This window comes from Protopterus annectens, chromosome 2.part2 (assembly GCF_019279795.1).
Source record: "Protopterus annectens isolate FY-2018-M chromosome 2.part2, PAN1.0, whole genome shotgun sequence".
In the NCBI taxonomy this organism is placed as follows: domain Eukaryota; kingdom Metazoa; phylum Chordata; order Ceratodontiformes; family Protopteridae; genus Protopterus; species Protopterus annectens.
Genome location: NC_056730.1, coordinates 136,208,499 through 136,280,587, shown reverse-complemented (window position 1 = coordinate 136,280,587; position 72,089 = coordinate 136,208,499).

Here is a 72,089-nt window from a genome sequence, read left to right as displayed (position 1 = left end):
GAAGGTAATTTGCAAACTCCTTAAGAAACTTAAACCAACTACATTAGCAGCTGATAACCTTCCAGCAGAATTCTTACTGATATTAGATGAAGCCATAGCCAATCCTGTGTCTGTTCTCATAAATAGGTCACTATCAGAATGACAGATATCAGAATATTCCACTGCACAAAGGAGGCACCTCCCTGGAACTCACCCACTATCACCCAATCGCAATTTTATCTCCTTTATCCAAAATATTAGAAAGAGTTGTTCATTCTCAACTAATACAGTGCCTGCAAAAAAACTACCTACTTTCCAAATCTCAACATGGCTTTAGACCTTCCCACAGCTCCACCACAGCACTACTATCATTTACCAACTTAGTCAACCATCATAGGAACAAGGATCTATTCGTATCTTCAGTATTCTTAGACTTAGCAAAAGCCTTTGACATGGTAAACCACAGTATGCTTATTGAAACTCTATCTACCCTAAATATATGCACCTCCTCTATATCATGGTTCAATAACTACTTATCAGGCCATTAGCAAGCAGTTCTATGGCAAGACCAGCTGTCCCCCCTACTACCAGTATCCATAGGAGTCCCACAAGGGTCCATCCTCGGCCCTTTGCTTTTCTCTTTATTCACCAACCATATCTCTTCAGCCCTACCCACTGCCTCAGTCATGCAATACGCTGATGACACCACCATTATAACTGCCACCCCCTCCCTAAAGGAGCTACAAACCCTAACACAAACTAACTTTACTCTAGCTGAAACATGTTTCATAAACATCAAACTGATTCTTAATCCCCAAAAAAACAAACTAATTCCTTTTCAGTCCTTGTAGATCTCCCCCTCTAAATAATGATTTTGCCATAAACTCCAAAGACAAGGTCCTAATCACTCCAACCACACACACCAAACTACTAGGAGTAGAAATCGAAAATCATCTGAAATTCAACATACACATAGCACAAGCCATTAAGAAAATAAACAAAAAACTTGGACTCCTTTATAGGAACAAACACTTCATAACTACACATACCAAAGCCATAATTGCAAGGACCCATCTTTTATCCATCCTCCTCTATGCTTCCCATATCTTAACTAATCTCCGTCAAATAGAACTAAAGAAAATGGAATCTTGTTACAACAAGATAGCCAAGTTTGCTACCGAGGCCTCATACAGGACCCATCACTGTACTATCCTTAAACCGCTCAATTGGCTTGAGCTACCTCAACTACTACTACTCAATCAATTCTCAATAGCCCACAATCTCTATTACCTTCCAGAGAAAACCCCAGCACTCCAGCATCTTATTGAACCACACACTACCACAAGAGCCTTAAGATCTAGTAACCAGAACCTCATAACTTTCATCATAAAGTACAGTTTTGTACCTACCATAAATGTAGATGTTCGAGTGCTCATACAGCTGCAGTCATAACAGATGGGTTATCCTGCTGTCAGGCGGGTCCTCGGTCGGCTGAATTCCAAAGTCTAGGTCCGGCATCAGTTGTCGTCGCTTCTTCCCTGACGTCAGTGTGGCAGGGGTATAAAAGAGCCAGCCGATGCCATCTTCTTCAGTTTTTCTTGCCCCAGATGTCAGGTGCCCCCAGAAGGAAGGCAAAACATAAACTTATGTAACTGTGCAATATAGAATAATCAAAAAACAGTAGTTGCAAGCAAATACACCATAAAAGAATACCCCAAATAGGTTGTATGAGAAGGTGTTTGTCATAAGGCCTGTCCTAAGAAGGGATGGAAGGGGGGAAACCTGGACTGCAGCTGTATGAGCACTCGAACATCTACATTTATGGTAGCTACAAAACTGTACTATGTTCATCGTGCATACAGCTGCAGTCATAACAGATGGGTAGAATCCCAAAGCTAAGTAGGGGTGGCAGGCACTAAGTGGAACTAGGAGAAGCAAGGATGCCCTGCAAGACAGCTATGGCAAAGCCAGCTCTAGATTTAGAGTATAGTGGAAGGTGGTAGTGCTTGGAGAAAGTGTGCACTGAACTCCAAGTGGCTGCTTCCAAAATGTCCTTGGTAGGAACCCCCCTGAGGAAAGCTGCAGAGGTAGCTGTGGACCTTGTGGAATGGGACCTGATGCTAGATGGCACAGCTTTTCCATGAAATGAGTAACAAAAGCGTATGCAGTGGGCTATCCATTTTGAGATTGTCTGTTTGGAGATAGCCTTTTCTTAAGCACCTGTAGCATATGGCACAAAGAGTTGCTCGGATTTCCTGAATGACTTTGTCCTATCCAAATAATAACGTAGTTGTCTGTGAATGTCCAAGGAATGCAGTAGTCTTTCCCCTTTGTTTTGTGGGTTAGGGTAAAAGGTAGGTAAGTGGATAGTCTGATTCAAGGCTACACTGGATACTACCTTTGGCATAAAGGTAGGGTTGGTTCGTAAAGAAACTCTGTCCTGATGGAAAATTATGAAAGGTTGCACAGCCATGAGGGCCTGTAGTTCCGAAACCCTGCGTGCTGAGGTGATAGCCAGAAGGAAGGCTGTTTTCCATGACAAATATTGTAGTTCTGTTGAAGCAGCTGGCTCAAATGGAGGAAGGGTCAGTTTTTCCAATATGAAGTTGAGGTCCCAAGCAGGGACTGGTGGTTTCCTTGGGGGTTTTATATTCTTAGCCCCTCTGAGGAACTGTCTTAAGAGAGGATGAGAGAATAAAGGAGGATCCATGTTGTATTGTGCAGAAATGGCTGAAGCATGGATTTTGATGGAGGAGAAGGAAAGTCCACTATTTAACATCTCAGCTAGGTACTGTAATATTTGAGGTATGTTTATTACCCAAGGATTCTGGCCCTTTTTCTGATTCCAGGCACAAAACCGCTTCCATTTGGCGGAGTAGGCTTTTCTAGTAGAAGGTCTTCTGGCCTCCAAGATGACATCCTGCACCTCCTTGGAGAGGAGGGTCTGTTGTGAAATCAAGGGATTCTCCATGCGGCTAGATTTAGGGTTTTGAGCTGGCTGTGAATAGTTTTGAAGTTGTGCTGGGACAACAGAAGAGGCACTAGAGGTAGGATCCATGGTGGGGAATGCGTCAGGCTCTTCAGGAGTGGATACCAGTGTTGTCTTGGCCAGTCTGGAGCAATGAGAATCATTTTCGGCCTCTCTGCTCTGGCTTTTAGTAGAACTTTGGGCAGCAGAGGGAGAGGCGGAAAGGCATAGACTGTCAATGTTGTCCAATTGAAGGAAAGTGTGTCCACTTTCCAGGCCTGCGGATGATAGGTCCTTGAGCAAAATTTTTCAGTTGGTAATTTCTGTGGGTAGCAAAGAGATCTATGTCTGGCTGTCCCCATGCCTGAGTTATCTTTGCGAAAACTTGAGGATGTAACTTCCATTCGTGTGGATCTGTCATATTTCTGCTTAGGCTGTCTGCCAGTGTGTTTTCCTTCCCTGGCAGGAATTGTGCCTGAAGTTGGATTTGCAATTCCAGAGCTGTGTTCCAAAGGGTCATGGCTAGTCTGCACAGGGGGTATGAATGAGTTCCCCCCTGTTTGTTTATGTACCACATCACTGTGGTGTTGTCTGTCCTTATCAATAGCTGGCCTGGATGCAGTAGGTCTTTGACGGCCACAATAGCATTTTGCACTGCTAGCATTTCCTTTTGGTTGATGTGTAGGTGTTTCTCTTTTTGGGACCATTTTCCCTGAATGCACTGATCTTTCATGTGTGCCCCCCAGGTGTAGTCCGAGGCATCTGTTGTGATGATTTGATTTGCTTGGGGTATGCAGAAAGGGAGACCTTTGTTTCTTTGGCATGCTTGAGCCCACCACAGAAATTCCTTTTGAAGACATGGAATGAGTGGTATAATTGTTTCCAAACTGTGGCTGTGTTGAGACCATAACTTTTTTAGGTACCATTGAAGTTTCCTCATATGCAGCTTTGCACATGGGATCAGCAGAATGCAAGATGCCATGAATCCCAGAGCCTGCAGGACTTTCCTTGCAGTCAGCCTGGTGAAGGTTGCCATTTTGCTGAAGTATTGAAATAGTTGCCCTTGTTTGTCTGGCGTGAGGTAGGCCATCTGGGTGTTTGTATTCAAGCTGGCACCCAGGAAAATTATTGTTTGAGAAGGTATTAGTTTTGATTTCTTTTTGTTGACTGTGTATCCCAGAATGTTCAACAGTCTTATTACAAACGCCAGGTGTTTCAGAAGTATGTTCTTGCTGTCCGCTTGGATCAGGCAGTCGTCCAGATATGGGTATATTTGTATTCCTTGAAGTCTGCAGAAGGCAATTACTGATGACAGGCATTTTGTAAACACTCTGGGTGCAGTACATAAGCCAAAGAGCAATGCAGAGAATTGATAGTGGGTTGAACCTGCAAGAAATCTGAGGTATCTTCTGCAATCTTGTCTGATAGGGACATGCAGGTATGCCTTCTTGAGGTCCAATGTTACCAGCCAAGACTCCTTGCCCAGCATGGGAAGAAGTTGCTGTAATGTGAGCATCTTGAATTTTGGTACCTGTAAATATGTGTTTTGGATGGATAGATCTAAAATAGGTCTCCAATCTTTGTCCTTCCTTGGTACCAGGAATAGTCTGGAATAAAACCCTTGACCTTGTTCTTTTGCAGGCACCTCATGAATAGCTTTCATGTCCATGAGAGCTGAAATTTGTTTTTGTGCCTCTGCCCTTTGATTTTGTGGCAGGTTTGGCATGCCGCTCATTTTTGGAAGGGTGTGAAAGTGGAATCTGTAGCCTCTGTCTATAATGTCCAGGATCCATTTGTCTTTTGTGTCAATATGCCAATTTTTTGAGAATAATGCCAGTTTTCCGCCTAAAGGTGCTGCCATTAAAGCTTTGCTTGGCAGGTAAAGGGGAAAGTCATTGTGTCTGCTTTCTGAATGACTGTGATCTATCTTCTCCACCTCTTGGGGTTGGTGCTTGCCATTGCCTGCCTCTGAATGATCCTTGAGATTGCCCTCTACCTCTCGGGCGCCTGTATCTGCCTCTTTGAGGTCTGTCCGTGGCTGGAAAGGACCAATTTTTTGAAGGCCAGTTTCTGCTGAAACGTGGAGGTTGTACCTGCAGGAAATCTTTCACTGTTTGCATTGATCTCGCCTTTTCCTCCATTTTCTTTAGTACCTCCTCAGCTTTAACACCAAACAATACATCTTTTGAAGAGGTGCATCCAGTAATTTAGCTTTGACATGATCTGGTAAGGCTTGTTCTTTGAGCCAAGCATGTCTACGTATGACAGACCCTGTAACAACAGCTCTACATGAGGCCTCTAAAGCATCAAAACCACATTGTAAGGTATGTTTACCCACTTGCTCTGCACTATGCAACAAATCCTGCAACTCTTTTAAATCTGGTTGCTCAGGTTGTGTCATTTTGCTTTTCAACTCAGATAATAAAAACTGTTGATACTTTAACATATGGAACTGACAGTTTAATGCCCTCATGGTTAAAGTGGCCAAGGTATACACCTTTTTCCCCCACCTTTCTAAAGCTCTGGAATCTCTCTCTGAAGGTAATAGGTTTTTAGCAGTAGAGGCCTTAATTCCCTTGGGACCCTGTGAAATAGTTTCTGGGTCAGCAGTATGGCGTTTGTATAGGAACTGGTGTGAATCTGGAACCCGGTAATACCTGTCAGGTTTAACAGGAGCCGGAGGTAAAGAATCTGGGTTGAGGCTGGCTTCTGTGTACACATCATCTAATATATCTAAGACAGGAGGGATAGCCAGAGGCCTATGCTGGGGGAGCAAGAGAAAATCCCTGAGCCTTTTCTTGGAATCTGAGTAATCTTGGCCTTCCCAGTGAAAGTGTTCCCTCAAAGTATGTAGGGTTTCCCCAAAAGAGTAATCCTCAGGGGGGGAGACCGAGGGAATAGACTCCTATGCATCAGAGTCTTCAAAAGGAGAATATGTATATTCCTGGTCCTCAGAATGTTCAGAGGTAATAGAGGCTTGATTTGAGGAAGGGTAGTCTTCCTCTAATCTGGTCCTTTTGTCCGAGGGGGGTTGAGAACCCCTGATAAGAGTAATCAAATCCTCAGCCATTTTGAGCATCTGTTTTTTAGGCATGGGGCCTTGAGAGGGGGTCTGTGGTCCTTGTTTTTTAGTTTTCATGGCTGCTTTAGATTTTGTGAAAGCCTTAATGGAGAAGGAGGAAGGCCTGAAGACACCTTGAGAAATGGCAGGCCTGTCTAAACTCTGGGTTTCCCCGCCAAAAGTGGCGTCGGTATCTGTAGTCGGAGTGGGGGCCGAGGACCCTACGACATCGGGCACAGAAGACACCGGTAATGAAGTGTCATCGGTAGTCAGGGGCTGTGTAGGCGCCTCGCTGAGAACCGGAGAACCGGTAGTCGGCCTTAGCGTGGTGTCAGTAGAAGTCGCGGACCTCGTATGTTGGTTCTTATCCTTGCGTCTTTTACCCAAAACTGGAGTCGGAGTATCCGATGACATAATGTAATTAATTTTTTTACCAAAATAGTGATGGGCGAACTCCGCCCAACACTTAATAGTGCGTTTGTTGAATCTAGCACAAAAACGGCAGGCCGAGACGTCGTGGTCTGGGCCTAAGCAAGGAATACAGAAAGAGTGGAAATCCTTATGCGGTATTTGCTTCCCACATGAAATGCAATTATTAACTTTGTCTGACATCGGTCTGAGGCAAAAAGTTTCAACGGGCACGAAGCTTTCAAGAAGACTTCAGCTGAAATATTTTCGTAAATCTAAGGAGCTAGCCGACCGGCACTTGCGAACTGCTTCTGCTTCGGGCACCGCGTGGGAAGAAAGACTGAAGAAGATGGTGTCGGCTGGCTCTTTTATACCCCTGCCGTACTGATGTCAGGGAAGAAGCGACGACAACCGACGGCGGACCTAGACTTTGGAATTCGGCCGACCGAGGACCCGCCTGACGGCAGGATAACCCATCTGTTATGACTGCAGCTGTATGCACGATGAACATCCAGAATCTGGAATTCACTACTGAGTTACATAACCTCTACTTCCTCTACCATCCAATTTAAAAAAGTCCTGAAAGCCCACTATCTTCAAAATTGGCTTTGCTCATGCTGTACCCCAGGTTAAGCAATATGAATGCACTGTTGCAAGGATTCTGCTAAGGGTCACCAGCTGTTCACTTGAAAACTTGGTAATCTGTCAATACTTATTCTGCAGTACTAACATCTGTCTTCTATAACAACTGGAAATGTCACCTTTTCCCTACACCTAACATCCTACAGCAACAAACTTTACTGTTACCTAACTCTGCTCTTCACATCTCTTACTCCCATTCCTGCATTCAGGTTTCAAAAAAAAAAAAAAAAAACATCTTTGCATATCTGCGTTATGTACTTTATGAATTGCTAGTTTTTTAATGTTGTTTACTTCCTGATATGTATTGTATTCTCACTTCTCTTCCATGTATTATATTGTATTGTTTTTTATTATATGGTCTTGTATTGTATTTCAGTGCTTAGCATTTTGGAGTTTTTCTCCCCTGGCCTCCGCTGAAAATAGACCTGTGTCCAATCAGACCTTCCTGATAAACAAATGTAAAATAAAATAAAATAAATAAAATAAATAAGGATATTAGTGCAGTAGATGTGCTATGTCCTGGACAGAAGCCATGCTGGGGGGGGGGGGGGGGGGCACTTTTGTTCTTCAGAAGGAAATCTATGAGTTGTTTTTGGACACATTTTTCTAGAATTTTTGAGATGGAGGCCAGAATAGCAATGAGACGGAAATTTGAGATGTCAGTTCAGGAGCCTTCTTTGTGCAAGGGTAGTATTATAGCTTTTTTCCAGTGACAAGGGATGTGAGATTCTACGATAGATCTATTTATCAGAATGCTGACAGGGTAGGCCACAGAGCCAGCTGTGATTTTTAGAAACTTGGCTGGAATTTTGTCAGCAGAGTTAGAGCAGAGTTTTATTTTCTAAAGATGTTTTTGATGTAAGAAGTGGGTGTGAGAGAGAGATTAAACTGAGGCTGGGAAGTCAGTTGGATGGAGTTAGGAGGAAAAGTACTAATAATTGGAGGGGGTGGAATGACAAATTGTTGGTACAGCTCTGAGGAATACTATGTTGTGTTGGAGGAGGCGGAGTAGAGATATTATTATTAGGTAGAGGTAGAGAAAATGTTGCTGTAATATTGGCAATGGTGTCAATAAAGTAAGAGTTGAAGATACTTGCTATTTGTTCAGAGGGCATATCGGGGTATAGGCAGGGATTAGGTTTTTGCCTGGATTCAAGAAATTATTGACATAGGACCAAAAAACTTTAGGGTTGTTTTTTCTCTGTATTTGTTGGTTCTGGAAGCATTGTTGTTTATCTTTAGAAATTAGTTTTTTTAGCTTGGTTACAAAGCTGTTTATAATGGTAAAGGTCAGAAATATTGTTAGACTTAAGCCAGAGTTTCCATTGTTTGTCCCTGTTGTTCATGATTTCTTTAGTAGCTTTTGTAAGCCAAGGGCATGATTGGCTTTAGTTCTTTTCATTCTGGATGGGGCTAGGCTTTCTAATATGTTAAGAAAATAATTATTAAAGTAGAGCATCCTCTAAAGGAAGGGTTTTAAGGATACTCCAGTTAATGGTTTTCATAATGTGGTTAAATATATTGGGATTATATTTTGAACGATTTTGTACTGGTTTGATATTATGATGCTTTGGGATGGATGAGTGGGATCGGATTGTGTAGGCTGGGAGATGGTCATTAAAGGAGTTGGATATAGTTCCAGAAGTGATACACTTGGAAGGATCTGAGACGAGAATCCAGTCTAAGATGGATTCTGCTTTAGTTCTATAGTTGTTATCTGGTAGTAGTCATAATAAGTTGGGTGAAATGGAAAAAGATTTATACAAGAGGGTGACTGACTGGTGGAGGTAGAAGCCCAGTCAATATTCATGTCCCCCAGGATAATTGTTTCATTTTTTATAGAGTAGGAAATCCAAGAAAGAATGTCTTCTAGTATAGTAATGTTATTACCAGGTGGGATGTATAGAACAATAATACAGAGTTTTTTACAACAGCTGAGTTCAAAAAAGGAGATCAGGATTTCAGCATTTTGGAAATGAGGGATGTGGTCTTTGAACTGAGATATGTTGAGGGTGTTGTGATAAATGATGGCAGCACAACCCCCTTTTTATGTAGTCTATCTGCTCTAAGTAGGTTATAATTAGAGTACAAATTGAAAAAAAACTGTCTATACACCTGTTACTGTACATCCCAGGGTTCTAACAGCCTTCTTTGCCGCTTTCCTGTATCACCTGCAGTCAGCCATAAAAGTACTCAGCATTAGTGAGTAGCAGACATTTAACTGCCAACTACCATGGTATAAAAAAACGTTTCTAGTCTTATGGTACTTAGAAAGTTAGTTCCTCACCTGGTAGGAAGAACCTGGTGGCATGACATATTTCAGCGCATTCAAAGCTGCATTGTGGAATATATTAGTGGGAATGCCTGTGACAAAGTGCTGGAACTGAGACCTAGGCAAGGTCTACAGACTGAACATTGTTTAATAGTCTAGTTCCTGGAGGGGGTTGTGTGGACTGCGTAAAGATACCTAAATTGTAGTTCTTTGTGGAGATGCAAACCCAAGGGATGTGTTTGTTTAATTTTAAAATGTCCGGAAGTGCTGTTGTTTTCATTTCAGTTGAAAACTAAGAGGCAAAAAAGTGCTGTTATTTTGTTTTTTGATTTGCTATATATATGACTTCAATTAACTTACAATATTTAAGCATGTGTTGGTGTGTAAACAAGCTAACGGTATTTATTAGTATTAAACATAAGAACAAATGCAATAATGGTGACTGAGTGCTCTAGCTTAACATAGCAAACTCTAAAAAGCCAATATTTTTCTAGTACTCATTCAGTTTCAGAATTTACTGGCATTTTCCCAGTAAAATAAAAATGTGTCCTGTATATTATTTTACATTTGTTGTAATGTACTTAAGTTACTATGTTTTAGAACATTTTTGTAGTTTTGACAAGTTTCGTGACATCTGCTCTGCTTCTTCTTGTGTATAAATAAATATTGCTTTAAATCATTCTTTTTTTCAGAAAAAAAGTGGATTTTTCCTTCCTGATCTTCTGTAGTGTTACAAATGCATGCACTGATAAGGAATGGCCGCAGAATTAAACACTGTGATACCACGTTTGGAAACAACCCCCCCCCCCCCATCTGAGTGCACTGCATTTACTATTACTCCCTTTGTACTTTTGAATAATTAGTGCTTTGTGTACTACAGCCATATGACCTACTGCTAGTCTGTCTAATTTTTGATAACATATTTATGTGATGCCAAGTGGCACAGTGAATAGCATTGTTGTCTCACAGCAAGAGGTTCCCCGGTTCAGTTATTGGCTGGGGTACCTTCTGTGTGGAGTCTGCATGTCCTCCCTGTGTTCATTTGGGTGTGCTCTGGTTTCCTCCCTAATCCCAAAGACATGTGGTAGGTAGATTGGACACTCTGAGTTAGCCATAGGTGTGAGTGTGTGATGTTAAGGAACTAACGTGGCAGGGCTAGCCACCCTGGCTGTAGATGACTGTCACTGCTGAAGTGACACCCTAACCCCATGTGCAAAAAGGGGTTGTGAATGGATTTAAAATAACTTGCTAAAATCTTATTACTAGTGTGGCCATTATATGAACCTTAATCCAGTACAGTTCAGTACAATTTTCATTTCTAAGAATTATTCTAGGACTTCAACAGCTTATTAACTATTACTAACATAGAGTGCAATGCCACCTTTAACTGTACTTTCTTTAACTTGCGCCACATAGACAACATTTTGCTGAAATTAAGACTGTGTCATTCAAAAATAGTCTGTAAAGACACACATTACCTCACACTGGTGCCTGTTTTAAGTTTTTGGGCTCTAGGGTTTGGTAAATTTTAAATTTAGTGAGAGAAAAGGGGATCAATTTTATTAGTTAAGTTTCAGTCTTGAAGATCACATGAGGTAAATGGTTTGAGGAACATTATCACCCTGTGCAGGGATTTTCTGCAAACAATTTTTTTTCAGTGTTATCCTTTTCAGAGCTTGGACTTGTTTAATCATGTTGCTTATAACCGCACTTCTGTTATTATTCCACAAGAAACTTTAAGGCAAGGAGTTTCTGCTTTGGATTAACATGCTCTTTTGCTCAACTCCATCCCATCCTCTGGTTAAAACTGCAAAATATAGTAAATGTTTATCCAGATCCCACTCATTCACTATTTTGGTATAGGAAATACATCAACTTCTCATTTTCTACAGCCCATGTCAAAGATGAACTCCCTTGGTAAAACAAGTTCCCTATAGGAGTTTCATATGGGGCCATGTGGTCTGACCTTAATTATGTGTAACACAGATGACACATAATCTATCTTGGTGTCCCAGGATGTCAGAGTGGAACCAGCAACAGTGCAATACTGAGTCAAACTGAAGAACATCAGAAGATTAATATTAAATAAACGGATTATACTGAGAGATTGGACAAAAGGATGGCAGTAATACAAAAGCCTCTAATAGGACACTCAAAGCAACTTGCTGACACGTACTCTAATCTCAAGATATAATGGCTAACAAATGAGACCCTTTTTAGTAAAGAAAGTCTGCAAGTACTGTGCTGAAAAGAGCATTCTTGGTTAACACCAAAGACTGAAGCAATGCTAATTTCATGATCTCTAATTATATCGTGACTTAGGAATGGGGTCCATTCCTGTCTTGGTATTAGAACCCAACACATTTGGAGAAATTAAAAAAAAGTATGGCAATTAAAGGAAACATATGAACTTTTTATTGTATCTTTCAGGCAAACTATAAATTCAAAGACGTGGAATATTATAAGGAAAACATTATATTAATATGAAGAGCTGACTACAGCACTCTGACTTTGCAGACATAGGTTACAAAGAGCTTTATGGACAACACAGCCACTTCCTTATGTATTCAGCAAACATGGACAGCATATGTAGTCATTATTTAACTAGCACATGACATATCATTCCTGCTTGTCATGAAAGGTTGGCTACATCCACAATCAGTGTATGGAATCCTGAAATTAGTACTAATTTCTCAAGTATTTCTGCTGTGGTAACACAATAGACCTTCTTTACTTTTATACTTCTGAGATATGTCAGCTATGATGCACTTCAAAACATTGCAAGAGGTTATATCTTCTTTATAGTTTATGTCATATCTAAATTAGACAAAATAACTTTAGACAATACAGGGCTCTGTCCCTCCCATGCTTAAATTAGAACATGTCTGTGCTGAGTCACAGGAAATCTAATCATCACATTTACAATGATAAATAGGTAAAGCTCTGAATCTCTACTGTAAGAACCACTTCCCAGTCACCAACTCAACAAGCACCTGCTTTCTGGATTTTTCGCATTATTAATACATGTGTGGTCTTAATCAGTTCATGGATTTTTTTTCTGGAACTGGTCCTATTTTTCTTCAGGCAGTTCACTGTGGAGCTTGGATTGTTAAGTTCATAATATACATTTTACTTTTGGAACTGTAGGTCACTGAGGTTTGATTGTGGGCCTGGAGATTATCAGCAATTCTACTGAGTATATGGTTTAATCATGGCCTTGAGGATTCCATTCCAACATTTGACAAGCTGGCACGCTTCTAAGTAGATACATATTTGATAGTCTTGCCTGGGCGCTTCATTGTTTGAGGTAGTACCCTTGTACTATCCCCTCTGCTTGACTGTCAAGGCACTGGGTTGGCTGTTTTTCTGGTACACATGTCCCATTGATTCGTTGTATATGAAAACTACGTCTTACATTTTCCAACCTTATGTCCAATTCAGGCTTAAACTGATGTTTTAGGTCATCTGTGTTTTTTCTTATTGGCTGCTTTATTCTTACAGAATATTGTATACTCTGATGTGAAAATTGTTATCTTGGGCAAATACAAAATATCATATCATCTCTGTCTAAATGGTCCAAAGAATTATGCAGTCTTAAACCAAAACACTAACTTTTTTTCTGAAATAAAAGATAATCCTGCATGGAAGTGCCAGTTTAAGTGGAGGATGGCAGCGCGCCATGCATATTAAGGAAGGCACGCTGCCTGAACATCTAATGCTACATGGAGCGTGGATGAGTGCAGGAGGCGTGGCTGAGAGCAGAGCTCTCAGAATAAACACACTCCTGCAAAGTAGAACAGAAGAATGTGTTTATAAAAAAGTGAGACCTCACATAAGTGTCCGCATATCCCCATCAACAGTCCCCATGTGTTCAACAGCAACAGTACACTGAAAAAAAACACGCAGAAACCCTTGTAGTAATGTTTTTAAAACTCTGAGTACAGCTAACCGCAGATGCATGGGTCTGCCCATCATGTAGGTACGGGTAAAGCAGCATGGAAGGCTGAAGAGGATAACAAGGAGGGTATAGCAAATAAAGCAGCACAGCAATAGCGTAGTGGTCAGAGCATCCGCCTAAGGAGGAGGAATTCCCAGCTCGAGTCCCACTGCAGCAAATACCATTTTCCAATTGTAATCTGTATACGAACAATTATGTACATTTTACTGCTGTAGAACCTACCAAATAACAATTAAATGTGAACTGGAGTACTGCATGAAATGCACATGTGAACAGTCAGTACCAGAATGAATAAGTCAGCAATAAGCAGGCGTAAGCACAGATAAGTAGAAGTAAACAAATGTAAGCAATAGTAAGCATGTGCAAGTGCGTATGGGCAGAGTGAAGCACCACCGACACAGATCAAGCAAAGGAGATGCTAACTACATATAACACACTGTGACCAGAAGTCAGCAGTGTTAACCTCTGTGCAAACCTGCTCAGAACCGCTTGAAAATGCCTTAAGCACACCGTATCAAACGGCTGGTGTCACGCGTGGGTCTGTGTACATTAACGGAGTCAGTTGTAGGTATCGCAAAGCATACATGGCACACAAGGTTGGCCGGTATGCACACGAAACACAGTACCCAGCAATACCAGCCAACATTACCGGACATGTAGCTAAAGAATTAGAGGTATATATGTTCATATGAATACCCATAACTATATAGATATATATCTCCCCTCTTAGTAGTACAAATGCATACATACATAGATAGACATATAATTAAATACCCACAAAGACAGATATACATATGCAGACACCCATACACCCACATGTCATTAGATATATATACAGCAATATGTATGTATGTGTATATATATATATATATATATATATATATATATATATATATATATATATATATATATATATAGATGTGTGTGTGTGTGTGTGTGTGTAGATATACACAGATATATACATATGATAAGATACAGCACCCAAGAATGACATATGTATACAGGTTATGCCAATGGAGGTGAGGGGCCCAAGCAAGAAACGTGTAACATGTAGCATGACCCCCCCCCCCCAGCCGGACAAAGGAAACATACAAACAAGCCCACAAACAATGTAAAAAGTCCACTGCTTCCCAGACCACAGGCAGGATACAACCGGGGGGGGGGGCACAGTGGACCTGTGAAATCTAATCTTGGAACACCCCAAAAATTGTCATATTATGGGAGGAAGCCCGTGCGATGACCTATTAAGGTGGGGTGTGTACATACCCGGAATACAAGGGTGGGAAAGCCTGATGACCCATGGGTCGAGACAACGTATGAGATGGGTCCCGTGAAGTGGAGAGTGGGCAGTGTGTAGTGGTAGGTTTAGACCCGACTAGCACCCAGTGTAAGGATGAGTGCTGTAGAGGAGGTGCAGGTGGAGGAACTATGGGTAGCTAATTATGGGTCTAGGCATGCAGGTGTTTGCTGGAGTGGGTCTATACAGACAGCAAATAATTCACACCGTTGAGAACAAAAAAACCTTTATATAACACGCAAAGCTTTCAGGTGACACACCCTTCCTCAATGCTTAATACAGGTTAAATCACAAACAATGACTTAAATAAGAGCCCAATACAATCATATGACCTGCAGCCCAAAAGTCATATGATCAAGAAAAGTTAAAAGCACACAGTAAAAAAACATTAAAACATTTAGAAAAAATTTAGAAAAAATTCATATACTCTAAACAAATAATACATAGTACAAATGTGTACTTTAGGCAATATTTAACTAGACATATATAAAAAAAAAAAATATATATATATATATATATATATATATATATATATATATATATATACATATGTCATATAAAATAAAGCACATTTAAATTATTTCATCTCAACTTAGTGCGTTGTATTCTAATTAATATTGGCTTTAAAGAGATGGCAGAGTTTAGACCAGGAAGGCTATCAGCTGATAGTCTAATGATCCATTCATACTCTCTAATTTCTAGGAAGTTCCCTATATCACCACCTCTATTTGACACATATACTCTATCGATTACCCTAAATTTAAATCTATGATGTATTCCATGTATATTAATATGTTTATATAAAGCATTGTTCTCACATGCCCTTCTTATCTCTGATTTATGTTCTATTATATGTTCTACGTTCTTTTAATTTTCTAGTCGTTTTTCCTACATAGAATGAGGGACAGGCTACACATGTTGCAAGATAAACCACATTATTAGTTGTACAATTGGCCGTAATATTAAATGTGAATTTTTTTGTTTGTTGTTGGATGCATAAATACATTACTCATATGAATATTGCTGGTATCATTATATATATATCACTACAACAACTACAATTCCTACAGCTAATAGTGCCTCTCTTTTCGGTTTTATTAAAACCTTGTGTATCTTCCCAAAAGTCTTTATAGCATAACATACTCTTTAGTGTTTTCATATTTTTATATACAAACCGTGGCCTGTCACCTAAAACTACTTTAACTTCCTCAGATGCCATTAACACGATCCAGTATTTACTTATAACTTTTTTGACTAAATGTGACATTATATTATATGATGTAACATACCTTACAATCCCTTCATCTTGCTGAGCATAGTTGTTACTATCTACATATTCATCAGTTGATGAGAAAATAGGTTTAAATAAGGAATCTCTATTTTTTACTACTTTATTCTTAACATCCATCAAAAGATCAGATGCATAACCACTATCTAAGAACTCTCCATGTGTACCATTTAATTGGTTTTAAAACCATACCTCATCTGTATTTAGTCTACTTATTCTACCAAATTGCGCCATAACCACACCTTTAAAAACATGTGGTGCATGCATACTGGAACCATACAGATACCTTCCAGCACTAACCTCTTTCTTATGCACACTAGTATTCAATACACCATCCTGATACTCTACATTAACATCTAAGAAACTAATCGAACTATTAGAAAATTCCATCTTAAATTTTAAAAAGGTGGTGGTAGTATTCAAGTACAATAAATAATCAGATAATTCAGATGCAGACCCATTCCAGATTAAAAAACAGTCATCTACAAATCTTTGATAAAAATATAATTTTGGATTTAGAAATATGGTACCATCAAATATATATGTCCTTTCCCACTGATAAAGGACCAAATTTGCATAAGTATTTGCTACCGGTGTGCCCATAGCAACACCGGTACACTGCAAATAATATTGTTTATCAAACAGAAAAACATTGTTAGATAACACTATATCCAATAATAAGCAAATATTTTCAATATGTCTATTTGTAAAAGATGAATGGTGAACCAAATGTTCACGTATAGAATTAACCCCATAGTCATTGGGAATGACTGTAAATAATGATGAGATGTCCATTGTTACAAATAATAAACCATTATGCATACTTCTAGATCTATCTACACTTGTATACCAACATTTTAATTTCATAATAAAATCTGTAGTATCTTTTATGACTGTTTCACATTTAACCAAAAGTGGCTGTAATTGTTTTTGTAAATATACGGATATGGGTTCCGTTATCCAGCCATTACCTGAAACAATAGGCCTCATGGGTGGTTCAGTTAAAGATTTATGGATTTTTGGTATCCCATACAACTGAGGAATCTTAGGACAAGGAACAGTAAAAAAATGAAATAGATCTAAATTTATATCACCAGAAAGTTGTAACTCATATATGCACATATTAATGGAGCTAACATATTTCTTTACCTCTACATATGTTATTACCTTAAATGCTGTAGTATCATTCAGTAGATTTAACACTGATTGCACATGCTTAATTTTATCCATTATCACAGTGACACCCCCCTTATCCGACTGTTTGATTACTATATCTGTATTTAGTTTTAACTCTCTCAAGGTTATAAATTCAGGATAGGATAAGTTGTAATTCTTCATAACTTTTTTAGAATACAAATGCCTCAAATCTTTTTCACATAAATTATAAAATGCTGTTAAGACAGGTACATTAACTGGTACAAAAACACAACATCTTTTACAACTAGTATATGAACAAGTATTATTTTTAAACATTAATTTCAGACTTACATTTCTAATGAATTGCTTAAGGTCCATTATAGCAGTGACAATATTGTCACAAGCTGATGGAATAAAACCCAGTCCCTTATGTAAAAGAGTATAGTGTGCTGCTTCTAGTTTAAAACTACACAAATTTAGAGTACTTGCCACTATCTTCGGACTACTTTCATTTGTTTTTGCGGACTACTATTCTTCTATTTATTCGAATATGGCATTCCCCTCGTAGTTCTCCCTCGTGAGGTCGAACGCTCTTTCACCTTTTCAGCTTGATCAAGTTGAAATGGTTTATGGAAAAAGTTTAATGTAGATTGCTGCAACCTTCTTGTTTCTTCGTTCCTGTTTTCATGTTCCTTGGAGGTTTCTGGCCCCGATACACGCGCAGCTACATCCACATCATCTATCTGCATCGTAGTTTGGACAGAAGTGGGCGGAATTGCTCTAGTTTCATTTGTCGGTTCAGCCGATACCATTTCACACATAGGGGACTGTGAATTCATGGGCATTAATTCTGGAAAATCATCCAAACTATCCAAAAGGACTTTCTGTACAACAGGCTTCTTATTATCCTTATTGTATTCCCTGGCTCGTTTTTCGGCCAGGAAAAGATATTACCCTTTTGAAAATCTCCCATGTCTCTTATTAATTTACGTTTCTTGATGACTTCCAGACGGTCATCAAGTGCATGCAGTCTATCCAGCATTTGCTGATACGCTGGTATCATAGTTTGAAAACACGGCAATAGCATTAAATTATCTTCCATGCTGACAATTTCTTCTTTTAATTCCCTTTCTATAACAGAAAAAAAGTTATTCATAAGTGACATATAGTCTAAACTCAACTTAAGATTCAGTTGTTGCCAGCGCTTTAGGAGTTCCGGATATATGTTACCATATGAGAGCATTTTTAGTACCCTAAGTCCTCGAGGTACTATGCCCTTGTCCAAGTAAGCAGTAAAACTAAAATGCTGCCATTGTAGACGTTTATAGGCAGCCACTTTCCTCTCAAGTAGCTGCATTTTCTTCCCGAAATCTGCTGCATTTTCTTGAGACAAAAGGGAAACTGTCTCGTTGTCAACAATTGTTGTAGGCAGAATATGTAGCAATGGATTTACCTCATTAACCAACAGAGCTTTAAGACTGTTAGTAGATTCCATCTGGGCTGCAAGAGACTCTTCAGTTTGTCCCAACGAAACAGCTCAATATCAATGTTGAAAACCAAATGCTGTATCAAAAAAGTCCACCAAATAATTCACACCGTTGAGAAGAAAAAAACCTTTATATAACACGCAAAGCTTTCAGGTTACACACCCTTCCTCAATGCTTAATACAGGTTAAATCACAAACAATGACTTAAATAAGAGCCCAATACAATCACATGACCTGCAGCCCAAAAGTCATATGATCATATGGTTATATGATTAGTGCTGGAAGGCATCTGTATGGTTCCAGTATGCATGCACCACATGTTTTTAAAGGCGTGGTTATGGCGCAATTTGGTAGAATAAGTAGACTAAATACAGATGAGGTATGGTTTTTAAACCAATTAAATGGTACATATGGAGAGTTCTTAGATAGTGGTTAGGCATCTGATCTTTTGATGGATGTTAAGAATAAAGTAGTAAAAAATAGAGATTCCTTATTTAAACCTATTTTCTCATCAACTGATGAGTATGTAGATAGTAACAACTATGCTCAGCAAGATGAAGGGATTGTAAGGTATGTTACATCATATAATATAATGTCACATTTAGTCAAAAAAGTTATAAGTAAATACTGGATGGTGTTAATGGCATCTGAGGAAGTTAAAGTAGTTTTAGGTGACAGGCCACGGTTTGCATATAAAAATATGAAGATACTAAAGAGTATGTTATGCTATAAAGACTTTTGGGAAGATACACAAGGTTTTAATAAAACCGCAAAGAGAGGCACTATTAGCTGTAGGAATTGTAGTTGTTGTAGTGATATATATAATGATACCAGCAATATTCATATGAGTAATGTGTTTATGCATCCAACAACAAACAAAAAATTCACATTTAATATTACGGCCAATTGTACAACTAATAATGTGGTTTATCTTGCAACATGTGTAGCCTGTCCCTCATTCTATGTAGGAAAAACGACTAGAAAATTAAAAGAACGTATAATAGAACATAAATCAGAGATAAGAAGGGCATGTGAGAACAATGCTTTATATAAACATATTAATATACATGGAATACATCATAGATTTAAATTTAGGGTAATCGATAGAGTATATGTATCAAATAGAGGTGGTGATATAGGGAACTTCCTAGAAATTAGAGAGTATGAATGGATCATTAGACTATCAGCTGATAGCCTTCCTGGTCTAAACTCTGCCATCTCTTTAAAGCCAATATTAATTAGAATACAACGCACTAAGTTGAGATGAAATAATTTAAATATGTTTTATTTTATATGAGATATGTATATATATATATATATATATATATATATATATAGATATATATATATATATATATATATATTTTTTTTTTTAATATATGTCTAGTTACATATTGCCCAAAGTACACATTTGTACTATGTATTATTTGTTTAGAGTATATGAATTTTTTCTAATTTTTTTCTTAATGTTTTAATGTTTTTTACTGTGTGCTTTTAACTTTTCTTGATCATATGACTTTTGGGCTGCAGGTCATGTGATTGTATTGGGCTCTTATTTAAGTCATTGTTTGTGATTTAACCTGTATTAAGCATTGAGGAAGGGTGTGTAACCTGAAAGCTTTGCGTGTTATATAAAGGTTTTTTTCTTCTCAACGGTGTGAATTATTTGGTGGACTTTTTTGATACAGCATTTGGTTTTCAACATCTATATAGACAGCCCCAGGGATGTAAGCAATAGTGTTCACTGGGCAGAGGTGCCGCCCAACGGGCAGCCACACCCACTATGAGTCCCACTTCAGTAAAGTCTATTTTACATGGCAAAAAATGGAATAACCAGATGTAGATGTATATATGTCGAGGTATGTGTGTGTATATCTACCCATAGCTACATGGAGATATACCTCTCCCTCTCCATAGTACAAATGTATACATACGGAGACAGGATACATATAAATACCCACATATAGATATATACATATGCAGACACCCATACATCCATATATCGTTAGACATATATATACAGTAATATATCAATATATATATATATGTATGCATACATATACAGATATATATGTATATAGTTATGTGTATATATATATATATATATATATATATATATATATATATATATATATATAATATGTGTGTGTGTGTGTGTGTGTGTAAATATACACATATATATAGCCAGGACATGACACAGCAGTTATTAATTACATATGTTCAACCCCCCCCAGCTAGACCGGTGAAACATACAAACACACGATACAAGTAAACACACCACTGCTTCCCAGACTATAGGCAGGATACTACCAGTGGTAGAGACCCACCAAATCTAGTCTTGAAACAAAGACGTGAATGTCCCTTGTGGGACACCCAAACATTCAATGATTTTCGGGTTTACAGCCATTACACCGATGTCCAGTGGAAGACCATGCATGTACGTGGTCTACAAGGTAGAAGAAGCCTGATGATCCATGGGGCGAGACAACATATGTGATGGGTCCCAAGAAGTGGGGAGTGGGTAGTGTGTACTGGTGTGGCCAGACCCGACCTGCACCCGGAGTAAGGAAGAGTGCCAAAGAGGATGTGCAGTATTGGAACTATAGGTATGTAATTATGGGCCTAGCTGTGCAGGTGTTGGCTGGAGTGGTTCTATGTGGACTGCCCCAGGGATGTAAGCAATAGTGCGCATTGGCAGAGCTGACACCCAACGAGCAGCCATGCCTGGTACAAGTCCCACTGCAGCAAAGTCAACTTCACATGGCAAAGGACGGTATAACCAGATGTGTTGTTGCAAACCCACTAAAATACACCAAAGAACACTTGGTTGCAACACCCCACTGTAGGCATGTAAGCCGGACTAATTAGCATCAGAAGTTAGTATTGCTGTCCAGAACTCACAACTGTCCTTGCTATACACTCTGATATTAGGTCTGTCCCTCTCAATCCCCCTGAAAACTGGTGAGTGCTGAAGAAAAGTTGGTGAATTGCCCTTAATTAATAATGACAGTAATATAGAGTTATAGACGTTTCATGTCAGAAATCCTATATAAATCCACATTCCCTTATTCTGCAAATGTTTCAGGTTAATACTACAAATATATAGAAAATGTCCCTGATTGTCCCTGATTATATGAGGAGTTGTCCCTGATTCTGTTGAGGCTTCCTCCGATTGGTTGAGAGCTGTGTTGCTGTCCTCACACCCACCCAGGGGTATGATTGTCCAGACCTACCCCCAAATGCAGGGTATATACACAGCTGTTGCTGTAGAAGAAATGCCCAGCCATCCTGCACATCCCTGGACATGTCCCCTACTATAAGCCCCTATGTGTGGCCCAGTAACACCACATACCTATCGATCCCTGTTGCATTCGTTGTAATGTCCACAGTCACAAGTAGGTGACACCCTCCACACAACTATATTTGCAGAATCTGGAACCGCCAACCCAGGTGTATTACCGCAGCTGTCCCAGACTACACATGTAAAAACACATGAAGGGAAAACCCAAGCACACTTGGATCACCACCTGGTGAAGTCCGTCACCACCCAACACTCCAGACCCCTACACCAACTACTGACACTGACACCTCCTGTCCTGCCTCGCATACATATCCCAACATCCTGCAAATCTGCACTACCGCACCCCCACCAATCAGTGGAATGGCCTACTATACAGTTAAAATGACCCCCCCCTCCACCTACCCACCTACACCTCCACTATTCACATCTACTCTACAACACAGGTATGGCATATGTAAACCTAACCCGAATACCTGAGTGTAGCTTAATCAGAAATGCTAAACCAGATTTCCACTAAACCTTACACTGGCCTTCGTGAACAGACATACCTGACATGTACACCTGACTTAAGCATGTATAAAACCTACATGTTCATGAAGTAGCATGGGGGTATGTGGCAGCAAGCGGGAGTACGCCTGTGTGGGGGGCAGTACTCAGATTAAGCAAAGTAGAAGCAAACAGTTTCAAGAAACTGTAACCGGAGGTTAGCAGTGCTTACCATCGCACAAACTTGTGCAAACCCACGTGTCCTGCCCAGCAACAAAATAAATTGCCTCTGCAAGGCTGGAATTCAGGACCTTGCACAAAGTGATCTACCAGAAAACAATGTCAGATATACATAACCTGATGTTTTCACAAACATATCATCCAGCACAAGCAGTCAGCAGTACAGGAAATGTAGTAATATCATACCACACAACCACTTAATGCAAGAATTCTGAACAAAGTGTGCCAAAATGTGGGTACAAGTAGGGATATATGTCAAATACTGTTCTAAGACACCTAAAATGTTGCTAGTCACACAGTGATATGTATTAGAACACATATCTTGAAGGAAATGAAGTCTGAAACACAAACGTGTTGGCACGAGTTACTGTCTACAGTCCTGTGATCATCCATGTCAATTGCCAACAGAATGAGGTACAGCCAAAAATATGATCTGAACATGCATGAACATATGGACAGATATATATCTGGAAATGTAGACAGATAGACAGTGATACGTATATAGATACATATATATATATATATATATATATATATAGATATGTATATATATATATATATATATATATATATATATATATATATATATATATCCACAAATATATATATATCTATATATATATATATATATATACATATATATATATACATATATATACACACACACACATGGGTCTATGTTAAAACACTGAAAGTGCAGTTCATCGAACTGCACTTTCACTAACCCACTTTAGCGAAAGTGCATAACATCGAACATGCACTTTCGCTAAAGTAAACAAAACAAAATTAGAAAATACACACAAAAAAATGTAAACACTACTGTGCAGGGGAGCAAGCCTCCCTGCACCCCCCACACCCTACTTTAATATTCTAACTCTGAGATCACACTACAGTGGGGTAAAGGGAATATTCCCTTATCCCCACTGTACTACGATCTCCACAAAAGATTTTTTTGTTGTACATCAACAGAATATGTTGATGTACAACTAACAAAACATGCAAACTGCATGTTATTTATTTATTTATTTGTTTACATTTGTTGACCAGGAGTGTCCGACTGGACGTAGGTCCATTTTCAGTGGAGGCCCGGGGAGAAAAGCTCCACAGTTAAAATAAACAGACAGTAGTTACATTGGATTACATAGCGATTAACAATTTAACATAGCAATTACTTACAACATATTTACAGATGAAGAACATAGTACATCAGTAGACAGCTAGAATCTTTATCTGTGAAGTACATAACAGACATTAACAAATGTTGCAATAACAAGTTCATGCTGTATAATAAGTACTAGGCTTATGAACATCTGAGCTTGCTATAATCAAGGTAGTTAGTGGAGTGGAAAGAAAGGTAGTGGTTGGATGGGGTGGGTGATATTAAGAGTGGGAGTTGCAAGGGCATAGCCAGCATGTTTTTAGGTGCGCTTTTAGTGAAGTTTTGAAGTGGGTACATGATGGTTTGGAGGTAATTGTGGGTGGGAGGGAGTTCCATAATTTGGCTATGATGCATGAGAATAGTGCTTCACCAGCAGAGTTGTTGGCTTTAGTAATCTGCAAGTGACTTTTGTTGCTAGATCTTAGTGGTCTGGTGGTGCGATAGGGTTGGAGTAGATTCTGGAGGGATGGGACATTTAGTGGATGGTTTACTAGTTTGTGGGCGAGTGAGAGTTGATACCATTAAAGGAGGTGAGGGAGTTCAAGCCAGCCCATTTCAGCAAGTGAGAGACAGTGGTGACTACGGTAGGATGCCCCTGTGGCGAATTTGGCGATTTTGTTGTAGCAGGTCTCTAGCTTGTTTAGATCGCATTGCCTTTGGTTGGTATATATTGGAGAGGCATAAAGTAGGGTGGAAATAAGGTGGGAATTTGCTATTGAAATCTTTGCTGCTTTGGTGAGAAATTGCTTATTTCTTTATAACGCTCCTAGTTTTTTGTGGACTTTTTTTATGGTCGTGGATATGTGAATGTCAAATTTTAGTTTATTGTCTATTTCCACTCCTAGCAATTTGGTGTGTTCAGTTGGGTATATAGTGGTGTTGTCTTTTGCTGTGATGTTAAAGTGAGAGCTGTTTTGAGTATGTTTGGAGGGTTGGAAGATGAGTAGTTTAGTTTTGTTTGGGTTGAGTATTAATTGGGCATCAGATAACCAAGTTTCAACAGAGGAAAAGGCTTCCTGTGTGACTTTATGCAGTTTTGGTAGGGACTGGGCTGAGAAGATGATGGTTGAGTCATCTGTGTATTGTATGAGTGTGCCATGTTTGGTGGCAGAGGCTAGATTATTGGTGAAAACAGAGAAGAGAAGGGGTCCAAGGATGGATCCTTGGGGAACCCCTATGGTGACAGGTAGTTGGGGAGATATGTCATTCTGCCATACAATGGATTGTTGGCGGTCAGACAGGTAACTCTGAAACCAGTTGGTGACTGATTGAGAGAAGGATAGGTTATTGAGGACAGAGATAAGTTGTTTGTGTGGGACCATGTCAAATGCTTTAGATAGGTCTAGGAAAGTAGCAGAGGAGAGATAGCCATTGTTTTTATGCTGAAGGAGTTAGTAAAGGAGAGTAAGGCAGTGGTGGTGCTACGGTTTGGTCGGAAACCATGCTGAGTACTGGAAAGGAGGTTGTTAGTAAGGAGGTAGTCTGAGACCTGAGAGTGCATGCATCTCTCTAGTATTTTGGAGAGTGGAGAGAGAATAGCTATGGGGCAGTAATTGGTTAGTTCTGTGGAGGGTCCACCTTTGTGGAGAGGAATTATATGTGATACTTTCCACAGTGTAGGAATGTAACTTTCTGACAGAGATTGGTTAATCAAGATGGATATTGGGTAGGCCAGAGCATCAGCTGCAATTTGTAGGTATTCACTTGGGAGGTTGTCTGCTGCTAATTTGGTGGGCTTAAGTTTAGTTAAGAGTTTTTTTATGTTGGAGGTAGGTACAGGAGAAAAAGAGAAGGCAGTGGGGAAATTACTAGTTGAAGGTGTGGGTTGGAGGGGAGGGGGGTTGTGTTGTTTAGTTAGTGATAGTATGGTTTGTGTGAAGTGTGTGTTGAATGAGGTAGAAATATTTTCTGAGGCGTGAGGGATGTTAGGAGGAGGGATACTGCCTTTACCTGGGAGGAGGATGGAGTTTATGGAGGACCAGAATTGTTTGGGGCTGTGTTGTGAGGAGTTTAGGGCAGACTGGTAGTATTGGAATTTGTCCTGCTTTATTAGCTTTTTGACTCTATTGCGTAGTTCTAGGAATTTCTGTCTAGTTGAGGGGGTTTTGGTTTTGCACCAGTGCTCCCAGGCTTTATCCCTGTTTTTCATTTCTGACTTAGTGGTTTTCTGTAGCCATGGGGAGGGTTGTGCTTTGCTTCTGGAAAGTCTTATGGGGGCATGGTAATTAAGGATGCTCAGGAAGGTAGTATTAAAAAATTCAACTGTGTCATCAAGACTGAGGTACTTTAGAGGATGCCAGTTACATTCTTTGTGGGATGAGATGAATGTGAGTGGGTTAAAGTTTAGTTTTTTACGTATTTGATGGTAGATGACAGGTTTAGCTTGGTATAGGTATTTTTTGAGTTGGAATGTTGGGGAGTGATCACTGAGGCTATCTGATAAGCAGCCTGTTATATATGACTGGGGGCTCTTACTGACTAGTATCCAATCCAGTGTAATGTTCTTGCTGGAGTTTTGATTTATCCTGGTTGGCGACTGGACTAGTTGGGTGAAGCCATGAAGGTTTACATGATGGGTTGGATGGTTGCCAGAACAGGATTGCCAGTCAATATTGAAATCACCTAAAATGATAGTTTCTTGGGGGAGATGGTGGGTAGACCAGCTGAGGAGGTTTTCTAGTGTTTTTTCGTTTTTTACTTTGTTTTAGCAAAAGTGCAAATTCGATGTTATGCACTTTCGCTAAAGTCAGTTTATCAAAGTGCAGTTCGATTAACTGTACTTTCGACGTTCTGACAAGGACCCATATATATATATATATATATATATATATATATATATATATATATATATAGATAGATAGATAGATATATAATATATATATATATATATATATATATATATATATATGTGTGTATATATAGATATGTACTTAAAAATCTACTGCCAATCATTAGCGGACCGGAGTTCCATTGTGGCGACTCCTAACCGGGAAAAGCCGAAAGACACAACAGCATATAAAGATTTCTATCGATGTATATAAATATAGATACAGATAGAACTGTGTATAGCATTATTACATGGAAACAAACACCTGAACCACTCACAACAACATAACAGACCATATGCACTGTTAATAGGGGTGGGGGGCTCAAATGAGGGATACCTGGTAACTAGTGTTATGTTACCCCCCCTCCACAACCCTAACGGATATGCTGTGCAATCCAATACCCAGCACATGCATATTTTGGCTACAGGATCCTCCACTACACAGCCACAATGCTTTCACAGTAAGCCAATTCACCTGTAAATGTCAGGGCAATATCTGTAACATAACATGCAGAAAAGTCATTCTAACGTAGGGAATATACAATGTGGAAGGGGTACACATCACAATGGTTCAGATATGCACACACATCTATACATTGACAAATATGTTCAGGTATATACAAATATATATATACATATATACATATATATATATATATATATATATATATATATATATCGGGATATATATGTATATACATATATATATATATATATCAATATATATATATATATATATGTATATATATATATATATATATATATATATATATATATATATATATATATATATATATATATATATATATATATATATATATATATATATATATATATATATATATATATATATATATATATATATATATATATATATATATATATATATATATATATATATATATATATATATATATATATATATATATATATATATATATATATATATATATATATATATATGTATATATACATACACACAGACAATAGGTATTAGTAGCCATACATATGTAGGAGTAGTGTGGAAGTACAGGGTGCAAAGTATATCCCTCAGCCACAAGCCCTGTACCGGTACCTGTGAAATGTGCAGTGTGGCAACCAGTTCTACAAATGAGAATGCTTACATTAAACATATACCCACTCACAGTTCAAAGGACATGACACGACATACAGGTATGCATACACAGAAAACCTTCATTTGTGTACTATACAATAATGTATGCCATTACTTACAGCACATGAAGTCTGACATATGTAATCAGTGATGAATGCAAGGTCCACACAAAACAGTAGATGCAAGCAATGTGGATATATAACATACTATGCTGTCCAGGTCAAGGCCTTCAGTTAGTACAATAGTAGACAAAGGATTTGCCTTCAAGATAGGTAACAATCAACAATGACTGATGTATTTCAGCAGCCTCCAATTACACCCTGTAGTCAAGTCCTAGGGGGGAATGTAATAGTTATGGTAATGTCAATGTATCGGTCACATGTATGGACCATGACCAACATATTTTGTGGGATTTCATGATATGTCTGGGAGGGTAGCAGGAATGCTACCAGTAAATAATATTAGGACATTACCCAAAAATCCCTAACTGTATCACAGCAGGACAAAGCCTGCCATATATGTGGATGCCAGAGGCAGGCACACAGGGCCATACTTGCAATATTGCTGTTACACATCCTGGATATTGCTGGTGTTACAGGATTTGTTGCAACATACCCTTATGCAGGAATACGACATCAGAAACACAAATGGATGTAGCTATGTACTGATAGCACCCAACAGACAGACTGCCAGTGATATATGTAGGGCAAGACCTGTGTAGTGCACAGACCAAACCAACCACACAATCCACTGGCCATCATGTGGATAGGCCCACAGTTGACAGCTATGCAGACAGACTGCATTCCATCCTAAACAACTATGTACACACAAACACTGCAAGACCAGCAATATACAATGCACATATGAACACTACTCACTCTGTCTGTAGGTCTGGAACCCCATACAAATGTGTAATTGGCCTCTGCAATTCCTGCTGTAAGAGGTATTGCAAACTGCTGTCTATAACACTACTGCCCACATACAGGAAGGTTGTCCTCCATACTGGAAAGATTAAGGGAAAATGCCCACGTGAGTCAGTATTTTATAGTACTGGGTTGCCATGACAGTGGTTATCTGAAGTACTACACAGCAGGCTGCATGCAATTAGCAGCTGTTGCACACTGGTGCAGAGCCCATCACCTGATCATGTGCATCACTTACAAAAGCCATGCTGCAATCCATTCAAACCAGCTCAGTCACTCTAGTGGAGAGAGAGAGAGAGAGAGACAGAGACAGACAGAGACACACTCAGTGAAAATAAGTAAAAAACGTAAACTGTAAACAACAACAGGCAGTCACAGTTGTCAGGGAAAAAAAATGACAGGTATGTAAAACATATATGTATGTACTTGAAAGTAGTATGTGGTATAGAATAATAGGAAATACGATGTGGAATGTTATGTGCCATCTGTAGTTGTCCCTGTAATGAAGTTCTGCTGAACAACTGCTCTGGACAGTACTGTCTCCCTCTGTAGGCAGTGGGACATACCCGCCAACTGTTTCAGATCAACAAGGAATGACAAAGAATTAAGGCATAATATGTGTGTTTGGTATGTTAGTGTGGGCAATAGCTGGTAGTGGAAGTACTGCCATCATGACAGACACATGGGTGTCAGAGCACACCACACGCAGGATAGTCATGTTAATGTCTAATGCAGCATGCACAAATGTCATAGGTGTATAATAGGTGTACCAGCAATCTCTCACCATATATACCACCCTAATGTTAGTCTGTATTCATATGTGACACCTGGCTGTGTTGCAGTAATGCAGAACAATGCAGCTGTGAATGAAAGACAGTTACAGAATGTGGACCAGATTATGCACCCCACATAGAGATAATTATCTGTGTGATATATAATTAGACAGGTATGTCTGTGTCTACAGATATACAGACAGTCATATAGATGTGGGTATATAAACACCCACAAGATATATCTACACATATATGTATATATATATATATATATATATATATATATATATATATATATATATATATATATATATATATTATATATAGTGGCACTTACAATGGCATGCAGGTGAAATAATCTGTAACAAACCAGCAGAGATAGTGTCCCCACATGGAGCATGGCCACAAACACATAGCACAGAGCATGGAACAAACACATAGCACAAAGCTTGGTACAATACAACATATGTCCTAATGGTAGGTAAGCAGCAGCTATACCAATTGCATTATATGAACAGTTTGTTGTAGCTGATATTGTGGGGGGAGACACAGATGTGTATTAAGAACTATGGTAACCCTGCTGTATGGTTGCACTGACCTGTTTCCATCTTTATGTCTTCCAGGGAGAATGCCCCATATCCATATTCTGGCTTACAGTGCTGCAGAGGCAGAGGTGATAGTATCACATTTGGTGCAGCTTTATGAACAGCTGTTCAGACGGACAGCCCAAGACCAGCAGGAGAGGACTGCCCTGTGGAATGAACTAGTCCACAGGGTCAATGATGTCAGACTGCATAACTGCAGCTTTGAGCAGGTCCGGCATCATTGCAGCGACCTGCTTTGCCATGTACTTCGGCATGCTGCTGCTGTACGGGGAGACCACCTCACAACAGGGGGGGGACAAGCTAACCACCCACCCCTCAGCTGTGTGGAGGAGCTACTCGGGAGCCTTGTGGCACCTGCCCACCTGCAGCACCAACAACTGGCAGGGTGCATTGTGGAGGTGGGTGCCACCGACACACTGCCTGAGGAGCATGCAGGTAAGGCCCCAGGGCACATCAGTACACCACTCGTGTGTATGCATCTGCATCTGTACAGGTACATCATGCAAATCTGAGATGTTGTATACATAGTTTGTTGCTGTGTAGTACTAATAAACAGACGTGCATGAGCTGTAGTATTGTTGACCCCTACTGTAGATGTAACATAATGCTGCACTCACCCTTTATTTTATTTTATTTTACATTTGTTGACCGGGAAAGTCCGACTCCATTTTCAGCGGAGGCTCGGGGAGAAAAGCTCCAAAAGCAAAACAAACAACAATTCACAGAAATCTAAAAAATCAAATAAAAACAATTCAAATAAAACAAATCAAACAAATTAAACAAGTCAAATCAAACAAAAATTGTTACATTTGTTCAAGGATTTCAAGTTAGTGGTTATAATCAATACATAAACTTAGATAAGGTTACAAAAATACAACAAATTATAAGCAAGACTCATTAAGTTTCTAAGAGTAACACCTTTAATCCACTCTTAGTTATGTAATATTGTGTTAAATAAGGAGTTGTAGCTATTAAGCAAGAATGACATAGTTGTCTTTGTGCATGGAATGGACAGCTTTATTTAGATATTTATATTCTATTGTGTATTTTTGTTGGAATGTAGATTAATACTATTCAGCAGTATGTTGTAGAACCTACTGTATAGTATTGTGCTTTGTTGGTAATAGGAACTATCCTGGGGAGACACATGGGCATAGCCAGTTATCTATGTAGTGGGTTTTCAGGAGATATTTAAATTGGTAGATACAGTGGAGGTTATCTGGCCTGATAGTGAGTTCCATGTTCTAGCAATGGTGTAGGCAAATAGAGATTTCCTGGCATCGTTGTTATGTTTGATGACCTTTATGAGGTTCTGGTTACTGGATCTTAAAGGTCTTGTGGGCATGTGGGGCAGACACACATGCCACAGCTTTGACCACTGACAACAACATTCTCACACTCTTATGTAGGTCCCTCCAGGATACCACCGCAGCAGCAGCCTGTAGCCGGTGAGTATGGTTCATGTTCATGCATGACAAGACACAGTGCATGTAATGGCTATGGGATATTCCATGCACACATCTAACACACCTACCCATACTGCATGCTGTACACGTTCACGTTTTGTTGTTGTGAAATGCACTGCATCATGGTAGTGACCATGCTGGGGTATTGGAAGGGTACAAGAGACACATGCAAGATACCTAACATCCTGTCATTGTGCAATATGGCCACAGGGATGGGGAGTGTGGCAGGACACATGGCCTACAGTAGGGACATGTGTGAAACACCACCTTCATGGCTGTAACTGCACACAATCAGGTTATGTTACTGTGACAGACATAGCCATGACCCCACAGCAATAGTGACAGCAGTGTGTGCACTCCAAGGGATGTGCACATGAGTAGACCTTGCAACCATGCAGAGTTCTGGGACATGTGTAGGGTACTCCCCACAGCCATGGTAAAGTCTGGTGGGTCTCAGTGTAATAGTCCTGTACTGGTCATACATGCACTGCTGATGTTGTGATCTGTAAAGCAGACATCAGGCATTCACAAAATATATCCGTTCACATATCATCCCATGTATGAGGTGCTGTAACACATAAGGGCAGTGAGCATTGGAGCTGACATAACAGATACAGTACTACATAAGCAGCAATGGTTTGTACACCTGTGTGGTATGGTGCACAGTACAAGGCAGGGTGCAGAACAGGTCGACAGTAACACTTCGTACATGGGTACAGTGGTAACAAGGGGAAGGGCCATCACCTACCAACACAGCCCATGCATCACACACATGTATACTGCCGCTGTGATGAGGTCACTTTGGTTTCACTGCATGCTGTTGAGCACCAGATGTAATGCATGCTGACAGAAGGGTAATGGGAGGACTGTGTGTACAAAAGGTGTGCAACCCCACACGTAGGTGTGTGTGTGTGTGTGTGTGTGTGTGTGTGTGTGTGTGTGAGGGGGTGTTGAATGTGTGTGTAAGTGCAGTCTGGTGGAATGTGATCGATGCATGTTTGATATGTGTGTACATATGTGTCTATTTGTGCAGGTGTCCATGTATGCACAGGCGGTAGTGGGATTGATCACATGGCAGTACTTCTCCTTGGGATTGTGCTGTAGATGTAGTGACACATGAGACACCATGACAGCCTGTCCTTTATGTGAACACAGGACAGCTGATAGCATAACAAGGTCTGTAGCACAGAACATGCATTGGGAGGGAAAGTACATACCAGCTATACACATCATAATGTCAGCAGCAGATGGATAACCGACTACTCACGTATGCAGCACTACTAATGCAATGGGGACTTACCAGACTACATCAGTGAGTGTATCCAGGTATTACTGTTGTCTGCATGATGGGTTGATTGTGCAGCAGATGTGGCATGGACTGATCAAGACTGTAGTATGAGGCTCCAGTGTGTGACATAGGTAGTGAATGTAGCAGCCACAACCATATAGAGGCCATGTACACCATGACTGGACATACACAGGGTATTACTGGATGACAGCAGTGAGGCCATGTACTACCTACTCCACCAAAGTCAGGGAGGCGATGGAGTAACAGGTCATGTGTTGTGATCACACATGTAGGCATGGAGAGGTCTGATATGTTAATGGGTAGTATTAATGATCGTATGTTAACAAGTGCCATGCAGGATGAGGAACATCTGTAACTGAATGTGGGACTGTCTGCAAACCCAGAGTAAGGAGGTAGTAAGGTGGACTGTCAGTGTTTGTGGGTGTACATGTATGTGTGTCTGTGCCTGTGTGTCTGTGTCTGTGTCTGTGTGTGTGTACATGTGTGCGTGTGCATGTGCGTGGGTTTGTGTGTGTGTGTGTGTGTGTGTGTGTGTGTGTGTGTGAGACTGCATGTGTGTGTGAGTGTGCGTACTATTATGCAATGCTGTACAGGTCTTAACTTGTGTGTTTGTTTCCCCCACAGGTGGCAAGGTGGGTCAGGTTCCCTCCTGCATGCAAACTGAAGCAGGTGTCCGAACAGACACCGATGATGATGATGGTACTGGTAAGGCACAGGTGGGGTTGTCAGAGGCCGACACTGCGCTGACATGTGTCTTCACCCTCCTAGCCACCCCAAGCCCACACACAGTTACAGTGCCCCTACAAACTCCATCACACGTGGCCATAGCAGAGGGACAGTTGGCAGTTAGTGCCAGTGAACAGGAAGGTGTGGTGTCCATGCCAACTGTGTCGGGTCACAGTCAGCATAGCAGGATGCCCAGCAGGCCATCACATAGGCAGATGTATGGTGGTGCTCGTGGGAGGGCCGCTGGTCATCATGCCCCTGGCAGAGGTGCCACAACTAGAGCCACCAGGAGCATGTTTCAGGCTGTAATGGAGGCACAGGCATGTATGGACATGCACACTAGACAAGGCCTGAGGCTGCAGAGGGCTGCTTTCTCATCTGTAAGTGGCAACCTCCATGACATTGCTGCTGCCCTCCATGAACATACTGAGGTCATAGAAAGACAGTGGGGTGAGATGGTGGGCCTCCTCGACCTTGGAATATCTGTGCTTGAACGTGTGGTGGGAGTGGTGTGACATCCGCATGGACATAGGCCAGAAACACCAGCAGCTGGTGGTCAACGTGGGATGTTACATAACAAGGCATAATTGACACCATCACAATCACACAAACAGAACAGTCTGTATGGCAGGAGGCAGTAGGCCTGCATTTACCCACGGTGGACTGTATGGTAATGTACATCCAGATACCTTAAGGCAGCTTACCCCAGATATCCACACATGTTGTTACAGCCTAGGTTAGTCATGGTGCAACCCCCCCTACACTTACTATTACTGGGCCATATACCATGGTTACTTACACTGTCCTCTGCAGTGCATTAGGGCACACATGTATTGTGTATGTGGAGCCCACACATATATGGCCCCAACCCCCCAGTATGTGTGGGGGACACCACAACAGTGGAGCGATGGCAGGAATGACAGCATGACATACACACAGCCCACTACATAACAAACCCTGACAGCATGTCACCTGTGCTAAGCCAGGTATGTAGGTGGAGGACAGAGTCTGGAACACAGGCACATATGTGTACAACTGTTGCCGTACAGTAAGCAAGATATGTAAATGTGTACATATCTATATGGATATATGTATAATGATATGTACATATATGTTTGCCATATGTCCTGCACATGGGGTGGAGCCCTACCTCAGCCCCAATAGTCCCAACCTCTCAGTGCAAAGGGATGTCATGTATGTATTGCAGGTATATTTGTAGACTATTGCTACTGTAATAGGGAGTGTCTTCACAGACACAGTGTGTGTGGGAGGCCACATCTGCTGTGGACATGTGCATCATTGGCTACTGACAGACATCCTAAGGTCATCATAGTACAGTACCACTGCTAGCACAATAACGCCCTGTGGACTACAGCTGTGATACACCCAATATATGTCGACAGTCTGACACATGCTGGTCAGTCCAGGGGTATACACAGAACCCCTTCATGCAAGACATGTTGACCAGGCCTGTCAATGTGGATGTTAACAGCCATGTAGATGGGTATCACATGTAAATACTGGTATACATTTGCCCCCATAGGTTATACATTCATACATCCCTGTCTGTCCTGACACATAATAACTGCTGGTACAGAGGTGCCATGGCCACATACTACCCGCTAGTTGGTGACATACATCTGAACAGCATCCCACTGCTTTGTCTGACATACATGACTGTCATGGTGGCCCAGCAGAAGTACATCTGGCAAGTATCTGGACATGTCATCTCACTGGATAAGTACAGCAATGTGCTAGGCATGTAACAAAGCACAGTGCTAGATACACGCAGACTAACTCAACACTGGGCTACATCTCCCATGTGGGGATACACATGTACTTGCATAGATAGCAGGCTCTACAGGCATGTCACATCACAGAGTAACAGACACCTGTGTGAAAGTGCATAACCACAACCAATGTGAACACAGCCACAGCCACATATGGTAAGCTAGCATACTATTACAGTATATGGACTATCTGACCTACACCATCCTCATATGAGCCACTCACACAACACATACTGGGCCACTAGACAGTGTGGTCTGGTGCCTGTCTGTGGTATGGGACATGTGTGTATTCACCCCTACAAACATGTACGCTGTTAGGGTGACATACAGTGGAGCAGCATGTAACATCAGATAGGACAGAACCTGGAACAATGACATCTACAACAGTCTCTAGACAGGCCAAGGTACATATTCACTATACACACACTGTCAACAATTACCAGACTTACACATACCTCAGAACTGTACACACAACCACATAATGGCCAGGCTATGTCCTCAATTATAACCCCTACTATACATAACATGTGCAGCAGTCTGATATCTCACTGTCTTATCAGATATGCTGTCAATGACTATGGAGTGCAGAACATATGCACCCCCTACTGCATGAGATTTGTACAAAGGTTGACAGAGTTGTGGCTAGAGGCACAAACACATGGCCAATATTGACATGTCGTTGTAATACCCTCATACATATACTGTCGTCACAGGGTTTGTTGCACCATATGTCCTAAGAGGGATGTGACGTCAGTAACTCTCCCGGCTGTCACCATCTACTGCTTGCAATCCTCACACTACCTTCTGCATTCCACAGATAGGTGCACTGTAGCTGACACATGAAGCCAAAGGCACAACACTGCCCAGTCTGCGGATGACCCTGCGGATGGGGACCCCCTCATATACATGGAACCGAGATGGCAGGTATTGCGACATGTACAACAGGCATATCCAGACAAACACTGCCAAACCAACAGTACTCCACATGAAGTATAGCAGCACTTACAGTCTGTAGTCAGGTCAGGGACATCCCCCTCCTGTTTGTTGCCCTTTTTCCACAGTATATGTTGTTAGAGGTAAATCACCAATCCATCTGAGATGCTGTTTGCAAAACAACAGCTCAAGTTCCTACTCACACTGACTGTAAAGGGCCAAAACCACCATGTTGTTCCTAGGTATTGGAGTATGTTTCCATGCAATTGGCTATGGGCCTGTTACCACAGCTGTTCCACATGCAATCAACTAGGGGAGGGCTGCAATTCATGCAGAGGCCATCAGCTGATCATGAGCATCACTTACATTAGACATGCTGCTGCCTAAGCATAGCAGGTGTGGGTCTCCAAATCCACCAGAGAGGGAGTGGGGGAGGTAGACAGAGGCAAATACATGTCAGGGAGGGGTGGTAGAGTAAAACTTAAGCATGTTTGTGTCAAACACCTACCAGCACAGGGTATCAAACCCCCAACAACTATGTAGTGCTATCACAGTTCAATGCAGTTATTGGTTGCGCCACATGGGTTACCTGCTGTGGAGCAGTCAGACCATATTTGTGATGATGAGTGACATCTGCATCAGGGATATGGCAGATATACAGTAGGTGACGTACACATGCCTGTCTGCCTGAACAGCTGTCAGCATCATCACAGGCACACTCGCACAGGGACACACACACATTGACACACTTGGCAGGGCCAGGAGTGCAAATTATCACTAATGTGATTGCCACAACACATCAGTGTGCAGGTATCACATGCACCACACAGGTCATACGGAGGTTGTATGGGAATAGAGTATGATGAGGTATCAGACATCAAACAGCATGCTTCAGTATGCCCTGGGGTGTTGTAGTGAGTGTGGATATAGTCAGATGCACCATACAACACACACACAGACACACAGGGTGCCAGTCCTGACATGGGTGCATGTCTGCACAGCTGTGTGGTGGTCAACTGTGCCAGCAGGCTGTACAAGGGTAGGGGATGGGTATACCTTGGTGTCAGGCCACATGATGATGGTCTGCATTGTGCCTCAGGCCTGTGGTTTCTGCATCTGCCCACACAGGTGGGTATTGCATCCCCCATCCAGTCACCTGCATGACTACTGTGTGTGGCCAGTGCTGTGCATCACTTGCCATGTATATGTTCCTTACTCCATGACATGGATAGTGTCTGGGATGTGCACACCTCCCACATTGATGTACAGGAACTGTAACGGGGGTGTCTGGCCCATGTTGTGAACAAAGATTATCACTGGATGTGCCAGTCTTGCCCACCTGTGGCAGGAACTGGTAATGGGCAGCAGGTTTACCCTGCACCTACATTGATAGCATGCTAACAGCATTCCCTGATGTCAGTGTCATCTGTCCATACAGGGCATGTTATCAGGTATGGTATGTCCATTGGGAGTCGCATGTGAAGGCACCATGGGTGGTGCAGGTATCCATTGGGGAACATGGTGGAGGTGCACTGTCAGCATGTACGTGCATATTGGACAGATGGCCAGGGTGGCATACTCTCTGTAGCCCACTGCTATCACTGCAGAGTTACTATCAGTGGCCAATATGAAGTATACTACCCACATATTGGCTGTTGCCTAGGCATGTGTGTGTGCTCTGGGTAATAGTGGGTTTGTTAACTGTGATTGGCTGGCCTTGATGTCACATATCTGGGTATGGCTTTGCACACCTGCCTCTCAGCTAATTTACATCTGGTATCCATGTATGGTTGACATGGTGATATATAGTAGGGCCACCATAAAATAACTGAGCAAACCCCCCTTGGCCACAGGTATCACACACTCACAGCCACCTCTGCACAGGATATGTGTCACACACACACACATGCCTGTCATTTCTGGGAGTAGAACCCCCTACCTAACCAGTTTATCACACTATAGTACTACGCAGTTATAGTACTTGCCATGGACATTACTGGTGTACCTCTTCCCCAAAGGTGTATTTCACAATGTATGACATCAGGAGGGTTACCAAAGTAGGGCATTTCGACTGTACAGTGAGTGACTAGCCTAATACGCATTGCTCCCAACACAGAAAGTTAGACATACACAAAGCATCCACAGCTGACATGTGTGGGTATAGAACCCCTGACCGAGGTTTATATCACACTACAGCATGAGGCTGTTATAGGATGCACTACAAGGATTACAGAAGAACTGGCTACCAAAGTTGTATTTCACAATGGATGACAGCAGGAGTGCAACAGTAGGGCATTTGAAATATACTGCGAGTGAGTAGCCTAAAATGCATTGCTCCATACACACACATTGGAACACACACAAAACATCCAGGACTGTCATGGGTGGGGATGGAACCCTTCCACTGTTCTAAATCACACTACAGCAGTACACGGTTACAGGATGGGCTACGGAAATTACTGGGCTACACTCTTCCCAGAGGTGTATGTCTAGGTGAGTGACATCAGCAGCCTTGCCAAGGTTGGGTATATAAATTGTATGGAGTGTGAGTAGCCTAAAAAGCATTGCTCTCTACACAGTCAGACACACACACACACACACACACACACACACACACACACACACACACACACACACACACACACACACACACACACACAGATTCACACACTAAAACACGCAGTTGTCAGGTCTCCGGTTAGAACACCAACCTAACTACTTTATCACACTACAGCAGTTACAGGATGCGCTACAGAGATTTCTGGGTGTGATATTCTGATATTCCCAGGGGTGTGTTTCTAGATGAGTGACATCAGCAGGCTTGCCAAAGGTGAGTATTTGTATTGTACAGAGTGTGAGTAGCCTAAAAAGCATTGCTCTCTACTCAGACACACACACACACACACACACAGATTCACACACTAACACACACACAGTTGCTAGGTCTGGGATTAGAACACCTATCTAACTACTTTAACACACTACAGCAGTATGCAATTACAGGATGCGCTACAGTGATTACTGGGCTCTGACGTTCCCAGAGGTGTATTTCTAGGTGCATAACATCAGCAGCCCTACCAAAGTTGAGTATATGAACTGTATGGAGTGTTGTTGTGTCTTTCGGCTTTTCCCGGTTAGGTGTCACCACAGCAGAACTCTGGTCCGCTAATGATTGGCAGTAGATTTTTTACGTGCCGAGTTGCCAGCCCTGATGCACAACCTTCAACAAAGGTACGCACATTCACGCATGTCTCCACACAGAAGATGCTTTAGCTGAGAATCGAACAGGGCAACGTCTTACTGTGAGGCGACAACGCTACTGTAGCACCACCACTGTAGTTATGAACTGTACGGAGTGTGAGTAGCCTAAAAAGCATTGCTCTCGAGTCAGTCATATACACACACAGACAGATTTGCACACAAACACACACTTGCCACATCTGGGGTTAGAACACCTACCTAACAACTTTATCACACTACAGCAGTACACAGTTACAGAATGCACTACGGAGGTTACTGGGCTCTGACTTTCGCAGAGGTGTATTTCTTGGTGAGTGACATCAGCAGCCCTGCCAAAGTTGAGCATATGAACTGTACGGAGTGTGAGTAACCTAAAAAGCATTGCTCTCTACTCAGTCAGACATACACAGATTCACACACACACAATTGCCACGTCTGGGGTTAGAACACCTATCTAACTACTTTATCACACTACAGCAGTACACAGTTACAGGACACGCTATGGAGATTACTGGGCTCTGACTTTCCCAGAGGTGTATTTCTAGGTGAGTAATGTCAGCGGCCTTGCCAAAGTTCAGTATTTGAATTGTACGGAGCTTGAGTATCCTAAAAAGCATTGCTCTCTACACAGTCAGAGACAGACAGACACACACACAAACACACTCACACAGTGGCCAAGTATGGGGTTTGGACTACTACCTAACTGGTTTATCAATACAGCAGTACGTAGTTATGGGACAGGCCATGGTGATTCCTGAGCTACAGCACTCACAAAGGTGTATTTCACATTGTATGACCTCAGCAGGCTTGTCATACTACTACTATGGGGTGGGCGTGTGTGCATGGGCCATAACCCATTCATGTAGGGGTTAACATGCCAGATGTGGGCACACACGGGGTCATATGTCACAGGTACGTGTATACAGCTACTAGATGATTACTTCCTTGTACAGTCATGCTTTACAGCTGGCATGAGCACCACATAGTCTGTCATGCTGACAGATTCTGATGGCTAGTACCTGCAGTGAGTGCATGTGCACCTCATGTGGTTGTGGGTCTTTGGCTGTGTGCTGGGTGGGACAGTCCCGGATGGGTCCTTGTCACGGTGACCCTCTTCCACACGGTGACCCTCTTCCACACATCTATGTCTGTCTACCTTTGGCTTATTATAGTGTGGTGTCCTTACATATATGTCTGTATTCCTATCCACTGTGTGTGCAAGGCAGGAGGGGTGCATACTGACATGTGTCTGCACTAAGAACTGCAACTGCCAGATATGTCTGGTCCACTGGTGTTTGCAGACATGGCCTTCATGTGTTTAAGTGTGTGGGCATGCCCAGTATGACCTTTCAGTATGTCGTTGACTGACATTGCCTTCATTCCTCTAAGTGTGTGAGCATGCCCAGTATGGCCATCTGTATTGCATGTGTGGAGCATGTCCAGGTTGTTTGTACTGCGGTGCTGACCTTTGTGTTGTACACCGACAGGTAGCATGCTGTGCCTGCAGGGTATCCATTGGTCATTTGGCATGTACTGTTGCTACATTTCTGCATAGCGGGGGGGGCACCCGACTGTTTCTACATCTCTACACAGGAGTGGGGGTCACACCTGACTGTTACTATTAGTGTACGTAGGATGAGGGGCACACCTGACACTTCTACACATTTGCTAGGACTGTACTGGTATATCGGGTACTCCATTTCAGTCTGTAGTCTTGCCTATCGTGCTGGCTAGAGGCATACCAGTGTACTACAGATCCTAGCTTTCACTGCCTACATATTAGTTTTAGACTTCCTAGCCTTCACATCTTCCATCCAGCTGCCTGGCCTGCTGTAGTCTGTCTGTGTAGGCCTGGGGGGGAGTTACACATAGGGCTCATTCAAAGGCCATAGTGCAGCATTTGTTTGTGTTTGTCTACACCTATTCTGCTGACTGTAACAGTTGCTGTGTATGTGACCCCCCCCCCAACTGGCATGTGTGAGTCACTTACCTTGTGGGTGTCCCAGTATTCAGGGTGGTGCTGCAGGGCTGCCTATGTCGGATGCATATAGTACACTCCCTATACATGGTTGAGCACAGGTAGTGTCATGTTTGGCATCCCTTTTACTGTATGTGCGAGTTGGAGAGAGGTGACATTCCCTGGGTCCCTACTGTGTCAGTGCATGTGCTATACGTTGCCTCTTTGCCAGGGCCAGGGCAGACTGGGCACACCTCCTTCTGCCTACTGGGGCAGGCTCAGGTTGTTCCTCCTCTGAGTCACTCTGTGCCTGTGCAGGCCTTGGCAATGGTGGGGGGCTGTGTGGCCCTGCCCCATGCTGTTCCTGCTGCAGCTGTTTCCGCAGGATCATATTGTGTAGCATGGCACATACAAGGACAATTTGGGTACATGTAGTTGGTGAGTACTGCAAGGCTCCACCAGATGTGTCCAGAAACCAGAACTGTGACTTGAGCATCCCAAACACATGCTCTATTATGATTCATGTTTGTGCGTGTGCTTCATTATGGAGTTCTTGTTCAGGTGTGTGTGCATTTCTGATGGGTGTCATCAGCCATGGCTCCAGTGTGTATCCAGCATCCCCCACTAGGTGACCATGTGGGATGTCCCCATTGGCAAATCTGTGGTACAGCTGTGTCAGATGCCAGATGTGGGAATTGTGGTAGCTTCCAGGGCAGCCAGCACACGCATTCATTATTATGCCCTGGGCATTGCACATGACCTGGCAGTTGATGGAGGGGAAGCCCTTGCAGTTGATGTAGACCCTACCCTGTTCACCAGGTGGTGCTTTGATGTATATGTGCATGCAGTCTATTACACCCACTACTTCGGGTTATTCTGCTATTTGATGGAAAAGACACATATTGCTGGCCAAAGCCTCATGGGTGATGGGGAGGTATACGTGCTCACTGACATGCTGACATGGCATTCAGGAACTGGTGGAGTACCCTGGATGCTGATGCCTGTGATATCCTCATCATATCCTCAGGTGGCCTTTGGAAGGTACCTGTAGCTAGTATTCATAGGCCTACACATACCTTGGTATCCACTGGGATGGGTTCCCCTCTGTTAGTTCTGTGTGTGTGAGGCATGGCTGGCACAGCTCAACAATCTGCTGTAGGAGGTCCCTGTCCACCCTATAGAGCTGCACTATCTCCAGCTCATGTAGCCCTTGGTAGGTTACCCTGGGTCTGTACACTCTTCTCCATCTCCTCACTGTGGGTTGCTCAGCAACATTCACATCCTCACCACCCTTAGCCTCTTGAACATGCTGGTTTATGATAGCAATAGCAGCCCCTAGCATTATTTCTCTTGCTTTCATTTTCTAAAATGTCCCCATTTGCATACACCGGTGGTGAGAGTTATTGGGAATAAAAAGGGGAAAGGTGTTTGCACAGTTTATAGTGGTGTGCTGGGCTGGGCTGCTGCCTGTGTGATTGGATGCGTCTGATACATTTCACCTGTCAGCTCAGCTAGTTCTCCTTGATTACCTTCCTACTGCTGTTTTCCCTTCCCATTACCTCCCTGTTTAAGCCTGTGTGTGTGCTGCGCAAACAGAGTGCTCAAATGTGCACAGAGCTGCTGTTTCCTGGTTTAACTTCCTTTTTTTTTTCCTGTGAAGCCCGGTGCACAGTGCGTACACCCGCTTACACTTTTTCAGGAGTGCTAGGCAGCTTGGACAAACCTCTAGCTTAGCTGTGCTAAGCTAGGAGCAGTCCCGAGCCACAGGGCTTCAATCCACTTACAGAATTCCTGACACACACACCCATGATGTTATCTGTCTCCTAGTCTTGCACCCAGCTATTTCTACTCTTACACTCTTGGGACCTGCCTCACACCCTGGGAAAATCTGGGATTCACTATCCATCCCCTCATGTGCATAAGATTGCCTGCTAATGCATAGTTACATGTCCTACACTGAGCCTCCCCCTTAGCAACCATTACTCACTGGCCAGAATGTCTTATGCCTGCAATTAACTTGCATGGCTGAATACTGCTTTTAGTTAGAATGCTTATTTTAGGTTTGCTTGTGCAAAAATGGTAAGACAAACTATAGATAAGGAATGGAATACATTTTTAGCATTTACTGACTTAGAGAAACTAAAGAATGAAAAGCTAAGAGTAGTTTATAAGAATTCAAGTAACTTAAAACTTTTATTGGAAAATGGTACAAACCAAGAAGTTCAGAGATGGAGAAAAAGGAAGGGAACATTTAAATGTGGACATTGTCAACAGTGTGCATACATGAGCAATGCAGAAAGCGTGTATTTGGAAAGCAGGGGAATCACCCTGGAAGGCAAGGATTTTAATAATTGTGACTCATTTGGGCTTGTATATTTAGCAAAATGTCAAACCTGTGAGGCATTCTATATAGGGAAGACAGAACGCAGGCTCAGGAGAAGGGTATACGAACATATGTATGACCTAGAAACAAACAAACAGACTAATGCATTGTACAAACACAAACAAAGCTGTGAAAATGCATACTATACATTTTTTGTGATAGGGTGGAAAAGAGTGGCAGAGGGGGTTTATGGGAGGAATGTTTGGAGTACAGAGAATTATGGTGGCAGATAAGTTTGGAGGCCAATAAGCCACCGGGTCTCAATGAACATATCTCCATAGCCCCATTATTAAAATTGAGAGCAGCAAAACTGTGATATGCATTTGCAATTTATGTGAATTTTATCACATTTTTACCCATGTTTTCCAATAGTTACAATAGGTCTTTAAGCTTTTTTGTATTTGTATTTTTATTAAAACGTTGGGTTTGTAATATGTTATGAACACAAGTGTTACACTCACTTATCAAAGATATTGAACTTATTTTTCCCTTATATTTTCCTGTTTTTAACATTCTTTTAACTGAGTGAGGCTATACAGTTTGCCTTTGGTTTACAATGCAATTTTTATAATACCTGTAATTTCATGATTCATCCACTAGATGGAGGATCAAGTTCATTTAAAGCAAATATTCAAGTTGGTAATTTTAACCATTGAGTCCTGCTAAATGGGTTTCTAATAGTATGTTAACTTTATAATTTATTCTTTGCAGTCAAGTGTTTTAAGGATTTTTATTTAAAACATAGTTTTATTTCTACATATTTATTCATCAAACATTGTAACATTAAATGTGTTTTAATTGTGGCAACACAGAGAGATGCAACAAGAAAAGTTTTCGCTTTTAAACTAAATCAACCTTTCAATTAATTCATTAACCTAATCAATGTAATTAAGTGAATGGTATAAAAGCACTAGTAGTTTGAACAGCCCACATCTGAGGAAGTGATTTTTATAACGAAAACATATGGTGGAGCGTTAATGTGCTGTGTTTCTGTGGAATGAAGTGAACTGAAGTGTGCTGAGCCATCTGGGTTTTTTTTCACAATTTTCTAAGCTTGCCCTGCTCAGGGCTTTATTGTTTTGCCTGAAAAGCTGCTTCATTTTGTGGATTACTTATTTTAGGTTTGTTTTATTATTTTCCCCCCATCCCGTTTGCGCACCGCTGCCCTATGCTTAAACAGGGAAGATTGGCGACAAAAAAATACAAGTTTTTTTTTATTCTTTACATATTTTGCACTGCCAATGGCCTTCTACTTGGCCACTGGCATGCTTCATTAATGATATGCAGTCTTTATTTGGTGCTGTTATAGCTCTGTTTTGTAGCTTGCAGAAATGTACTCGGTTACTAACCGTGTACATTTCTGCAGACTGCACTCGTCCTGCACTGACTGCTGCCTCCTTCCTGGATCACAAATTACGCTCATTTGCATGGTTTTCACCTGAAAATGAGGGTAATTTGCATACGGGAGCTTGGTCTGTGCAGGATTAGCCTAAGAGCTCACGTGTACATCCCAGGAACTCGTTCCTGGATCGAACGCCCGCCATATTGCCAAAAATAGCTCTTAAACTATTCCTGCATGCTATAACGGACTTCGTAAATCCAGGGGAATGAGTTTGTTCATACAGTGGCATAGTTGGATGATTTTTTAATTAATTTATTTATAATCTTTTGTTTTGAGAATTGTCAGTGCAGTTGGCATACCATTTATACTCAGAAATTGTTATACAAAAATAAACACACAAGTAAATAAATAAATATATTTATTCACTTGCATATACTCTTACTGTCTTGCATTTTGCTTCCCCCTCTTCTTTTGTCCTCCTCACATCACGTCCCTTCTGTAATGCCTTCTACCCAGCCACATACCATAAACTGACACCTACAGACATTCTTGTTGACAATAATCCTACATCTTCTTCCCAGCCTTCTTAACCTTTGTCTCGCTCAGCCTATCTGCTAGTCATCTTGTTCATCCTCTCCCAAATCATGTGCATGATGCAGTCACTTTCTGTGCTGTCACCCTACTCATTTTCCTGCTGTTCCCTTTAGACATGCTCTCTTACCGTGTTCTTCCTGCACATTCCTGCACATTGTTATATAACTATCATTTCCACCAACATGTTACTTAAACCTTGCTTTTTAATTACATTCTCTCACAAATACTTTCTCTTTTTTCCTCCCACTTTCTTTGTTCTCAACCATAGTTATACTCATGTATTAGATTTTATTGCTGACCTCCAAAAATGTTATCTATTAATGTGTATTGATGTATTTTCTAAACTTTGTTTATGTTTTGCTATGTGTACTATTTGCATTTTTTCTGCTAAAGTTCTTAAAATCATTGCAATTTTACTTATTGTCTTTTTGTTTATTTTGTATGTGTATTGTATTTGGAGCTTTTCTCCTTGGGCCTCTGCTGAAAAGGGGAATACGTATACCCCAACAGACAATCCCAATGAACAGATGCTAGTCAATAAATAAATAAATCAATAAATACTCTTTCCAGAGCCATTTAATTACAGTCTTGGAAATATAATTTTGTCTTAAGTAAGGATAAGCAAGCAGTAATACCCAACAGGGTGTGTGTTACCATATACTTAGAGAATAGGCGACCTGTTGATCTGCACCCTGAATGGAGAATGAAAATTCTCCAGCAGGGTATTAATCTATAAGTAATGCTCACAGAAACATGGGTTGGCTGCTTCACAGCAGCATATCAAGCTGTTGTGGAGCTTGGGCTGAAAGAAAGTTAACTACCGCCATTATTTTACACTCACTAAAACAGTACATTTGCTGTTTAGTCAGTATAAAATAAAAAAAGAAGAACATTTAAAAAATATAGAAAAATGTGTGTCTGTGTGTGTGTTTATGTCTGTGCGTGTGAGTGTATGCATTCATGAGAGTGTGAGCAAGATTGATCAAGACGTTTATGCTAGCTAAGTAACGCTTTTGCTGTTAAGTGTGTGCATAAGTAAAAGGAACATAAAAAAGAAAGAAAAGTGTGTGCGTGTTTGTGTATGTGTGTGTTTGTTTCTGGCTGTGTGTATAATTCTATGCATGCTTGTGTGAATGAAAGCAGAAGTGTGTGTGTGTGTGTGTGTGTGTGTGTGTGTGTGTGTGTGTGTGTGTGTGTGTGTGTCTGTGTGTGTCTGTATGCGTGCATGCGTATGCATGTCAAGTGTGAGAGCAATCAAGCAGTGGCAGCAGAAGCAGTGAAGATGTTTGCATACCTTTTGTCGTCTTAGCTCAAGATATCTGAATAGAGCCTAAAATAAAGGGGGCACAAAAGGTTCAAAAATAAGAACAGATATTACTGTTATAAAATTACAAAGTTGCTTGAATAAGAGGATTTGTGTTAGCATGCATTTCCTGAACCACAACTGTGTTTCTGTTGGTGGTGGAGGTGGGAGAGTAAAATCAATAGAGCCGTGCTGGCAGCATTTAAGAGGATTGCAAACGTTTTGACCTCAGCTCAAGAAATCTGAATAAAGCCTAAAATAAATAGGGCACAAAGGCTCAAAAATAGGAACAGATTTTAAATATTGCTCTTATAAACTTATAAAGTTGCTTGAATAACCGAATTTGTGCTAGCATGCATTTTCTGAAGGAAATAAAGTCTGAAAGTCAAATGTATGTCATTATGTAATGACTTCAATCCCCAATAACTGGCACCGCCTGCAGCATTGGCCTCATTACACCCTTGGGGGGGTGTTATTTACACAGTAACACACACCCTGGAGGGCATTATTGTGTTTAGAGAATGGGTTGTCTGTAAAACTTTTGTGTTTTACGTATTTATTTTTTATTGCTATATTATTTTTTTTATATATATATTTTGATGTAAAATAGTTTCTCACCTAACGCTTGAAAGTTGCAGTAGTATATGTAAATGATGTTGGAGGAAGCATTTTACATCTAAAGTATAACATTTAAAAATATCCAGATATTTATTTTTGGTCCCTTACTCCTAAAATCAGTGTTTTCTTGCCAGTCATTGGGGAATGAAGTCACTAAGTAATGACACACATTTGACTTTCAGATATTATTTCCTTCAGAAAATTCATGCTAACACAAATACTGTTGTTTAAGCTGCTTTGTAATTTTATAAGAACAATATTTAAAATCTGTTCCTAGTTTTGAGCCTTTGTTCCCCCTTTATTTCAGACTTTATCCAGATTTCTTAATCTAAGAGGTTGAGAGGTATGCAAACCTCTTTACTGCTGCTGCCACAGGCCAATCGATCTCACTCTCTCTTTCATACACACACACACACACACTTGCACTTCAGAAAATGCATACTAACACAAATTCTGTTCAAGCAACTTCGTGATTTTATAACAGCAGTATTTAAAATGTGTTCCTGTTTTGAGCCTTTGTTCCCCCTTTATGCAAACCTCTTACTGCTGCTGCCACAGGCCAATCGATCTCACTCTCTCTTTCATACACACACACACACACACACACACACACACACACACACACACACACACACACACACACACACACGTGTTCCTGTTTTGAGCCTTTGTTCCCACTTTATTTAAGGCTTTATTCAGACATCTTGAGCTAAGAGGTCGAGAGGTATGCAAGCCACTTAACTGCTGCTGCTGCCAGTGTTTGATCTCTCTCACTCCTCACACTGTCTGTCGCTCTTTCTTACTCGCACACACCTTGCTTACATGCATGCAAGCACACATACACTCACACACAGACAAACATAAACACACACACACACACACACACACACACACACACACACACACACACACACACACACACACATGCACACACACACACTGTTTTTCTCTTTTATTTAGTTTTTACACTCGCTAAACAGCAAAACTTTCTTTTATATTTTACACTCATTAAACAAGCACTACTCAGTGAGTATAAAATAATTCCGATTGCTAAGTTATTTTCAATCAGATCTCCACAGCAGCTTGATATGCTGCCGTGAAGCAGTGGACTTGTTTTTCAGTGGCATTACATGTAGATTAAAACGCTGCTGGAGAACATTCGTTCTCCAGTCAAAGGTGTGAGTCTACAGGACTCCCATTCTCTAAGCAGTCTTAACATATACCAGTATTCCTACCTTAAGTTTCATCAGTGAAAAGCTATAAACCTTTCTATTATTATGGACAGTGTTCTATAAATGCAGACTTTATTAAATTATGCTTTTAAACATTTTGCCAGATTGTTTTATATGGTATTTAGTGAAGCCTGGCAGTGCAATAACAACAACTGCTTTAGTTATTAAAGAAGCTGTAAAGGGCATACAAAGGTCTGATTCCTATGGGCTCTATTCATTGTGTGGTTCTGAGAAAGTACTTAAATCTTTCAGCTTCACTTTGCAAAGCACGTCATTGTTCCTAAGTTATTTAACTAGCAACTAGAAGATTACAAAAGGGCAATTCTCTTACTACTGTTTTTAGTTTTCCTGTTTTATTCATTTTTTTTGTTTGTGAAGAAAGAATAAAATAAAAAGCAACACATACGGTATAAAACATTAAGAACAATAAAAGCTCATTGCTATTCAAAAATTAGCACTCTAATTGGATAGCCCAACCAGCATGCCTGTTGGAAATGGAGCATATACCAATAGAAAAAAGTCTGGCTGCTGAATTACCATCGAACGACCAGACTTTTCTATTGGTATATACTGGAGGGCACACCAAAATATAAGAAAAAATAGGTACATTCTGTAAAACTAGAACAGAAACATACCTGATTTTCCACATATTTTTGCAATGGCCCTGCAAATGACTGTTTTTTGACATTAAAAAAAAAAAACTAAAACAGCAATGGAGATTCTGTTTCTCCATCACATCTCCTGCACTGATGTACTGTGCAAATGTAGGAATATAAGTCTCATCAGAATACTGACGATAAAGTTGGAAAAGACAGAAGTCCCCTTATACAATTGCATTGTATAAGAAAGGTAAGTAATTTGTTTCTTAAATAATGTTATTATATAAAAGCAATAATTCACTCCTGTATGTGGGTATATTAGGAGTTACCCACAGCTGACTTTGTATAATCACTGGGGCATCATTGTCATGATCCAACCACACCAGCTGTGGGTAAATCCTGATATACCGACATAGACATTCATGGATTATTGCTTTAGTATTACTCTTTCTGCTGGAATTAAATGGCTGAGAAAATGTAAGCTGAGAAGTCTGAACAGCTTGGCAGCCTTCTCATTTGCATTCTGCTTCTGTTTACATTTCATGTGTCCCTTCGCAGCTATTTTATGGTTGAAAATTGTGATGTCTAACCAGTCTTGACAACATCATAAATTATATGCTTGGTAAGGACAGCAGGTCTGTACCCACATAGACAGGAGTCGCTGAGAGTGAGTAGGTGCGTTTATTTATTTGTCTTTTGGTTTGAGGGGCAGTCATAATGTTCATCTGGTATCATACGTCAGTGTCATGCAGAGGTGCTGAAGATAAATCATTATGACCATATTTATGTAGCAAGCACTGACATAAATATACTTCATTTACATACAGGTAAGCACAAGACCCTGACACTAACAATATTTCATAATTTTTACTATCAAAAAGACAAGATAGCTTTCCACTCCTTCCTCTCAGCTTAGCTTTTACAAATTTCTAGCCCCACCTTTGTTTTCATATAGCTAGCCTTGATAAATATACAGTCAGATACAGGGTGTGTGTGTGTGTGTGTGTGTGTGTGTGTGTGTGTGTGTGTGTGTGTGTGTGTGTGTGTGTGTGTGTGTGTGTGTGTGTGTGTGTGTGTGTGCGCGCGCGTGTGGGCCATGTATTTTGTATATTTACATCTATAAAACAACTTTCTCTCCCTCTTTCTCTCTCTCTCTCTCTATATATATATATATATTTATATATGTGTGCATGTTGTCTATATTATTACACGTGCTGTTCACAGCACTGGCAGATGAATACAGATCTTTCACAAGCCAGAAAAACACACACACACGCACACACACGAATCTATCCCTCCAGCACGTCCTATTAATAGCCGTGTCAAGGTTTAAGTCTCCCGCCCTTGTGGCTCTGATGGATCTAGATTTTTTGAGGTGAAGCATATTCATCAAATCTGGGTTTGACATGGCCTTGTATGTTAGGCAAAGGTCACCTCTGAGCAAGCGGTAAGCGACTGAATAGAGCTGGAGTTCTTTCAGTCGGGCAGCATAGGACAGATTTTTGAGACCCTTTATCCTTTTGGTGAGGAACTTGTGGCCTCTCCAGCTGCTGCAAGTGTCGGGTCAGATACATTCCGAATGGGGCATTGTACTCAATCATTGGTCTGATGAGTGATGAGTAAAGGGAGACTATGACCTCCTTGATCTAGATGAGAATCCCTTCATGATAAGGTGGGCAATGTAGAAGGTCTTCCTAACTACTTTAGCTACATGGGTGTCGAATGACAGACTACTATCAACCTGGGTCCCCAGGTCCCTGATAACTTCTTCTGTGCTCAGTGGATTGCCACCTATTTGGTAGCTAGGGGTAACCTTGTTTTTCCGAAGGTATGACTATGCATTTTTTGGCATTTAACTTTAGGCCGTGGCTCTGGCACCAGTTATCCGTTTCTGTGAGACCCTTCTGAAGGATATCTGTATCAGATGTGTTTTCTACTATGGCGCCCAGTTTGCAGTCATCTGCAAACTTTGTCAGCCATAACCCTCCTGTGTTTGCTTGTACTTCGGAAAAGTAGATGCCAAACAAGAGTGGGCCCAGGACTGAGCCCTGTGGGACACCACTTGTGACAGGCTTTGAGCCTGACATGGCGCCAGCAACTCTGACCCTGTGGGTTCTGTCACTCAGCCAGTTTGCAACCCATCTTGTGATGTATGGGTTGACTTGTGATGTATGGGTTGACTTGTGATGTATGGGTTGACTTGATGATGATCAATAATCACAAGTCCATAGTATGTATAGTTGCTCTCTATTTGCCCCAGGCAATAGCATCTCAGTACTAGAAGACATCCTTTCCTGGCTTTCCTCCAACATTAAAAATGAAACATACATCCTGAACATCAACTGGACCAGTATAATTTCTCAAATCCCAACTCAGACAATCAACCTCTTTCACTTCTCCCAACTCATAAACTCTCCCAGCAGACCTAATAAAGATGGGACCTCTGGCACCATCTTTGACTGGATCTTAACATTCCATCCCAATCTAGTTTCAAATGCTGGAATCCTTCCGGACCCTGTCTATGACCACCTACCAGCCTTTGCCAGTCGTCACCCATACCCTCTTCATAAGCAACACCATTATATCCAAACTCACAACCTCTCCCACTTTAACTCTCAAACCTTTTCTGAATGCCTAAAACTGACTGACTGGACCCTCCTAAGAACCCTGCCCCTCAACACTGCCACTACTTACTTTAATGAAACCTTTTTAAACCTACTCAACAACCATGCTCCTCTTAGAACCCAGTGCTTCAAAGCTAATACCACCCCCTGGCTATCAAAAGAAACTAAACTAATCATGCTCCAAAGAAACAGAAAATGGAAGCAGTATCAAAGTGACAAAAAACCTAACACCCTACTCAAACTCAAACAGCTCAGACAAAACGTAAAAAAACTAATAACTAGACACCGAAAAGCATACTACTCCAAACTTCAATCGAACACCCAACCAACCTGAGGAAATTCTGGGACTCAATCTCCTCTATTCTCCACCCTGGAAATAAAGACAATCCCTGTCCCAACCCTAACCTTACTGACCTTGACACTGCCTCCTTTGTGGATTGTATAGCTAAACTATCCTCCTCCTTCCCCAACCCATCCCCCAACCCCAACCCCACCAGCCCACCACATCCCTCTGACTATGATTCTCGTCCCGCCACTTTCAGTCTAAAATCCGTCCCCACAGGTACAATAAACAACTACTCCTCCAACTAAAACCCTGCTGCAACACACCTGATAATCTACCATCAGCCTTCTTCAAAATAGCTGCTGACAGCATTGCCTTCCCCAGCTACATCTTTATAAATCAGTCCATCCATGAAGCCTACGTCCTTGCAATCTGGCGACATGCATACATCATCCCTCTCCATAAGGTTGGCAAAAGCACTGACACCACCAATTTCAGACCTAGTGCCAACCTTTCCCAACTTTCCAAAATCCTGGAAAAATGTATCCATTCACAACTAATGCCATATGCCATATCTAACTCACAACAGTCTTCTCTCCCCCACTCAGCCTGGCATCCACCCTGGCCACAGTACCATGACTGCCCTTCTGTCCTTTCTTGAGACCATTAACCAAGCACTCGACTCTGGCAAACTCATATCTACCCTGTTCCTCGACCTGTCCAAACTTTTGATACTGTTTCCTACCCCTTACTCATGTCTCAGCTCTCCTCGCTCAACCTCTCGCCCTCCACCGTAGCCTGGTTCTCTAGCTACCTCTCAGAATGACAGCAAGCAGTGCAATGGAAATCCTTAACTTCTCCCTTCCTACCCACCCCCACTGATGTGCCCCAAGCTTCTGTTTTAGGTCCATTACTCTTCAATATTTTTATCAATAACTATCACCGTACCCTCCCAGATTCATCTCTGATCCAATACGCAGATGATTCAACTATCATCTTCTCAGCTAACTCTCTCTCTGACCTCCAACAAAAACCCGATTAGCTTTCTCTGAAACAGAAACCTGGATGCACAACAACCACCTGGCCCTAAAATACAAATAAAACCAAACTGATGATATTTTCCCCTTCAAGAAAATCCCCCATCGATAAAAACTCATTCTCTATACTCAGTCTGAACAACACCCCTATTGAAATTGTATCAAATACTAAACTGCTCGGTGTCATCATTGATGAACATCTAAAATTTCACATTCATATTCACACCACCATTAAAAAAAACACCAAAAACTAGGACTTCTGTACAGACACAACCGCTACCTCAACCCCTCCACCACAAAAACCCTTGCGTCCTCCTACCTTCTCCCCTCTTTTATGTATGGTGCCCCTCTGTTAACAAATCTCCAACTCGGCCTTCAATCCAAACTCGAATCCTGCTACAATAAAATTAGCAAATTTGCTGCCAGCTCAAAAAATTCATCCCACCATTGCCACTCTCTCCATACCCTGCAATGGATCGAACTACCCATTTACCTAAACTTTCTCAAACTTATCACTGCCCACAAGCTTATCTTCAAACCTTCCTTTTGCCTCTCTCTTGCTGTCACCCTAACCCTCTACATTTCCAACCGCTCCCTCAGATCCAAAAAACAAAACCTCCTACAAATCTACAAACCCTTATGACCCCCTGGCCACCTCCTGTTATCCTGCTACTTATCTAAACTATGGAATTCTCTCCCTCCCGCCCTGCACAATACTCAAAACCACACCAACTTCAAATCCTTCCCATTGTCACATCTTGCTTCAAAATGGGCATGCCCAAGCAACTCTCCCACATAAATCCCCCCCCTAACTACTTTGACTCCCCCCACCCACCACACCCTATTCTCACACCACCACTCGGCCTATCACCACTTTCTATTACCTGCACAGGACACTCTCCTGTTGCACCATGGTTAACGTTGTTTAGATCTTCTTATATCAAATAGTGTGAATTTATCGCAACAAACTTTGTATTCTAACTACATACATACAAAAATTGTCCACCAGTGTTCTATTACCTGTATTATAAGTATTATGCCTCTTATCTATTTCACTGTATCTTGTGCATGCTAAAATTGATCACACTGCTTTGTATATATTTGTAACTTGCATATTTGTTTGTAATTAGTTACTGGAGCTTTTCTCCCTAGGCCTCTACTGAAAACGGGCTCTTCTAGGCCCAGTGGACTTCCCCGGTCATCAAACTGAAAAATAAATCAATAAATAAAAAAAATGATGTACACCACGGATGTCCCCAGACATATTTGTGTCCCTCTCCAAGGATTGACACTGGCACCAAAACATACTGACAGGGGCAATGTGGACCATGAAACTGTGACTGCCTGTCCATGGCCTGTGCTCTTCCACTGTGTACTCCATGACTCCATAGATACTTAGGATGTGCTTCCCCCTGGAACTCCACTAGTAGGGAGAGTAGATGAGGTAGCAGTCCATGAGCATGATCTTCTTGACGTGTGGGGTGTACCCATGGTATTGACTCCAGCATATACTGAAAGTGGAGACAGCCATGTGTCTGTCCAACATGCCAATGAGATGGGCCATATACTGAAAGCCTTCTTGCATATCATCACATAGTTTGCTTAGTACACCTGCCCATCTGTGTCATCACACTGGTAACATCTACCTACACCTGCATGACTATCCTGTACAATTATTAAATAATTACAACAAATCTCTACTCTCCAGACTAAGACCCTGCTCTACTTCTGCTGATAACATTCCTTCCTACTTCCTCCAGCTAGCGGCCGATACTCTTGCTTTTCCAGTATCCATCTTAATCAACCGCTCTATCTCTGAATCAAATGTCCAATCCATCAGCAAAGAATTTTACACATTACCTATCCACAAGGGAGGTAACTCCCAAGAAATCTCTAATTTTAGGCCAATAGCTATTCTGTCACCTCTCTCTCTAAACTACTTGAAAAATGCATACATAAACAAACTCAACACAGAAAAACCTACAGTGGATATAAAAAGTGTACACATGCCAGGTTTTTGTGATATAAAAAATGAGACCGCAATAAATCATTTCAAAATTTTCCCACCTTTAATGTGACCTATAACCTGTACAATTCAATTGAAAAACAAATCTATTAGGGGAATAAATATGAAAAATAAAAAAGCATACAATAAGCTGGTTGCATAAGCGTGCACACCCTTAAACTAATACTTTGTTGAAACACTTTTTGATTTAATTACAGCATTCGGTCTTCTTGGGTAGGAGTCTATCAGCATGGCACATCTTGACTTGACAATATTTGCCCACTCTTCCTTGCAAAAGCACTCCAAATCTGTCAGATTGCGAGGGCATCTCTTGTGCACAGCCTCTTCAGGTCACCCGTCAGATTTTCTATTGGATTTAGGTCTGGGCTCTGGCTGGCCCATTCCAAAACTTTAATTTTCTTCTGGTAAAGCCATTCTTTAGTTAATTTGGATGTATGCTTGGGGTCATTGTTGTGTTGAAAGGTGAAATTCCTCTTTACCTTCAGATTTCTAGCAGACACCTGAAGGTTTTGAACCAAAAGTGACTGGTATTTGGAATTGTTCATAATTCCCTCCACCTTGACTAAAGCCCCAGTTCCAGCTGAAGAAAAGCAAACCAAAGCATGATACTGCCACCACCATGCTTCACCATGGGGATGGTGTTCTTTTGGCGAAGCGAAGTGTTGTTTTTGTACTAAACGTACCTTTAGGAATTGTGGCCAAAAGGTTCAACCTTAGTTTCATCAGACCATAACACATTTTCCCACATGCTTTTGGGAGACTTGATGTATTGTTTTGCAAATTTTAGCCAGACCTGGATGTTTTTCTGTGTAAAAAAGGGCCTCTGTCTTGCAACCCTTCCCCATAGCCCAAACATATGGAGAAAACGGGAGATTGTTGTCACATGTAGTACACAACCAGTACTTGCAGAAATTCCTGCAGCTCCTTCAGTGTTGCTGTAGGTCTCTTGGCAGCCTCCTTGACCAGTTTTTGTCTTGTCTTTTCATTAGTTTTGGAGGGATGTTCAGTTCTTTGTAACGCCACTGTTGTCTTACATTTTCTCCACTTTTTGATGATTGTCTTCACTATGTTACATGGTATATCCAATGCTGTGGACATTTTTTGTACCCTTCTCCTGACTGATACTTTTCAACAATGAGATTCCTTTGATGCTTTGTAAGTTCTCTGTGAACCATAGCTTTTGCTGTAACAGGCAACTGAGTAAATGTCAGGAAAATCCTACTAGCACAGCTGAACTTTATTCGGGGTTAATCAGAGTCTCTTTAATTGATGGCAGGTGTGTACCCAGGAAGACTGAATGCTGTAATTAAATCAAAAGGTGCTCCAACAAAGTATTAGTATAAGGGTGTGCACACTTATACAACCAGTTTATTGTACAATTTTTATTTTTTATATTTATTCCCCTAACAGATTTGTTTTTCAATTGCATTGTACAGGTTATAGGTCACATTAAAGGTGGGAAAAGTTTTGAAATGATTTATTATGGTCTCATTGTTTTATATCACAAAAATCTGGCATTTTAACAGAGGTGTATACACTTTTTATATCCACTGTACTTACACCCACTCAGCACGGTTTCCATACAAAACACAGTACAACCACTGCTCTTATCTCCTTTACTAATGCTATTTCTCTGCTTCATGATAAAAACATACTCATATCCTGCTTATTTCTAGACATTTCTAAGGCCTTTGATACTGTCTCACACTATCTACTTCTGACTAAACTGACTAATCTCAACTTCTCCCCCACCACTGCCTCTTGGTTTTCTAGCTATCTCTCTGATCGATTACAATCAGTGAAATGGCTCTCTGCAGTCTCTCCCCCCTTCCCTGTAAAATGGGAGTTCCCAAAGGATCCATATTGGGTCCTTTACTATTTAATAGCTTCACCAATCTACTTTATACCTGTTGCTCTCAGTTATCGCTTGTACAATATGCAGATGATTCTACTGTGATCACTATCTCTGACTCTCCCTTTGGTCTTAACTGTACTACTCAGGCAGCTTTTACGTCAGTGGAAACCTGGCTCACCAACAACCAATTCATTTTGAATCCCCAAAAAATAAACTTTTACTCTTCCTCCCTAAATCTCTTAACCATCGAAAAACTAACTTCTCTATACTGTCTCTAAATAAGATTCCAATAGTTCCTGAAGCTAGCACCAAACTCCTAGGCATCACCATAGGTGATCAACTTAAATTTGACTTGCACATAAATAACTGTATTAGGAAGACTCATCAAAAACTAGGCCTTTTATACAGAAACAGAAAGTTTCTCTCTTCCAAAGCCAAAGTAACCTATCTCATATTTATGTCCTACCCAGTCTACTATATGGTTCGCAAATACTCACAAATCTAAACACTACTCTCCTAACAAAACTTAACTCAACAACAACAAGGTAGCCAGATTCTCTGCCCAACATACCTGTAAAACCCATCACTGTGTCTCACTTTAGCAATCAAACTGGCTGGAACTTCCCAACCTGCTTTTTCTTTCTCAGCTCCAGATTATTCACTCTATATTATACCAACCATACTACTGCCCCAACTTATCCTCCTATGTATCCCACTACTCTCCAATGAGATCACTTCGAAGCTCTGATCAAGACCTACTACTTATCTATAAACCTAGGACTAATATGGGATGCAACTTATACAACTATCATCCTACCATTGCGTGGAACAAACTTCATCTACATATTAGATTACTAAATCAACCAAAACAATTCAAAGCAGCTGCTAAAGAACACGTAACAACTCTCTGGTCCTGCCTCTGTTTACACCCAATATAAAATAGTTTGTCATCCCTAAATCTACCTACTAATTAAACACGATTCCAATCTTTTCTCCACTCTCCACCTTTTCTGTTTTTATACCTTTCCTACTTTTCCCAACAGTCACATTATCTTAGCCGTATCATCCTTTAGTTAAACTCTTCTCTTTTCTAAATACCTCCTCCAACCTGTCACCTGAAAACAAAAAATTTTTATATTGAACTATTGCTTTATGACTGTATGTTTATATCTCTTCTCATACATCCTGCATACTAACTATTATGACATGTAACTATATAGTAATCTAATGTTGTTTACACCATATATTAGCTTCTTTGAATATGTCTTCTGTAATTTGTTTTTGTACATTTGCATCTGTAATTTTTAATTCTAATTGTACTGTATAATATTTTTCGGAGATTTTCTCCCCAGGCCTCTGCTGAAAAAGGGCTATTTTTTTTAGCTCAATCGGACTTTCCCGGTCAACAAATGTAAAATAAAATAAAAATAAAATAAATCAATTACATTTGTGCCATCCATGTCATGTCGTGACTAGGAGGCATGGTAGTGATGGCCAACAATTTACCTTTCCCAAACTCTGTCCCTGTGCTCTGTGGATGTGTCACTGCCCACTGCAGGTGCATGAGCAGGGAACAACTGCGTCATCTGAGTACATGTAGTGGGTGTGACCTGCCCTTCCACAGATTCAGGAAAGTTGGGGATGGGTTCCACAGGCAACAAAGCTGTGTCACTGAATGTGGTTGGTAGTGTGCCTTCCACAGTCACCATTACCAACAGTGGCAATGTGCCCTCTGACTGTGCTGCCTTAGGGATGTCATGGCAGTCAGTGTCTGATGGACCACCAATTTTAACCATGCCATGTTCCATAGTAAAGGAACCTATAACTTCAGCACTTGTGAAACCAGGGAAGTAAACACATGCATGTGTAATTGCAAATGTGTGGCAATTCTGCCATCTGGTGATGCACCCATGTAACATAGTTTTGCTATACAGTGTATGTAAACGCATGTACCTTGTGTGGTATAGTGTTATGGCTGCATTACAGATGTGCCTATAGAGGAGAGATAAGATTGTTGAGCAGCAGCTGGAAAGGCCACAGAAGTACCTCACAAAGAGGATTACTGGCCTCAAACAAATGCCCTACACTGACCGCCTCTAAAAACTCTAGCTTTACTCCGTAGCATATCGCTTACTCTGAGGTGATCTCTGCCTAACATATAAAGCTATGTCAAATCCAGAGCTGTTGGACATGCTACACCTAAAGAAATCCCAATCCCTCTGAGCTACACACTTTAGGGACCTAAACCTTGTCACCACAATAAACAGGACATGCTGGAAGGATAGATTTCTGTCCCAGAGACTTCCCATACTCTGGAACAGGCTACCCCTCTATGTCAAGCAAAGTTCTTCATTAGCACTCTTCAAGAAAAATCTTGATGAGTGGATGGGAAATAGGAAATACACCCTGGCGATCACTTTTGTGTCTGCTCGACAGTGGCACAGGAAAATAACTTTCTTGGGTGGCGTAAGCCAGAGAACCTTGTTGGCTAGGATTATGTAGGCCCTTGGGCCGATAGCCTAGTACCTACCTATGAACCTATGAACCTATGAATCGCTGAGCTTATGCCACCTGAGTGTCCTAAGCTGTGTTACTAATATAAGTTTACATCAACTTGGAGCTTGCATCATCAACAAAGATACAGAAGGTTGCATCCAGCTCGGCTCTGACATACAGGCCTTCATCTGGTATCAGTATTCATTCTGCCTCCCCAGACAGTGACAGTAGGAATTCTTTCATAAATGTCAAGGTGGTCAGTGTTACCAGACTCCCACCCATATCTATCTTAGTTGCAGTGTAGACAGTGCGATGCACATACCCAAATAACATCTTTGCTGGTATTAGGTACACTCCCACCATAACGTGGTATCACAAGACAGGTCTTCATAGTTTCCTATTAGGGCAGTGTGAGGACAGACCATGAAGTTGCATGTGTCCTGTTAGAAACATATTGTAATATAGAAGCATTACTAGGCACGTGATCATGAGGACCATAAAATGCCTAGCCATACACACTTTTAAGTAGACACTTTCCTCCCTTTTCAAGCACTTAATAATGCTTACCTCCTAAATCAAGCAAAGATGCACATTTAATGCTTTTTCTCAGTAAAGCACAGACATCATGTGCTCCACATGTGTATGTCAGCCCTGCATCAATTAACCTGTGTTCCATCCCTGTTTCGAATTGTCCACTGTGTTCTATATATGTCTTCCATATATATGAAACAAATGCACTGACAGTATGATTGCAACACAATCCATTCTGTCATTGTTGCATAACAGAGGTCTTAGTGCCCTTCACACAGCCCCATAGCCACTACCTAAGTGAGCTAATGTTGTCTACACCTTAGGCCTAGTCCCAGACATCCATCATTGAAACACACCCTCTACTCCTCATACAACTGTCAGAAGCTGGCCATGGTGCACCCCCCCCAAAAAAAACCTTTAGGTATCCAAACAGGCACGTGGCTTGTGCCCCCTTGATCTCTTCATAAGTTATACCATTCTGTAGCCTGGGAATGACTGTGGTAATGTATTGCTGAGCTCAATATCAAAACTTCCAGTGCATTTCCAGCCCTTTTTAGCAGGTAGATGATGAGCATCCTTCCTCAAAGAACAGCACAACAGTGGTAATATTATCCCATTATCCCACATTGTTCCATGTCACAATCCCATGTAAATTCATCACAGCAGCTGTAGTTTTGCCCTTTTTTCTCTGGAGGGAATTATTTGATATCCGCTACTATTAGATTCATAGTTCATAGGTGTTTACTAGTCTAATAACCACAAGGGACATTTTAAGCCTAGCCATGCATCCCAAATCTCTGACAAGTTCTGGTACCCTTGATAACTGTAAGAAGGGGCTTGGGAGATGAAACACTTACAAGTAGGGGCCTGGGAGATGAACCATTTACAGGCTGCCTGTGTCCATTAGAGACATAAATGCCAATCCAAGGATGAATTTCCTGTTCCCCATCCAATTGTCCAAGTTACACTTGAACTGGGTTAGGGAGGAGCTCTGCTTCACATCAATGGGGAGCCTGATCCGAAGAAGGGGTAGTCTGTGGAATACACACCTGTCTTTCCAGCAGGCCCTATTTATATTACAGGCAAGGTTTAAGTCTTTAGAATGGGTAATTCTGGTGCTGTTTGTTTTGCGGATATGCAGCATGTCCATCAGAGTGGGGTCTGACAGTGCCTTGTACGCCAGATGCTTTGCGGATATTTAACATGTCCATCAGAGTGGGGTCTGACAGTGCCTTGTATGCCAGGCATAGATCTCACCTCAATAGCATGTAAGAGACAGAATACAGGGATAGAGCCTTGAGGCAGTCTGCATAGGATATGTTATTTATGCCCTGTATTATTTTAGTGAGGGATTTCTGTGGATGTTCCAATTATTGAATTTATCTGGTTAGGTACATACTCCAGGGGGCATTGTACTCAATGATAGCTCTGATGAACGTTGAATACAGTGGAACAATGACTTCCTTGGACCCAAATGCCTTACCTTTGTTTATAAGTTGCACAGCATAGAATTATTTCCTCACTACTGTAGATACATGATGGTCAAATACTAGATTACTCTCTATGTGTGTCCCTAAGTACCTGACTACTGGGTCAACTCTTAGGGGTGTGTTGTCAATATGATAGTTGCCAGGGGTAGATGACTTTCTGAAGGATACTGTTATGCATTTCTTGGCATTTAATTTTAGTCCATAGCTCTGACACCAGTTATTTGTTTGTGTTAGTCCTTCCTGGAGAACATTTATGTTGGTGGAGGATTCAAAAACAGCTCTTAATTTCCAATCATCTGCAAATTTAATCAGCCAGAGGCCATTGACATTGGTCTTGACTTCAGAGAAGTATTCTTTTGCTCAGCAAATTTCCATAATATGATGGTCACTGAACTGGCTTCTGTTTTTTTTTTTTTTTTTTTTTGTCATATAATATCAAGACTCATAGAGGGGTGGCACAGTTGCACATTTGATAGTGCTGTCACCTCACAGCAAGAGGTTCCCAGTTCAATTCTCATCTGATGTTCCTTCAATGTGGAGTCTGCATGTCCTCCCTGTGTTAGCATGGGTTTCCTTCAGGTGCTCAGGTTTCCTCCTACATTCCAAAGACTGGATTGGACACCCTAAATTGCCCATAGGTGCAAGTGTCCGTGTGAGTGTGTGTGGTGTGCAGGGATAGCCACCTGATGGTGTGAACCTTTGCTCTAGATGATTGTCATGGTTGAATTGACACCCTGACCCATGTGCAAAAATGGGAAAAAAGGGTTGTGGATGGAAGTATCAGGGTTCATAGAGCAGCAGTTAAGGGTAAATATCTTTGAACAGCACAATTTACGGAAGGTGCACCAGGCTGAGGCTGCACAGTAAGGTTCGTATCTGACAATGCCCATATATAAAACTAAGGTTTGTATCTGACAATGTCCATGCAGACATGATTGTGAAGTGCATTTGTTGTGCATGGGAGGGTCAGTGCCCTCTGTGGGGTTGCTGGTATATTACAAACAAGCAATGTCAGGTAGTCAGATAAAGGCCGGAATACCACCAAACAGTAAAATGTAAAAGAAAAAACTGGAGCTCCGAACACCATGGCTTAAAGCTTTAATAAATTTCAGTAGTAAAAAGGTAAGCATTTTCATGGAAAACAGACCTGCTTCTTCAGCCCATATAAAAAAGTCACACAATGCAAATCTGCTATTTTCTGCAAGATTGTAACTTGCAAAGTGGACATGGCTTCTGAGGGCTTGAATGTCGAAAGGCTCCTAACTGGGGAATGAAATCATCATTTTTTCTTTATTTCCTTCATAGGGACCATTGTGAGTGCCTAATGGTGAACTGTTATGAGGGGTCTCAACTCAAAGTGGATACCTAGCACAGACATACCAGGATGGTAAGTGATGCCACAGGTATCATCTACAGTGGTGACCAGTGCAGGCATAGGTGCAGTGATCTGAAGATGCACTACTATGACCTTCTCAGCCAATGGGAAGGGCAGATTAGATATGGTGCACCAGAGTTTTACAGTAAGTAGTCATGACAAATAGTTGCTTGAAATTGTTTAGACATAACTGTTCAGCCATATGCAGGATATGTGAGCCATGGAGATGTTTCCTTGCTTTTTGTGCGTTTTGTTTAGATACTGTTGAGAAAATTGATCTATAAGATGTGCCTGAAAAGATTCTCCAGATGTAGGAGTATGTATATACCACTGATGTTATAGTGGCATATATTTTAGATACCTGCTGAATTTCCTAATTTATAGTGCTGTTACTTGGTCGAAACACTGCATGCTGCTATTATATGCATAATGAAGGATGGCATTTCAGGCCCTGGGAGGTGCCACCGTTGGATTGGTAATGATAACTGACCTGACAGGGAGTGTTTCAAAGTCATGAGGCATGTTACTCTGTGTGACACTTCAGTCTTTCCCTCCCTACCTTACCAACTCCATAGCCATACCCCTGCTATTCATACATGGCACACTGGTCTGCCTGCCAGTATTATTCTTCTACTGTCCATTCAGGGCTGCCTGCCAGTTATACCTGCTAATGGCAGGGGCCAGTGCTAGTGCCTGTTATACCTGGCATACCAAGGGCATGCATCAGACAGGCTGTTTGTTTGATAGTGGTTGCCATAGTTCATGTTACCTTACTACCACTAATGTCTGTGGCTAACATTTATCATATTTTTCTTCTTTGGTGTTGTGTTCCTGCTGCATGATCACTATGGTACCATGCAGGGTACTGTCTGGTAGGTCAAGCCTGTCGACTGATTGTAGATTACTGGGCAGAACATGTGGGTCCTGAGTTTTTGCCCCTGCGGTCACTCTTTGCAATACATGTGCTATTTGCATCAGCCCTTGTGGAAACTGCTTGCTGTAGTACCCTTTGGTCTGGCAAGTTTATTGTATGATTTTGCCATTGTGTAGTTAACAACATTTTACTCATTCAGGAACATTTTGCTTTTGTGTTTTTCCCTCTATCACTTCCCTTTTGATATATATTTTATCCTTTATTACTTGGTTTCTCTCCATTAATGCTTATATTTTATGCTGTCCTTTCTGCAGCAGAGGATGTGCTGCAGCAGCAGTCAGCTCAGCTTCTGACCATCTGCCTGCCTTGTCATCATCTGCTGGATGTCCAACTGTTTCCATGCCAGTCTGTCTGCAGGAAGACACAGGTCATTCAGCTGGAGATGACCTATTGGGCTTCCTGGTGGATTGCACTGTTCTGTCTCTTGTGGGAAGTGAAGGATCCCCCATCAGGGGGTGCAACTGGTTGGTCTCAATATGTAAACCTGTAGGAGCTAGAGGGTTTGGGGATGGGCTTCGTGGACTGATGGCAGGATGCCTGCACTGGCTGTCTGGAGCACATCCTCATGTGACTGATAGTCACACCACTACCTGACATTTACTAACAATAGCTGGGCTCAGCCATGAGTGTGATCACAGAGGTGACTGACCGCTGGCTGGGTCTGGCAGTGGACAATATGACAGTCAGCTGCCACACCACCTTATTCCCAGCTATGGTGTTCCCTTTCCTTCTACTTCATTTTCCTGTCCAGTTATCCCTGCAAAAATCAAAATCCTATCACAAGGCAAACATTCAAAAATGCCCTTCAATTTTTCATTAAGCTAACCACTCTTATTCAAATGCTTCTTCTCCAGAGCTATATATAAGCAAATAATGTCCTGTAATTCATGATGCTCAGTAAACTGAATATAGCAAAGTTGAACATAGGAAGCATGTTAAATAGCCAATATTCATTTTCCCCTAGAGAGCACTCTGCTTTGGCTTGTAAGCAGCCCCCCACACACACACACACACACACACTCACTCATCTTCCACTTTCTGTCTTATTCCCTTCTATTAGCAAATACTATCCATAACTGATCAATAATGTGTGTTTGTTAATTTAAACTGAGACCACAGTAGCCTACTGATACAAGGTTATCCTGTTTTTCCACCTGAGAAATGGTTAAGAAATGACTTACAGTTTCAGAGCAGTCCTTGGTCAATTGTGATTGTTTCTTAAACACAAACTTGTCTTTGCTTTGGCTCATTAGCAGCAGTACAAAGAACTGCCTGCTCACACCCTTGTTCTCCCCTCCCCCTTCCCTGTTTATTACCTTAAGACAATCCCAAAGTTAATAAATATTACCTGTGGCAGGCACCATTTTTAAAACTACAACCACCCTTGTCACTATCATATGTTCATTTATCAGTTAACTCTGTTACCTGATTGTTTCCAGCCCCTTCATAAGAGCAACTAACAGGGTCTCTACCTGCTTTGCTCCCCACCCTGCCCCCTATTCCCTCCCACCCCCAGTGATCCCTCCTTTATTACACTCACAAACCCCTCCCATCTTTCCAGTAGCCAACCACAGCACTAACCCAACACTACCTCCTCCGTCTTCCCACTACTATCACACCTCCTCAATTAACATGTACAAGCATACCTTACCTATGCTCACGGCATGCACTCTCCTTGCATATCTTACATCCTACCAAAGCTCCATCATTCCCCCATTCAACCGCTACCACTGTACTACTACTCACACCACTACTCATGTCTCACCCTCACTCAGCTCCCCTCCCACCAACTCAAGAAACATCCCTATGCACCCCCCACATATTCTACCAACTATATTACTCAAACATAAAGCATCCCTACAACTTAACACAGTAACCCTCCCACCATACCTATTACCCAAAGAGCACAATCATAAAGTTTCCCTTATAAACAAACACATTCAAAAACTGAGAAAACTAATAACCTCATGCATGGAGATATCCACCTCAACCCTGGCCCTACCATCTCCAACCCCAATCCTCATAATCAGACTAGAAACCACAATTTCTCCCATATTACAGCCAATAGAAAGCCAAGTGACTTCCTTCTACTAAGCCTAAATATTAGAAGTATATCCAACAAAGTCCATGAACTCCATGCCACCATAGACTTGTACTCCCCGGATATAGTCATCCTGACAGAAACCTGGCTAAAACCTCACATTACCAGTGAGCAAATACTCCCTACAGTTTATGGCATACTAAGAGTAGACCGGCTAAACAAGAAAGGAGGCGGTGTAGCTATAATATTTAAACAGCATCTAAACATCCAGATCTTAAAATCATCAGCTCCACAAACAGGCAATGAAGAAATAATATATACCAACCTCAAAATAAACCAAAACAAAACCATCAACATAATTGGATGCTACTTCCCACCTGGCCAAAACATCCCTCCACTAGAAAACCTCCTCAGCTGGTCTACCCACCATCTCCCCCAAGAAACTATCATTTTAAGTGATTTTAATATTGACTGGCAATCCTGTTCTGGCAACCATCCAACCCATCATGTAAACCTTCATGGCTTCACCCAACTAGTCCAGTTGCCAACCAGGATAAATAAAAACTCCAGCAAGCACACTACCCTAGACTGGATACTAGTAGGTAAGAGCCTCCAGTCATATATAACAGGCTGCTTATCAGATAGCCTCAGTGATCACTCCCAAACATTCCTACTCAAAAAATACCTATACCAAGCTAAACCTGTCATCTACCGTCAAATACGTAAAAAACTAAACTTTAACCCACTCACATTCATCTCATCCCTCAAAGAATGTAACTGGCATCCTCTAAAGTACCTCAATCTTGATGACGCAGTTGAATTTTTTAATACTACCTTCCTGAGCATCCTTAATTACCATGCCCCCATAAGACTTTCCAGAATCAAAGCACAACCCTCCCCATGGCTACAGAAAACCACTAAGTCAGAAATGAAAAACAGGGATAAAGCCTGGGAGCACTGGTGCAAAACCAAAACCCCCTCAATTAGACAGAAATTCCTAGAACTAAGCAATAGAGTCAAAAAGCTAATAAAACAGGACAAATTCCAATACTACCAGTCTGCCCTAGACTCCTCTCAACACAGCCCCAAACAATTCTGGTCCTCCATAAACTCGATCCTCCACCCAGGTAAAGTCAGTACCCCTCCTCCTAACATCCCTCACTCCTCAGAAAATATTGCTACCTCATTCAATACACACTTCACACAAACCATACTATCACTAGCTAAACAACACAACCCCCCTCCCCTCCAACCCACACCTTCAACTAGTAATCTCCCCACTGCCTTCTTTTTCTCCTGTACCTACCTCCAACATAAAAAAACTCTTAACTAAACTTAAGCCCACCAGATTAGCAGCAGACAACCTCCCAAGTGAATACCTACAAATTGCAGCTGATGCTCTGGCCTACCCAGTATCCATCTTGATTAACCAATCTCTGTCAGAAAGTTACATTCCCACACTGTGGAAAGTATCACATATAATTCCCCTCCACAAAGGCGGACCCTCCACAAAACTAACCAGTTACTGCCCCATAGCTATTCTCTCTCCACTCTCCAAAATACTAGAGAGATGCATACACTCTCAGGTCTCAGACTACCTCCTTACTAACAACCTCCTTTCCAATACTCAGCATGGTTTATGACCAAACCATAGCACCACCACTGCCTTACTCTCCTTTACTAACACTATCCTTCAGCATAAAAACAATGGCTATCTCTCCTCTGCTACTTTCCTAGACCTATCTAAAGCATTTGACATGGTCACACACAAACAACTTATCTCTGTCCTCAATAACCTATCCTTCTCACAATCAGTCACTGACTGGTTTCAGAGTTACCTGTCTGACCGCCAACAATCCGTTGTATGGCAGAATGACATATCTCCCCAACTACCTGTCTCCATAGGGGTTCCCCAAGGATCCATCCTTGGACCCCTACTCTTCTCTGTTTTCACCAATAATCTAGCCTCTGCCACCAAACATGGCACACTCATACAATGCGCAGATGACTCAACCATCATCTGCTCAGCGCAGTCCCTACCCAATCTGCAAAAAGTCACACAGGAAGCCTTTTCCTCTGTTGAAACTTGGTTATCCGATGCCCAATTAATACTCAACCCAAACAAAACTAAACTACTCATCTTCCAACCCACCAAAGATACTCAAAACAACTCTCACTTTAACATCACAGCAAAAGACAACACCACTATATACCCAACTGAACACACCAAATTGCTAGGAGTGGAAATAGACAATAAACTCAAATTTGACATTCACATATCCTTGATCATAAAAAAAGTCCACAAAAAACTAGGAGTGCTATACAGAAATAAGCAACTTCTCACCAAAGCAGCAAAGATTTCAATAGCAAATTCCCACCTTATCTCCACCCTACTTTATGCCTGTTCAATATATACCGACCTAAGGCAATGTGATCTAAACAAGCTAGAGACCTGCTACAACAAAATCGCCAAATTCGCCACAGGGGCATCCTACCATAGTCACCACTGTCTCTCACTTGCTGAACTGGGCTGGCTTGAACTCCCTCACCGCCTTCAATGGTATCAACTCTCACTCGTCCACAAACTAGTAAATCATCCACTAAATGTCCCATCCCTCCAGAATCTACTCCAACCCTATCGCACCACCAGACCACTAAGATCCAGCAACAAAAATCACTTGCAGATCACTAAAGCCAATAACTCTGCTGGTGAAGCACTATTCTCTTGCACCATAGCCAAATTATGGAACTCCCTTCCACCCACAATTACCTCCATACCATCATGCACCCACTTCAAAACTTTACTAAAAGCGCACCTAAAAACATGCTGGCTATGCCCTTGCAACTCCAACTCTAATATCACCCTCCCCATCCAACCACTACCTTTCTTTCCACTCCACTAACTACCTTGATTATAGCAAGCTCAGATGCTCATTAGCCAGTACTTATTATACAGCAGGAACTTCTTCTTGTAACATTTGTTAATGTCTGTTATGTACTTCACAGATAAAGATACTAGTTGTCTACTGATGTACTATGTTCTTCATCTGTAAATATGTTGTAAGTAATTGCTATGTAAATTGTTAATCGCTATGTAATCCAATGTAATACTGTCTGTTTATTTTATCTGTGGAGCTTTTCTCCCCGGGCCTCTGCTGAAAATGGACCTACGTCCAGTCGGACACTCTCGGTCAGCAAATATAAATAAACAAATACATAAATAAATAAACCTTGAACAAGTACACTCACAGATTTTGATAAACAAATTAGACACCCTAGGTCTCATGGAATCCTGGATAAAATCAGACTCTCCCAATGTCATATTCTATATTCAGATTTACGCTTCAATATTTAATGTCGGTCCAGGTAACAGACCTAATCAAGACATACTTTTCCACTTCAAAAATAACAAAGAACCATAAACAAAATCCAACAATTAATGACTATGACACAAACTGGATAGCCATAACTGTAAAGCTCTTCAACCAGACCCCATTAACTCTGGCAGAGGTATCCCTCCTACCTCCTTTCAATCTAAAAAAATGGAAATCTCTAATTCAGGGTATCGTCAATAAAATCAGCATCTCACAATAATCTTAGTATATTAGGTGACTTTTTTGCCAACCTCCTCCAACCTAAACATTATGGCACTGAAGACTTCCTATCCTGCCTCAGCCTCACCTAACTAATTAATGACCGCAAGACCAGACTTTAATGGAAACCACTCCCTGCTGGAGCTAACATTAGTGACAACATCACCATCCTTTCCCCCTCAATCAGTGATCACTACAATATTCTCAGTCCATCCACCAATTAAGAAAAAGCCACTTCTACTCATTTCATTCTGCCTTAAAAACTGACAACAGATGGGAAGCATTAAACAAAGTTCTACAGTGGGATAATCTGTTAGGGAGTGACAATTCCTCCAGCATGGCAACTTCCCTTTCCAACCACCTCCTCTTACTCCATTTCACATTCTTCACCCAAAACACTTGGCACAATAAAAGCTACCAAGGAAGTTAAAATCCCTTTACAAACTCAGGGATAGCATAGGATGACTGGAGAGGAAATTCAACCCACTTCAATCACAACCACTTCATCCATTATGCATCCTTGCTAAAAAGGCTACAAGATGTCACAAATCAAACAGCCTAACCGCAAAGCAGACCGCCCTACATTTCAACTAAATTAAATTGTGGAAACCAGTCAACAATGTAACAGGCCATACACCCCAAATGACTCCCTTCATACAGACTCAATTAAAACTGCCACAGCTTTTAGAATCACAACACATTTCCTTAAAAAGATTTCTCCTCACTTCCCAGTAACAGGACCAGCTTTCATCCCACTTCAACCCCCACCCACCCCCATTTTCACTACAGACTCACTTCCTTTCTATTTTAATTATATTACTACCAAAGATATCTCTATGCTTTTAGACAAAATCTCTTCTGATGTTCCCCTGATCAGACAGACTATGCCCCTGTATTTTTATTTATTTTTGCAAGAAACATATATTGCCTCCACTAAAGTATTTTTCAATGTATGCATCACCAGATGTGATACCTTTACAATGGAAAATAGCCAAAGTCAGATCAGTTCCCTCAAACCATCAACCCAATATCTACAAATGACTACAAACCCATATCCATTGTTCCCACTCTCGGAAAGATTTATATCAAGTGAACATCTCACTTACAGATCTACAGGATAATATCTTCTCAACAACACATATTCTGGGCTAGACAGACTTCAAGTCTGTCTAGCCCAGAATAAGGGTGTAGCTAGGCATACACAGTGTACTGAAATAAGTACATTTTCTCCTGAGCATCTCTTGCAAATGTCAACACTCAAACAGCACAGAATGCTTAGAACTGTGTAAGTAAATATTCACAGTATAGCGGTACACAAAGAATTCTTGTGCAAAAGGAATACACCTCTAAAACTAACTTGTTATGGAAAAAATTTTAACAGTTGAAAATAATGTGCTTCTTCCCATGTATCTGGGGGTAGCATTTTGAGGGCTGAGTACATTTTTAAATGACAAGTCGGTAGTGGGGGCAGCAACTTTAGGTTTGAGTACAAAATGTAAATCTCTGGCTACACCTGACAGAGCACCATGACTGCCCTGCATATGCTTACAGTTGACAGTCTGTTTAAATGGCACATAGGCCAAATCGCAGGTACCTTCTTTGCTGAGCTGACTAAGGCTTTTGACTCAGCTAACCACCTCCAGCTTCTTAACTCTCTTATGTCCACCAGCATCAGTAGCATCTCTTAATAGTGCTATGAGCAAATGACATAGTCATCTATAGATTTGCCTCTTCACCATCCACCTTAAAGCAACAATTGTAATAAGACCTTTTCTCTGTTCGAGGACAGAACAATATCCATTTCCTCAGTCTACTCCTAGGGAAGCACTTGGTAAATGAGTCTTACTTCTCCAACAATAATATGGTCTCCCTTTTACCTGAACTGCCTCTCAAAAACTCTTTACTGCAGTCTATGTCTAATAAAATTTGCAGATTCATGATCCTTTCTTCAGAAAGAGAGCATCATTGCCTCACTGTATCAAGAGCCAAATGACTTCATGTATCCCCAAAAAACTACCCTTCTGATTGGGGTTGTATTATTTAATCTCATTATTGAAAAAATGTTCGCATTTTTCACACAAAGGATTGCAGAGAGGTCCCTGCAATTATATAACCTTAGATCTGTGTCTAACAGTACTCCTCACTTACAAACACCATTTACAAAATTCAAATGAACCAAGCATACATTCTTCCCATTCACTCCCAAAGTCTGTGAATCCATTTCATCGCTTCCATAAATAACTTGCAGAAAGAATTGACAATTTCTTTCCAAACAGGTGTGCTGCAAATGCTTCCAGAATAACGCCATCACCTAATTCTTCTCTTCCCAAACATCTGTATTACCTTTGTCAGTCAGATGCTGCTTCTGTTTTCCTGCAGCTTTCGCT